The sequence below is a fragment of the Sorex araneus genome, chromosome 3 (assembly GCF_027595985.1).
Source record: "Sorex araneus isolate mSorAra2 chromosome 3, mSorAra2.pri, whole genome shotgun sequence".
Classification (NCBI taxonomy): domain Eukaryota; kingdom Metazoa; phylum Chordata; class Mammalia; order Eulipotyphla; family Soricidae; genus Sorex; species Sorex araneus.
Genome location: NC_073304.1, coordinates 77,596,188 through 77,668,276, shown reverse-complemented (window position 1 = coordinate 77,668,276; position 72,089 = coordinate 77,596,188). Strand labels below are relative to the sequence as shown.

Sequence of the window (72,089 nt, the reverse complement as noted above, 5' to 3'; positions counted from 1 at the left end):
AGCAGGCACCAGTAACATCTCTCAATGTGAGACTTATTGTTACTGTTTTTGGCATACCCAATTCACCACGGGTAGCTTGCCGGGATCTGCCATGTTTGCTCAATACTCTCGATAGCTTGCCAGGCTCTTGGAGAAGGGTGGGGAATCGAACACGGGTCGGCCGCGTGAAAGGCGAACGCACTACTGCTGTGCTATCGCTCCAACCCATACTTCAATATAATTTTTTTATTAGTTATTGTATTTGAAAAACTATTCTTTCTCTTCTAGAGCCCTAAAGAAATGAGAATTTTCTTTGCTTTATAGTTTAGCTCTAATACTATAGACAGGAAAAATTACTAAGTATAATCTATTGTAGCAATGATATGAGTAGGAAGCAGTAGAGGTATTAAATCCAAGGATTAGGAGATAATTACATTTGATAGTTGCTTTTACTCCACCAGAGTTAATTTTATCATCATATTTTGTTAGCTTGTTAATTAATATTAATATTTCTAAAATAAAATGGCAATGTATAATGAAGAAAAAATGGAGGAACAGGAAATTTAACTGAGGATAGTCCATATATATGTTTCCAAGAGAATAAATAACTGCTAATGACTCTGCTACTCTGCTAATAGCTATTCCTTTTACTGGTATTGGTCTAAATTACATTTAATTGCTTATTTGGCATTAAAATGTTAGATGACGCTTATTTTACTAAAGATATTTTATGTCATATTTTATTAGACATAATTTGCTTTGTTTTCCATTTACTTTTTAACTAAACATGGAAAAGTTTTCTTAATACCATGGGACTTAAAAGTAGAGCTCCCATGATGAATGACCCTGGGACTCAGGCCACTGAGTCATGAAATGGTCACCAAGAGCTGTTGAAAGAGCTGAAAAAGTTGTGGGAGAAACTGGCCACATAGATTTAAGAAGAAAACATTAAAAATTTTGGTAATAAAGAAAATATTTCTTTTTTGGTGCTGTATTTTAGGTCAGGTAAGTGGAGATAGTATGTCATTAGTCTACTAATATTAGTCATTAGTCTACTACTACATATTTTTTATATTGGTAGTGAATACTACCTGTAGTTAAACATTGCATTACAAAATCCCTTCTTTTCTCTTCCTCTATCTTCTTTATTGTCTACTCGTTTCAATCTCAACTTTAATGTTTCAATTTTATAAGCATTTATTAAATACCTATTGATGGCAAACTTTCCAAAGCCCTTAAATTAGACCTTTTCTTTCAGGTTGTATGCACTGTTTCATATGTCTTGATTGTGTCTTAGATCATAGAGAAAATTCTGGGTCCAGTTTATACACCACTAGGAACTTGAAGGATCTTGGAAATTGCTTTTAGTTTAAGAACAGTTAGAGCAGTTCTTAGAACTGTTTTTAGAACAGTTCTGAGTAACCATTTAAAAAAATTCTGTTGGCATCAACTTTTAATTGGAAATACAAAATGAAATTATTTATGAAGAACCATTATCAATTATTTATCAATTGATTATTATATGCATGCACACAACTTTCCAAATATGCTTGTGCTCCAAAACTTAAAGTTTCACGGGGAAGAATTTATGAATAAGACTCAAAACATGCTTTGGAGGATTTTACAGAAGGTGACACAGAAACATGAGTCCAATGTAACTGAAAAGTATTAGTAGAGGCTTTCAGGTAGAATAATGTGCTAGCATAGAGGAGAAATATCCAACACCTACTGGAAAAGAGAAGGAGTTGTTTGCATAGATGGAATTTTTGGAACAAAAATAATCACTAAATGAAAACAGCCAGGGATACCTTTAGTACAGATTAAAGATATGAGTGAACCTTAGTATCAATGAAAGAATGAGGATTATCTTTGTAGGACTTGACATTTGTAAAGTGAAGCAAGAGAATAGACTGGAGAGATGAGCTGCCAGCTTATAGCAAGTTCTTTCTGCGCCATGCTGAGGTGTTGGGGAGACAGAAGTTACTGAGAGATTTTCCTCAGTGGGTTGCATGGAAGACACAGGCTCTACTCTCTGGCTATGATATTGTAACTGCTTCCCTTTGAACTTTTACAGAATCCTTCCCTGCTTTTTTCTTTCTTTTTTCACGTTGTCCCCTCTGTCCCCTTTTTAACTATCATCTTCTTCGCTGGTAAATAACCTTCTATTCACTACTTTACCAGTAAATTCATTGTTTATAGAGTAAACGCCATATGTGTTTAAGAAACTAGCAAAAGATTGTTCAGAAATATGAGATTTTATTGTAGTGATAATTATTTGAGACTATTTTTTATATTGACAGTATTGTGATGCTTTACAGTTTAGTTGTATCACACTTGTAAAACCATTTTTAATTCAAACTTTTTAAAATTTTTTTTGCTTTTTGGGTCACACCTGGCGATGCACAGGGGTTAGTCCTGGCTCTGCACTCAGGAATTACTCCTGGCGTTGCTCAGCGGACCATATGGGATGCTGGGATTCGAACCCGGGTCGGCCGCGTGCAAGGCAAATGCCCTACCCACTGTGCTATCACTCCAGCCCCTAATTCAAACTTTTTGACTGCCCTATCTCCTTGAAATATGAGTGCTATAATTTACTATAGCACTTGAGTTTCTCACTTTCTATTTCGAGAAATTATACCTTTTAGTCAAAAGCAAGGTAAGGTAGTTTTACATTATTTAGATACTTAATTTTGTGAACACGGGTGGCTAGTTTTTGGCCCAGTCTTTGTAGGTCATTCCCTTTGTTGCTGGGGTATGATGCAGTGATGGGGATCAAATTCAGGCCTCCTGCTTGCAAACGTGAGCTCAGACCATTGACCCACTTTTTTCAACTCCTGTTTTGGACCATCTATCTAGTCAATAATTTAGTCAATGCAAAATCATAGGCATTAGTACAGAAAACACAAATATGCAATCATATCACACAATTACTTTTGTATAGCAGAAGTAAAAATCTCATGCAATCTTTCTTTAATGAACTCATCACTGGTGATACTTAATGTGCATTTCAGAGAATTTTTTAAGTATAAAGTTATTGTGAAGTTTATTGTCTTTCTGTTCAAAATCAGAATTTTAAAAATTTAAATAGTTCCAGAACTGTATGTGTATTGATATTTAGTTAATTTTTAAGATCTTTTAAATATTCCATTGTGTAAAGTATAATATAAATTCATATAGTTAATAAACCTAAATATGAATACTACATAATGTAACTTCTTATAACTATATGTTTATGATGAGATGTAATAAATTCATGTCATATAATATAAAACTATATTGTATAGTTGGTTTTTTTTTTTTTGCATCACACCCAGCAATGAACAGTGGTTACTCTTGGCTCATGCACTCAGGAATAAGTCTTGGCAATTCTCGGGGGACCATATGGGATCCTGGGAATCGAACTCTGGTCGGCTGCATACAAGGCAAACACCCTACCCACTGTGCTATGGGCTGGAGCGATAGCGCAGTGGGTAGGGAGTTCGCCTTGCATGCAACCAACCCGGGTTCGATTCCTCCACCTCTTGGAGAGCCCAGCAAGCTACTGAGAGTATCTCGCCCGCACAGCAGAGCCTGGCAAGCTACCCGTGGTGTATTCCATATGCCAAAAACAGTAACAACAAGTCTCACTATGGAGACGTTACTGGTCCCTGCTCGAGCAAATTAATGAGCAACGGATGACAGTGACAGTGATTGTATAGCATTTATATTTATATATCATATAAATATATATGAATATATATAATTTCATACTAACAGGTACTTAATTCTCTTACTCACATGTTACATATAAGTAAAATATAATAAAGTATGTTTATTATGGCTGTGGTGGCCCTGGTGGTCCTTGAAACCTCATACCAAAATAGCACCATAGAGTTCTACATAATATAATAGCATACTAGTCTCATCTACAGTAAATTACAATTTTATTACTATTTGCTTAGTACTTTTTCTGTTGATTGAAATGTATCAAAATTCTAGTTACAAGTGTTTGTGCATGAGTAAATATATATGTGAGGTAATTACGTGCTACACATACCTATTTGCTCTACTTAAGTATGTCTAGAAATATATTCATGCATTTGATTTGTTCATTTATTTATTATGAGGTAGGCCCCCCCCAGAATTACTTAGTACTTTGAGAGTTATATATACCTGGTTGTGTTTGGGATGCCATATGATTCTGAGAATTGAACATGGCCTAGTATATCCTCTATGACCTTTAAGCTATATCCCTTAACCCTAATTTAATATTTAAATTTTAGTAAATATTGTCAGCCTGTAATCTCTTAAAGAATGTAAGAATCCTTTTTGCAGTGAAACCTTGAAAATGCTTGGAGTACTTTTCTTCTAGTCTGTCTCTTTTTCTGCTGATCAATAAAATGAAAAAGTATCCTCATCCCTGCATATGATGACTAAGTATCAAGCATATCTTCAGTGGTCTTTTGTATATATTGCTAAAATTATTGCTGTTGCTACTCATGCATCCACCTCCACTTAAAAAAATCCCAGACCTTTTCCTTGTAAATTATTGTCTATCATTAACTTCCTATCAAATATGGTAGTTTGATGACAGGTCCTTCTTTTTATTGAATTCTCAAGTAGACTGCATTTATAGAGAAAAGAGGGGAAAAAAACAGATAATAAGCATCACATCTTCTTTAGATCTAAGATATAATCAGCAACCCAGAAAATAGAATGAGAAAAAAAAAAGATTTTCATCTTAATTTAAAATCTATCAGTATTTCAAGTGTTTTATTAAAAAAATGTTAGAATATCTACATTTAAATAGCCACATATTGTGTGATCAAAATCTTCTGATAGTGTTAATTATAGGTTTTTTGTAATGCCACTTCTGTTCATCTTGGGAGTTCATTCTTCTTTGGTTCATTCTTCTTTTGTCATTCCTGTTCTATTTCCCATGTTATTCCCTATAAAATTCATCATTCAGTGCTTTTATGAAGAATTTCTCAGCATCATTTCTGTAGTATTTCCTTCTGGCTGCACTAAGCCTGCTATTCTTCAGTTCACTGACTTTTATGCATTCCAAGTCTATTCTTGGCTACACATTGTCCATGGAACTCTCATTCACGTATGTTTTTATCCTTCTGAGCTGGTGCATGGTTGTTCCCATTTCACAACCTAGAAGTGTTTTGGAATGACGAAGGGAGAAGTGATCATATACATATAAAAAAGAAAGCTGAGAGGGATGCTTCTGATATCAGTGGAAATAGAAAACCTATGGTATTATTCACATGTGGAACAAGTATCCCAATTCAGCTTGTTTGTTTCAACATATATTAGAAAATTATGTATGAAACAAATTACCATTAGGTTAAATATATTATACTAAAACTCATCTTTGTATATATAGCACTGTAGGACTGTCCTCCCATTGTTCATCGATTTGTTTGAGCGGCACCAGTACCGTCTCTGTTGTGAGACTTGTTGTTGCTGTTTTTGGCATATGGAATACACTACGGGTAGCTTGCCAGGCTCTGCTGTGCAGGCGGGATACTCTCGGTAGCTTGCCGGGTTCTCTGAGAGGGATGGAGGAATCGAACCCAGTTTGGCTGCATGCAAAGCAAATGCCCTACCTGCTGTGCTATCGCTCTAGCCCATCTTTGTATATATAAAAATAATAATTTTATATTACTTTTACTAATAATATATACTGATACTGCATGTAGTATATAAATTTAATCATTTTCTTAAAATATGTTTAAAATAGGCATTCCATAAAACTTATTTCATAACCATGTCTTTTTATTCAAATGTAATTTATATATTTCCAGTCCAATTTTTCACTTTGATATATCAGTCAGTTCCTTCCTCAGTTTCAGTCTCATCATGAATATTTTAATTTTTACTGTGAATTTTTAATTGTGAATTAGGTTATTTTTCATGTCTAAGTAAAATATTGTATATAATAATAATAAAATATATTATAACTAAAATATAGCACTATGAATTTTTATTTGATTTACTGTCATTACAAGAAACAACTATTTTAAATTGAATTTCTTGGTTGTAATTTATGGAGAATTGTTTTTCTTTTGTTATGAAACAAGATAGTTTTTATTGGATAAAAATTCCTGAGAAAAATGAGTGTAGGAGGGAGAAGAAAAGGAATGTGTGCTTAACAGAGAACACAAACTTGGGAAGATCAAGCAAGTGAAGAGACATAGAGACAAGCCAGCGAGATATGTGTTCAAGGGAGAACATGGTCCTGAGAGAGGAAGCCAGGTAGGGTGAAATTGTTAACTTTGGTTTCTTATTTTGAATGTTACTTCTTTTTAAAATTTTCTAAATTAAATATAAATTTTTTAAATTAAATATAAATTTTTTAATTAAATATAAAATTTTAAAATTTATATAATCTTTATCAATGAATGAGATTGATTTCTCAGTCTCATCCATAGTGAATTATAACTTCTTTTAAATATAGAAAATTCATAAGAGAAGTAGCTCCCATGCCAATCTTTTATGTAATTAATAATAAATGATGAGTAGTTTTCTCTTCATATGACTACTTACTGTCAAGATTTCTCTTCTGTCAGTTTTTTCATTATTGCTGTTGCTGTAATTGTTGAACTCAAATTTGTCATTGATAGCATCAGGTGGTGAGCCAGGCGTTGGATCTAAGTCTTCACATGTGGAAGGCATATATGCTCTATACTGAGCTATATCTATGGCTCACCAATAGTCTCTTTGTTTTGCTTTAAAATTGGTATATCACATATGTCAATTTGCTTTACTTAGAACTAATTTTATGTATATATGTATGTATAGGGCTGGAGTGATAGCACAGTGGTTGGGCGTTCGCCTTTCACAAGGCCGACCCGTGTTCGATTCCTCTGCCCCTCTCAGAGAGCCCGACAAGCTACTCGTGCGTATTGGATATGCCAAAAACAGTAACAATAAGTCTCTCAATGAGAGACGTTACTGGTGCCAGCTTAAACAAATTGATGAGCATTTGGATGTATATATAAATATATATGTGTATGTATATAGGTATATAGGTATGTCACTGTATCACTGTCACCTTGTTGCTCATCGATTTGCTCGAGCGGGCACTAGTAACGTCTTCATTGTGAGACTTGTTACTGTTTTTGGCATATCGAATATGCCACGGGTAGCTTGCCAGGCTCTGCTATGTGGGCGGGATACTTTTAGTAGCTTGCTGGGCTCTCTGAGAGGGATGGAGGAATTGAACCTGGGTTGGCTGCATGCAAAGCAATCGCCCTACCCGCTCTGCTATTGCTCCAGCTCTATATATGTATGTATGAATATATATGTAAACATAATATATATATTTGTATTTGCTGAGTCAAAGAGCCTTTATTTACCTGCAGGAGGTGTGGAGCCTGAGGGTGAGGGTCTCAGCACAACAAACAGTCCTTACCCTGACTCTAAGACTTTATACATTCTTATCACACTCTTTTTGGCAATAGCAATTGGCTTTTTTCTAAGCAAGGAAGAATAATTTTAGTATAGACACCAAATGTTTGTATTTTGTCTTAGATGGCTAAAAACATTTTTAAATTTTATTTTAAAATTTTTAATTTTTATTGAGTTACTGTGAGATACAGAGTTACAAAGCTGATCATGGTCGGGTTTCAGTCAAACAATGTTCCAACACCTATTTCTCCAGCAGTGTACATGTCCCACTACCAATGGTCCTAGTTCCTAATTTCATATTAAAAACTGTTGGTCACCTATTTGAGCTTGTGTAGCTGTTTTCCAGAGTTCTGTGCATACAGTTATATTTATATTACTTATATATAAAAATAAAACTGTTCTATATATTTCTTTATATGATCTTTACATGTCTGAAGCTATCATGTGATCTGTATATATATAATAGGATTTTTAGTTTAATACTTAGTTTTTCTCTTACTTTTTAATAAAGGGTATGATCAGATTCATATTTTTCATTTAGTATTTAAAAAAATATTCCTGTACTTTTAGGTTTATTTTATATTGATTTGTAAGTATTCAGTTGATTCATTGAGTGTATGTTGAAAATTAAAGATCTTCATTGTGCCTAATTTTTCTGTTTTGCAGCACTGTTGGTTGAAAAATTCACGACCCCTGATATGACATGATCCTTCAGTATTCTTTTAGGTGATCACACTGTTTGTTCAACTGCTCTCATGCAGTTCGTTCCTTGGAAGATTATTTTTTTGCCTGAAGTAGAAGTATGTTCAAGTTCTGCTTAAATTGCTAGTATCTTTCCATCATTATTGTGTCTGCAACATTAGATCTGCTGTACTATACCTCACTATAGAATACTATACTATACCTGAATTATCATCTTCTTGCCCCAATGGCCTTCCTGTCAGAAGGTTTTTGTACGTGGCTTTTTAAAAAGTCTGGACCATTAAAATTACTTTTCTGTAGAAACAACATATTTGGCATAATCTGAATAATCACTGCTTTGCTAAGTCATATTTTCTTGTCATAATATTAAATTATGACTAATTAATATTTTAAGTCAAACTTACATCGCACCTGGCATATGGTAGATGCCAAAGAAGTATATTATTTATATCTAAATATGCACAACTCATTATACTCATTAGTGACTATTAGTTAAATGGGCAAATAACTGCATGTGTTTGAAATACCTTATGACTTTTAGTGATAACCTATCTGAATACCTACTTCAGTACGAATTTATATATTTTTAAAAATTAATTAAAAATCTTGACGAAGATTTCTTCATCAGACTTATTCGTCAAGACCCTGAGCAAATGGTTTGAGGCTCTTCGTGTTCCCGGAGTGAGCAGACACCATTGGGCTACACTAGCATGCAACAGGGACAAATGGAGACATTACTGGCGCCTGCTCAAGCAAATTAATGAGCAACAAAACGACAAGTGATGATACAAGTGATAAAATTAAAAAATATATTGCTTATTATATTGTTTTTGGTCTTTTAGGTATCATCAGTCAAAATCTAATGTATGAAACAAATTATTCTGAAGTGTCTGAATTTATATTCTTGGGACTTTCTAACTCTAGACCGATGCAGCATTTTCTTCTTGTCTTTGCTACGGTGTTTTATGGAATGATAGTTTTGGGAAATCTTCTTGTTATACTTACAGTGACTTGTGATCTTCATTTACATTCTCCAATGTACTTCCTTCTAGCCAATCTCTCTTTCATTGATATGTGTCTTTCTACCTTAACAGTTCCCAAGATGATTTTTAATTTGTCTTCTGGACATAAAGCCATATCCTTCCATGGGTGTGTTTTCCAAATATTTATCCTTCACATTCTGGGTGGATCTGAGATGGTATTGCTCATTGCCATGGCCTTAGATCGATACGTAGCCATTTGTAAGCCCCTTCATTACTTGACTCTTATGAGTCCACGGAACTGCGTCTTGCTTGTCTCTGGTTCCTGGACTGTAGGCCTCCTTCACTCAGTGATCCAGTTAGCTTTTGTTGTCCATTTGCCGTTTTGTGGTCCCAACAAGATAGATAGCTTTTACTGTGACCTTCCTTGGTTTATAAAACTTGCCTGCATTGACACCTATAATTTGGAATTCATGGTTACTGCCAACAGTGGGTTCATTTCTATGGGCACTTTCTTCTTATTGATTATCTCTTATATTTTCATCCTGCTCACAGTATGGAAACAATCTTCGGCTGGTTTGTCCAAGGCCTTCTCTACTCTCTCAGCTCACATTACCGTGGTGATTTTATTCTTTGGACCATGCATTTTTGTTTATGTGTGGCCGTTTCCCACAGTGCCAGTGGATAAGTTTCTTGCCATTCTGGACTTCCTGATAACACCCATTCTGAATCCTGCTATTTACACATTGAGGAACAAGGACATGATGAGTGCAATGAGGAGACTGAGTAGCCAACTGCTGAATTTGAGGAAAAGCCTCTAAATTCCTCTAAGTTACTAAACAAAGCAGAGATGATTGTATCTGTTGCACTACTGTATGAACAAGAGTATAAAAGATTATAACAATGCTTATAATTTTTCATTTTTAAGTCAGCAGCCTAAGACAACTTGCATAATTTATTTCACTTAATGAGCAACAGAAAAAATAAACAGTTAAAATGTTGTTTTATATGTGTAATTAAAAAATTTTAAAACTACAGAAAAATATGTCTTACTGGCTTACATTTTGACTATTACACAGAATATTGAGATTTATTGATTTCTAGTCAAGTTATGGATTGTCAGAGCAACTTATGCTTATAATTTTGGGGGTTACTCATTAAAGTGTTCCCTTGTGAAAGTCAATTAATGGTTGGCTTTTATAATGCATGTTTCAAGGAAGGAAAACAATCTTGTTTTGAAGGTTTTGTGTGTGTGTTCTTTTTCCCCCTTTTCTTGATTCACTCTTTTAATCTATGTAATTAATTAATTATAATATACAATGTTCAATGTATTTATGTATATTAACATTGAACATGGTTTTGTTCATAAAAGATTATATGTTAATATTTTTATATCAGAATCCTAATATGAACAAATAAATAAGCAATCGTAGCATTTTGAGTACCATTTTTGTATATAATAATCAAGAAATCAGAATTTTGTCTTTTTTCCTTCACTCTTTTCTTTACTTATTTCCTTTGCATGTGTAGTAACAAAAAAAAGAATTTATAGTCTTGTTCAGTCACAGAGTGAATAAGCTGGGTCAAATGTAAAAAAGTTAATAAAGATACTAATAGACATCATATGGAAAAAACCACTGTCAGTAAAATCTATGCAACCAACACATCTGTGCAACCAGCATTACTATATACTATAAACATGTAGTATTATTATTGTAGATCTGAAAGTAACACATGGTAATGCTAGGGATCTCATCACACCTCTTCCATCACTGGATAGATCTTTTTGACATAAAATTAACAAGCAAGTACTACCATTAAATGAAAAATATTGATCAATGCGGCTAGACAGATGAGACCCTGACCAGGTTTTGATCACTGGCACAGCATATGGTGTTCACAATTGTCCACCAGAAGTTAACCCTGAACTTAGGTTTAAGAGTAAGTTCTGAGCACAATCAGATCAGATGTGGCTCTTCAACAAATAGGAAAAAATTTGGAGACTGATGGACATGCTTCTGAAAAATTCTCAGGTTCATAAATATATCAAAGAACACAAAACTTTTGTAGATAAAATCAAATTAAGAGATAACTGTCACATATAATAGGATATAACAAAAACAATATTGACATGGGAGTTTATATCAATGTAGTTTCACATCAACAAAAAGTCTCAAATTACAAGTCTACATTAAAATTTACATTTCAAGAAACAAAAACCCCCTCAATAAAACAAAAAATCCAGAATAAGGAGGGTAAAATTAAAAGAACATATAATAATTGAAGTGTAAACCAAAATTATGACACAAAATTCAACAAAACCATAAGGTAATTTATTGTAAAAATAAAAAAATTGATAAGCCTGTAACATGTGCTCACTAAGAAAAAAGAGAGAAAGTCTTAATTATAATGACCATAAATCAAAGATTTTTTGAAGATACTGAAGAAAACAAAAGATTTCAAGTCTAATCTGAACAGGTAGTTTCAAAGAAACTGAAAAAATTAGAAGAGATGGATAACTGTATAGAATTATTCAGTTTTTCAGAACTGAATCCAAATGGCTTAAACAGGTGAATCATAAGTACATGAATCAAAACAGTAATAAAAATTCTCAAAAATAATAAAGAAATAGGCCAAATTTGATTTGCTCATGATTTCTGTTATATTTTCAAATAGGGTATTGTACATTATCTCCTCAAATGCTTCCAAAAAAATCAAAGAAGGTAGAATATGTGATGCTTTGTGATATGTAATCACAAGCATATGTAATGCCAACATTATCTAATCTGAAATACCAGATAAGGGCAGGACAAAAAATACATAATATAGAACATTAACTCTCATTAGCATAGACAAAAAAGTTCTCAACCAATTTTAGTTAATCTAATTCTCACACAGATTGTTATATTTTTATATATAAATAAATATATATAAAATATACATATATGTTTATATAATTAAGAAGCGAGGAGCATAAATTAGAGAAAGTCTGTTCAATAAATGGTAGTGTGAAAACTGGATGCATTCATGGAAAAGGATGAAATGAGATCAGCATTCACATGATGCAGAAAAAATTACTGATTATAGAATTGACTACTAGACATGAATATAGATGATATAGGGAAAACACTTCTACTATATCTTGGACTTTGGCTTTAATGATACAGAAATAGAAGTATAAACAAAAAGATGAATTACTTCAAATGAAAATGTTTCTGCACTGTAAAAGAAATAATCATTAAAACATAAAGACATTATACTGAATGGGAGAATATATTCTCACTTGTATCTGACAAAGTGCTAAATATTCAAGATATATATATATTAAGATATATATATATGAAAATTCGTGAGACTAAAGAAATAAGAAAACAATCCCAGCAAAGAATGAAGAGGAAGTGTTGTATAGGAACATGAAAAAAATTCTCATTATTACACTATCAAGGAAATTCAAGTCAAATGAACAATGAGATATTACTTCATACTAGTTAAAGCTCCCTATATAAAAATGTGAGGAGCAACAAACGCAGGTGATTAAAAAGTGTGGAGAAGAAGGAATCCTTTTACACTGTTAATAGGAATGCAAAATGGCTCAGCTTTAGTGGAAAAAAATATATCTATTTTTCAAAATATTAGTGTTGATCCAGTAATTCCACTTCAAGTTATCTATCAGAGAACAACAAAATCACTAATCTGAAAGCATATGTAGACAATTATGTTGGGTGCGATACTACCTAAAATAAGCATAATACATAACTAAGCCTGCCGCAAATATGTACATTATGAAATACTATTTAGCTTTAAGGAAGAAAATATTGCCTTGTATTATAATAGTGATGAATTGGAGGAGAGTAATGCTAATGAGATGTCAAAAGGAGAAATAAAATTATTAGATTGTTTTATTCATGTGTTTGATATAGAGAAGAAAAGAAAGGTATTAAAGTCAGATCAGAACAAACCTGGATTCTGATTACAGAACTGAGGTTTCAGAAGGAAATAGGCAGGGTGAGCAAAAAGGGGCAAAGATATCAAATGAATTTTAGTGGAAGAATATTAGTAATTTGGTAGTGGTTTTGATCTTAGCATATGTCTTTAGAAGAGGGTGAAATTACATCCCTACTATATAGTCTCTTAAACCAACATTACTTAAAATATATAATTTCATAAAAGAAAAATATGGACAATGCAAAATATGCAAAAACCAGCAATATTTTCAAACATCATGTTAAAGTTATAGAAATATAATAATCAATTAGGAGAAATATTTATTTACCTAGTTCCTCTTTTACTTAGTAATTATTTTGTAAAATTGTATACAGTTTCTACTTTATAAGGATTCTATATCTAAAAAATAACACCATGCTATGCACATGGTGTTCATAGCAGAGCTATCTTCAATAGGTAAATATAGTAAACAAGGCCAGCCAAGATGTGATCCCGGGGGCTGCACGTATGTGCGGCCTCTCCGCAGCTGCACGAGCGTGACTCCAGACGTCAACTAAAGTTTTAGGCATGGGCAGCCCCTCGCAGAATGTCTTCAAACTGAGAACTAAGCCGTGGCCCTATTCCTGCCCAGGAGGGGAAAGGTATTTCTCTCTCTCTCTCTCTTTCTCTCTCTCTCTCTCTCTCTCTCTCTCTCTCTCTCTCTCTCTCTCTCTCTCTCTCTCTCTCTCTCTCTCTCTCTCTCTCTCTCCTCTTCCTTGCCAGGGGTCAAGGGCGTAGTGACCGCCATATTATTACGACCACAGATGGGATTTACAAGCTTGCAATGATCCAATATTTGGAAGAAATCTCCCAGAACTTAATTGCTAAAGTACAGAAATCCAAAACCGTGTGGCTGCAGTAGCCTCATGCTACCTCATACCTTCTCACAACAGGTCTGACTAGTGGGGTACTCCTAACAATAATAGTGAGGTTTGTGTTGAAATATTGAATTTAAACAAGGTAAATAGAAAGTAAAGTGAAATTTATCCATTACATGTGGGGGGGTGCGGGGGGGGGCAGGATGGGAGGTGTACTTTTTTTGGTTGTTTGTTTGTTTGTTTGTTTGTTTTTGGTGGTGGGATATGGGCACTGGTGAAGGGATGTTTGTTTCAGCATTGTGTAACTGAGACTTAAGCCTGAAAGCATTGTAATTTTCCACATGGTGATTAGATAAAATTAAATTCTTAATAAATAAATAAATAAATAATAAATAAATAAAATATAGTAAACAAATGCCCAACAGAGTTGAGTGGGTAAAGAAAATGTGGTTCATTTATATTATAAAACTCGATTAAATGGAAGTATTGTGGCACTGTAGCACAGTCATCCCATTGTTCATTGATTTGCTCGAGCGGGCACCAGTACTATCTCCATTATGAGACTTGTTGTTACTGTTTTGGCATATTGAATACTACACTGGTAGCTTGCCAGGTTCTGTTACGTGGGCAGGATACTCTTGGTAGCTTGCCGGGCTCTCCGAGAGGGATGGAGGAATCGAACCCTAGTAGGCTGCATGCAAGGCAAAACGCCCTACCCGCTGTGCTATCACTCCAGTCCATGGAAGAATTAAACTGTTTTTTTTTTTTAATACCATGCATAGAACCAAAAGGGGTCATGCTACGTATGAAATTGACCAAAGTGAGAAAGGGACATACTGATTGCCCTCACTCATATGTAGATAGAAGTAAGTAAACAAAGTAAAAGAAAACCAAATTCTTAAACTCAGACTTCATACCTGAGGTTATTAGTTGGGGAGGAGTCAGGGGTGGGGAGATAGTGAAAATCCGAGGAGGCCAAATATCTGTCTGTTATGTAAGGATATTGTACTTTGGTGATACGGCATGGTAATATAGTTTTAGAAGGGGTCTATATTGTATTTCTTTCATATATATGGTCTTGTAAGCTAATATTAATTTGATATAGCAAAGTATCCTCTGTGATATGATGAGGTAAAATTAAGTGAGCTCTAAGCTTATTTAAAAGGGAGAGTAAACCTTGACATTCGTTGATTCCAAAGAAGGTGGTTTTCTATATGCACAATATTCTGCGTGGATATGCCCAGTATAATGCTCCCTATAAATTACTCGAGCTATTTTTTATTAAATTATTTTTTTCTTTATCTTAAAATTTTATTCAACAGAATTTGTAGAGTCCCAGAATGCTAGTAGGGTAGTGTGTTAGTTGTGTAAATCAGCATTTGTACCCTGTCTTCTGTTTCCTATTATCACCAATTTTATAATGTCCCAAAAATTATACTGCAGAGAACCAAGCTGCAAGCAGTTTTTGAACAGAATCTTTCTCTGGTGGAACACAATCTGAGTAATAGAACTCTTGATCTTACATATATTTGATGTGATGTTTCCTGATATTCACCAAAGCAAATATGTCTTTCATTTGAAATTTTATGTAGAGATATCTGCATTGTAAAAACTATTACAGTGTTATCATAAATATTATTTGGTAGTGATTGTCTTTACAAAAATAACCCTTGATGGTGGATATACATTTTCCCTAGAAGTAAATACAATGAGCTAGCTTTTTACAGAAGTAGAAAACTGCTCAGTGAGGTAGATATATACATGAATAGATCTGTTAAATATCAATTTTCAACAAGAAGATATCTTACATTTTGGTGGATGTTTTATTTTAGAAATCCAAAATAAGACTATGTCAGCAGAATGTGACATGTCCTTGCTTGCTCTGTCTTTTTATGGCTATACTTTTGTTTTTATTCCTGAAGATCTAGATAACAGGATTTAAGACAAGTGTAATGGCAAAATCAACAATGAATAGGTATTTATCAGTTGATGATGGAGGGAAAAGCCAGACATAGAGAAACATCATGGGGTGAAGAAAAAGGCCACTACACTAATGTGAGCTGATGAAGTGCCAAATGCCTTGGATAAAGCTGAACAACGTCTCTAAACTGTGAGCAGAATGAAAACATAGGAAAGGATCAGCAGGAAGGTGACCACAGTCATGATGCTACTGTTCTCAGCAATAATAAATTCAAAGTTGGCGTCCCTCTGTGCATGCAAGTTTTGTGATCCTGGAAAAGTCATGGTAATAGCTACTTACTTTATTAGGACCACAAAAGGGCAAATTTATTACAAACAACTAGAACAGCAAGGATTGCTCCAGTTACCAAGTCAGTGATGACAAATGAGATACATACTTTAGGACTCAGAATATTCAAATACTGAAGAAGCTTTCAGATTGCTATTCATCTGTCAAGTGCCATGGCTATAAGTAACTAAGCATCCTCCCACAATGTTCACAAACCTAATCTGTGTTATACAATTTAGGAATGAAATTACTCTGTGTTCATTTAAAAGGTTTACTATCATTTTAGGGAACTGTGGTGGAGGAAAGATCCACATCAATAAGGTGCAGGTTAGTAAGCAGGAAGTACAGAGCAGAATGTCACGTCCTAGTGTAGCCCAATGGCGTCTGCTTGCTCCAGGGACACGAAGAGCCTCAAACCATTTGTTCAGGGTCTTGATGAAGAAGGATAACCATCTTGTAGGTGGGTGGCCAGGTGTTCTTTTGACGTCCCGTGGAATCCAGTCAGTAATGGCTCTAGTCCAGTGGTCGTCTCCAAGTCGCATCAGTGTCTGGCTCATCTGATTTCCGACGCCTTGGCAGATGAGGAAGCATCCCTGTCCTCGATCATTAACGGAGGTCAGAACTCTGTATTCCTTTTCTCACTTGTGTGAGATGTGATACTCTAAGCATAGCTCTTTTGATTTCTCTTTGGGAGACCCAAATAGCATTCTCATACTATTTTTGTAGGGCCCATCTTAAACATATATTGTTATTAAGGTTGTATAAGACTAATACAACACTTAAAAAATTTATTTAAAAACCACGGTTTATAAAGTTGTTCATGTTGTTACAGTCTTTTTATGTTCCAACACCAGTCCCACCACCTGATCGACATTCTCTTTACCATTGTCCCTATTTTCCCAACCACCTGCCAAGCCTGCCCCCTTAGTAGGTATAGAATAATTTGTTTTATATTGCTTGTTACAACAAAATGGATAAAGAAATTATCAAAAATACTTCAATGAAAGAAAATTTGTAAAAATTGCTATCTCACCATGCGGTTATTAATCTTTGAGTATTTATTAAGCTGTTTGTCACTAGTTGAGCCTTCTATTTAATTGTTTGTTGAGTTTAGATGGCTTCTATGTTACTTTCTCACCTAATTTGGTGTGCTCGTAGTGGATTTCAGTACTGTGGAATTTGGAGATGTCAATGGTCACAGTCCAGAAACTTTCAGGATCTGTGTAACTGGGATGAATCTTCAGAGGTTCTTAGTGAAGCTGTAGAGTTAGACCATTGGCCATTGGCGTAGAGGCGGGCATACAGGTGAGGTTGTGGCTTTAGCTGGCCTGCCTCCTTCCGAGGATGCCCCAGAGTTTTCAGCCAGGGGGACCTGTGCATCCATGAGTTTCCACTACTTGGCTTCCATCTCCTCGGAGATTTAGTTCATGAGCAGGGCTGGTGGGTGGGTTGAGGTGGTGGCAGAGATGGGAGGTCACTAGTATAGCTTCAAATTACAAATTCTGCTAAGATCTATAGGCTTTATTTGTTTTTGAGTTAATCCATCTACATTTCCCCCTATATTTTTATAAGAATACTTATGGTTTTGGAGATGTGCTAACCAAGCACATGTGCTACCCATGCACATATGTTGCCCAGACTGCCCAAACAAACACCATCAGCATCTCTCCTTTTGTGATATATACTTTCATACTGTAAGATTCGGATGTGCCCTGGGGCTCTCTCTCCACTCAGGAGAGGCCTGTGTTTTCTCTTGAGCAGGTTACTCTCTATCTTAATCACTCTCTCCCTTTCTTCAGAACTTCCAAATAAAATCAGTTGTTATTTTGAAAAGTTTTAGTGTTTTAAAGCTTTAGGGATACAAAAAACCACACAGATCAATAAAGTTCCAATATCCTCCCAGGACATGAAGTATGCCTGTGCCATACAACTTTGGAGAGAAATTACTTTGTATTCATTTAAAAGGTCTATAATCCTTCTGGTCAGGGAGCAGAAGAAAGAAAGACCCACGTCAGTGAGAGACACGTTGGCCAGCAGGAAGTACGTAGGAGAATGTAAGAGAGAATCAAAAATGGCCAAAACTACAATGAAGAGATTTCCCCAGATGATCTCTATATAGAGCAAGGAGAATATCAGCATGACAAAAACTTTAGTTTCCCAAGAGCCAGAAAACCCTGTCAACACAAATTCAAATACCTCAGAGGTATTTAGTTCATCTACTGACTTAACAGAAGAGCTGATTTCAGATCACCTGAGGGTGGAAAATGTGAAAATTTTGAATAAATGTTTTGAAAATACATTTTTCATTTATAGTGAAGGTTTTGTTCTGAGCTAATATTTTGGATATATAAATTACTTAATTAGATGATAAAATTAAAATATATGTGGTCATGTGATAAAATTATAATAAAATTTCATATATTGGGAATTGGATTACTTTCCTTATTCTGTTTTTGGGCATTTATTTTTGTCAATTGTACATAGATGTGCTCTCTGAGCACTTATCTATATTTCTCCCAAGTAAATAACCTCAAATAATTTCTGTTCCTATTATATGGGCAAGATTATTCTGATTCTCTCATTTTCAAACTGAAACTAGTGTCTAGAAGTTTATTACTAGAGAGAGAATTTTAAATGCACTGCAGCACTGTCATCCCATTGTTCATAGCTTGCTCGAGTGGGCACCAGTAACGTTTCCATTGTGAGACTTGTTATTGTTTTTGTCATATCGAATATATACCACGGGTAGCTTGCCAGGCTCTGGCTTGCAGGTAGGATACTCTCAGTAGCTTGCTGGGTTCTTCGAGAGGGATGGAGGAATTGAACCCAGGTCAGCTGCGTGCAAGGCAAATGCCCTACCTGCTGTGATATCTCCCAGTCTGAATTTAAATAAGTCATGTAATAGTTACTCTTTAAAATCATCATTTAGACTGCACTAATTTATGGAATATAAAATAATAAAGTATGAGACTAACACCTAAGGACCATAGAGACTTGGGCCAGGAAAATTGGTACATGGTTGGAAGCTTGTCTCAAGTGATGACGAAGAAGGCAGCTGGGATAGAGAAGAGACCAATGAGACAATGATAGTTGGAGATGGTAGATACTTGGGATAGTAGATGCACGCTGAGAGCAGACAAAAGACCAAACGTGATGGCCACTCAGTATCTGCATCACAAACCACAGTGCCTAAAAGTAGAGAGAGGGTAAGAAGGAAAGTGACTGCCATAGTAGCATGGGGAGAGGTGGGGGTAACAGGAGGGGTACCGCGACATTGGTTGTGGGAAAGGTACACTGGTGGAGAGATAGGCATTGGAACACTGTATGACTAAAACTCAATCATGTAAGATTTATGAATGTATCTCATGGTAATTCAATAAAAAATTATATCAAAAATTAAAAAATAAAATAAAAATAATAAAATCATAATTTATCCCAGACAATTGTTTGTATTGAGTTTGTATTGAGTATCAAGAGCTTGAATTCTTAGTATTTTTGCTGTTGCATTTTTGGGTCACAGCTAGCTATTTTCAGGGCTTATTCCTGGTTCCTATGCTCATGTATTTTACTATCTATTGAGGATATTGGACTGGAGTGATAGCACAGTGGGCACGGTGTTGGCCTTGCACACAGCTGACCTGGGTTTGATTCCTCCGACCCTCTCAGGCAAGCTACCAAGAGTATTCTGCCTGCATGGCAGAGCCTGACAAGCTCCCCTTGGCGTATTCAATATGCCAGAAACTGTAACAAGTCTCACAATGGAGACATTACTGATGCCCGCTCAAACAAATCGATGAACAACGAGATGACAGTGCTACAGTGCTAAAGTGCTATTGAGGATATTAAATAAAACATGCAGTAGAGAGTATGACATGCTATTACAAATAGGTGAGCTGTTTTAGATTCAAGAATTGGAAAAACCATAACACTTTTCAACAGGATGTCTAGTGAAGAATAATCATTTATTTCTATAAAATTATACATTTTATTTAGTTTCTTTTCTTTAACTATAAGATCTTCCAGTAATGTCCATACCGAACATTAGAAGAGAAGGCATGTATTCATTTCCATTCTTTGTGAGCAAAGAGTGAAAATTTTTGTTAACTATAATTTCTATAGGTCTCTTTCATTCTACTGACTAATTTTCATTCTAAATCTATATTTCTAAGGATTTTTCACAACAGTATATTTAATATAGAACTTATCTGTTGACATGATTTTTCTCTTTAATGTGATTGAAGTCCAATTAAAACTGAGCACTTCAGATATAAAATTAATTTGTGTGTTATTATAAGTCTATTTTTATATTATTCTTTTTGAGCTATTCTCTATGCTAATGATAAAAATATTATTTTATTTTTATTGTGTCTTTATCTGATTATTATATGAATTTATGTTGGCCTCACTATTGAGTAGGGGAATCAAGAGCCTGTTTTATGTATTTCATGTATATTTTAAGAAAGCAAAAAGTATAAAACCAAAGATTGAAGTGGCTAGGTCATAAACAGGCAGGAATACTTATGGGACATTTTTATATACTATTTACTATTATAAAGATAATACTTGGCCTTCCTTTTTGGAATCTAGGATATGCATTTCATCTAATTAAGTTGTTAATAGTAAACCAGCAAGAAATTTTTAGATTCATTGTATAGAGTCAACTGAAAATGTAGTTAGCAGTGTAATTAAGTAGATGTTTGCCACAAGCAAATCAGATTGGCACCTTCAACTTCCTTCTAGAGATGGTCAGTCAAAGAGAATTAGATAAATGTATAATGAGACTAGGAAACACACAGGAACTGTCCAAGCTTTAAGGTCATTTTGATAGCCATTAGTAGTATCACAGCCCAGTCACCTATTCAATACTACATAGCTCCTCCATTTCCAACAGGTGTGAGCCATTGCTTTATGTTGACAGAGATATTAAGGACAGTTAGTAAACACATCAACATTCAATAAGTAGATGAAGAGCAGGAACTGGGGTACTTTACATAGCCTATCAGAAGATACCCTTACAAAACAGAGTAAGATCTTGACAGTATCCTATTTTATTTTTCTTTCCTTGGTACTCTTACATCTAAAAGATCGTAAATTCTTTTTCTATGCTTTCCTGGGCACACATTTGCAGCCTAGAGATATTTGTCATCTATTCTGTTCTTTCCTGCTATTCTCTTCTTGTTTGGGTGTGTATTTTGCAAACACTTTGCCTTTTAAGATCTAAGCTATTTTGCTAGAGAAATAGCCCAACCTTGGGATATTCCCACAAATGGTGATATTCCATAATTCTACAAACAATGCTATATGCATTATTGAGCCTTAATTTGTTATATATGGTTCAGAATATAGTCTAAAATAGAGTAAGAAAATGTGTGAATTCATATTGATGGTTCTAGAATTCTTCATGCTGGTCTTTTACTATGAATAAGCCTTTATGTATTGAATTAATAATATATCTGGATACTAAAAAGTCAATTGTTGGTTCAATCCTGTCATTTCAGTAAGAAACAACTGTTCCTTCTATTTCTGTTCTTAAGAGGATTTTATAAGAAAAGATTTTCTTTTTATCCATTAAATAATTTTCTGTACTCACTTGGGAAACCATTTGCTCAGTACTTTTCTTTTTTCAAGTGTTATTTAGGCACCATGAAGAATAGAGTTTCATGACCACAGGATTCCAACTCAACCACCACCACCAATGCCTATGTCTCTTCACCAGTGTCTCAAGTTCCCCTCCAACTACTCCATCCTATTCGCTTGGAATACTAATTTTTAATTTAATTATTATAGTTTGTATCATATACTTACAATAATGTTGACATGTATAGTTTTGATGTGTAGCCTAACCTCTCTACCACCAAAGGATCCAGGACCCACACCCCACCCAGTATCCATGTGTTATCTCTAGTCTTCCTCATTATTAGCCCATATCCATGTCTACATATAATTGAAATTCTCAGGTCTACATCCAGGCTAAGGGTTTGTCATCATTTGATACCTTTATTTCTCTGTCTTCGTTCTTTGTATACAACAGATGAGTTAAATCATCCAACATTTGATCTTTCCCATGACCTACTTAACATAATATCTTCCATATCCATCCACGTTGCATCAAATATATATATTTATATCATTTATACATTCATAATCCATTCATCTATCATTGGATATGTGTGTTTCCATACTGGCCATTGTTTTCAGTACTACAATGAACATAGGTATGCATGTGTATTTTAAAATTTGTTTTTGTGTTTTGAGAGTATGAGTAGATATCAAAGTGGGGGATCACTGGGTCACATGGGAGATGAAAGCTCTATTTTATACATATATCAATATTATATGGGATATTTTATTTAAAAAAAGAATATGATGCTTTCAAATCTGTTCTTGCCATTGAACCTCATTAATAAACCTCAAATGCATAAATTTTTCTTTATAATACTTTTACTATACATATTTTATGTGTCTTTATGTACAAAAAGATATTTAGAGTATCAAGTTATGACTAGTAAAGAATGCAGAATTATTTTTTATTTATTTATTCTCATCCTACGAAAACAGGATGAGAACACTATTGGGGTATCCGAAAGAGAAATTAAAAGAGCTATGCTAGGAGTATCACGTTTCACTCAAGTGAGAGTAGGAATCTGGAGTTCCGACCTCCATCGACAATCGAGAACCAGGGACGCTGTCTTGTTTGCCAAGGTGTCAAAAATCATATGGGCCGGACACGTAATTCGATTCAGGATGACCGCTGGACTAGAGCTGTTACTGACTGGATTCCACAGGACGTCCAAAGACCAAGTGGCCGCCCACGAACAAGATGGTCAGACTTCATCAAAAGCTTGAATGAATGGTTTGAGGCTCTTCCTGTTCCTGGAGCAAGCAGATATCATTGGGCTACACTAGCACATGACAGGGATGAATGGAGACATTACTGTGGTGCCTGCCTGAGCAAATCAAAGATCAATGGGATGACAAGTGATACAATCGATTTTATTTTATTTTATTTTTAAATATTTTGCCACATCCAGAAATGCTCAGAAATTACTCCTGGCTCTGTACTCAGAAACTATTCTTGGCAGTGCTCGGGGGACCATACAGGATGACAAGGTTTGAACTCAGGTTGACGGTGTGTACTACCCACTATACTATCTCTCCAACTTTTATTTAAATTTTTATGCCCAGATATACATCCTTAATTTTAGAGCCTATGTAAATTATTGGGAAATTATATTTCAATTGTATTGTGTTGAGATATTTTTTATTTGTAGGAGGCCAAATAATAAAGTCTTTACTTGTAAATTATTTTTATTATAATTAAAAATATTCAAATGAACCATTACATATTGTTAAGGTAATTTTACCTATGTATTTTAACTTGTCTGGGCTTTTTTTGAGTTCTTACATCTCATGAGTAAATAACTAGCTCTGCTTCTTTCAGTAATTGCTCTCTAGTATTAAATTTGAAGCATCTGACTCATTTTTTTTCTATTTGCTTAAAAAGAAGAAAGAATCTGGAGTTGAAAATTCTTTTGAAAAATATTTTAAGATATTGCATCTAAGTTGCTCAACTCATTTTTTCTCATATGCCTTTTTCAGAATTTTGTGATTTGGTCACAACTACAGAGACTCAGAAATCTATTTTGTAGCTGAATAGTCATATAATCAGATAAATTTTGGATATATATTCAGTTTAGGATTAGAGAGATAGCATATGAGATAAAATGCTTGTCTTATTTGTGTGTGTGTGTGTGTGTGTGAGAGAGAGAGAAAGAGAGAGAGAGAGAGAGAGAGAGAGAGAGAGAGAGAGAGAGAGAGAGATCTGGTTCTATTTATTCTGACACTGCATATGGTAATTTACCTCTAAGCACAGAGCCAGGAGTTACCTCAAAGCACAGCCAGGTACTGCTCACTCTTCTCCCCAAAGTAAAGAAAAGGAAAAACACTTAAATGGGCACAGGAGCTGTTAACAACCAGTTACTAACTTTTAATAATTTCAGATATTCAACTTTACCAGGAAATGCCAAATTGCTTGTCATATTGATATATAAATTTATAACTCCTGTCATGGCATAAAATCTCCATGGCAATACTTTTTTTTTTACACCAATTCTTTTTTGGTTCACTTTGGAGGTCCTCAGGGCTTAACTTCTGCCACTATACTCAGATTACTCATGGTGGTGCTAAGGGCACCAAATGGGGTGTCGGGGATTAAGCCTGGGCTGGTTGACTGTGTGTAGGGCAAGTTTCCTATCTGCTGTACACTTGCTCCTTCACTATCCCCTATTGTCAGAACAGGCACTGTAGCACTGTAGCACTGTCATCCCCTTGTTCATTGATTTGCTCGAGCAGGCACCAGGAACATCTCCATTGTGAGACTTGTTGTTACTGTTTTTGGCATATCCAATACGCCATGGGTAGCTTGCCAGGCTCTGCTGTGCAGGCAGGATACTTTCATTAGCTTGCCGGACTCGCTGAGAGGGGTGGAGGAGGAATCGAACCCAGGTCGGCCGCATGCAAAGCAAAGCCCTGCCCGCTGTGCTACTGAACAGGCATGAATGGTATTTTATTATGGTCTTAAATTTGCCTGATTAGTAATGAGTTGAGTATGCGTTTGTATATTTTTATCAGCAAATTAATACCGACTCAACTCTTTATTTCCACACTCTGTAGTGTTTATCTTTCATTTCCTGTGTAGAAATTTTTAAAATTGTTGAATAAAATTGTGCTATTTTTCTCTCCTGCATTTTTTTTTGTTTCACTATAAATTTCTCTAAAATTCATCCTTTCATCTCATCCTATTGACATGAGCCTTTTATTTCTTTAGTGCTGGGTAAACTATAATCATGAAAATAATTTGTTTATAGAAGAAAAATAATGCTTTAAGGAATTTCTAATATGTCTCTCTGTATTTAAAGATAAATTTCAGAAGAATATATATATTGCTTTTTGGGGTCACACCCGTCGATGCACAGGGGTTACTCCTGGCTCATGCACTCACAATTACCCCTAGCAGTGCTCGGGGGACCATATGGGATGCTGGGAATCGAACCCGGGTCGGCTGTGTGCAAGGCAAATGCCCTACCCGCTGTACTATCACTCCAGCCCCAATTTCAGAAGAATATTATGTCATTAAATTTTTCAGTTAAGACTCGAACCATATATGGGTTTTTTTCAGTGAGTATAAAGAGAATATACTACAGTTCATTTCAGTTACTTCATTGTTTTCAATGTTATACAGAGTATACAAGTATCTCTACTATCCAATCTAGCTAAGTGAGACTTTGGGTAGATATATGTTGTAGTTTTAGAAATTAAAATAATGGTAACTAATTCAGAGCTATTTTTCAGCAGTATCTAAACTAGGTAAACACTATTGGGAATATAGGCATGTTTAACAGATGGTAACTTATTTTAATATCATTATTGTTACCTGGCAATTCAAAAACAAAAATAAAATGAATATGCAATATTGTTTTCACTAATGTAGCTTTTGGACTTTTAACAGATTTTTATAATAGAGTGTATATAAACATTTATCTGGGTGAATGATAGTTTAAAGGTTGAGCTGGAAATATTTTTAATTAAGTTTGCAGGTCCAACTGTGGTCTGCACTTATTGAGATGCACAATGTGCATTTTCAGATGACATCTATGTCTAAAATTTATCCTTTAAATGCATATCCTGAGCCATCAGTCTCTTTATGGCATTCTTAATCTCTTTATTTCTCAATGTATAAATGGCTGGATTCAGGAGAGGTGTGACTACTGTGTAAAATACAGCCAGAAACTTGTCTACCCAGGTGATGTTAAGTGGCCACAGATAGATGAAGATGCAGGGTCCAAAGAACAGCACCACCACTGTGATGTGGGAAGTACAGGTGGAGAGTGCCTTAGAGGCCCCATCCTTGGAGCGAAGGCGGACGGTGACTAGGATGTAGGTGTAGGAGAGCATCAGGAGGATGAAACAGGTTGTTGCCAAGACTCCACTGTCAGCATTTATCAACATTCCTATGGTCTGAGTATTCATGCAGGCTAGTTTGATGATCAACGGGATATCACAGAAAAAACTGTCTACTATTCTGGGTCCACAGAAGGGCAGATCTAAAATCATGAGCAGTTGGCTCACGGCATGCACAAAGCCAATGATCCACGATATCAAAACTAGCCAGATACACTTTTGTCTGTCCATGATGCTGGAGTAATGGAGTGGCTTGCAGATGGCCACATACCTGTCATACGCCATTGTCACAAGCAGAACCATCTCACCCCCTGCAAAGAAATGCACACAGAGTATCTGGGTCATACATCCCCCAAAGGAGATGGTCTTGTTATCCTTTAAAAAGTCTGTGGTCAGTTTAGGGGTAGTCACTGAGGAAATGCAGCAGTCAACAAATGAGAGATTGGCCAATAGGAAGTACATTGGAGAATGGAGGTGTGGGTCAAGGACGATTAAGAGCACAACAAGGAAGTTGCCCATTACTGTCATCAGGTAAATTATAGAAAACGGCAGTAAGAGGAAGGCCTGAATTTCTTTTGAATTACAAAGTCCGCGAAAAATAAACTCAGACACCAGAGACTGGTTTGCTTCTTCCATTTGGTATAGTACGTTCCAGTGTGATCTACAGGAAGATGAACTAAGAACCTCTAAAATAGAAAAAATAATGTAGCATTCAGGTTGCAGAGAACATAGAATGGATAAATATATTCTATTTGCCAAACTGAAATGCCAGCACTGTACAAAGCTTAACTTGAAAATATTTTAAAAAACTAAAGTTGTCCACAGCCTTGATCATCTGACCTTCCTTCCTTCCTTCTTTCCTTCCCTTTACTTAAGTACCACTTTGTCTATTATCCTTTTATTATCCTATTACTTTTTTTAAATGCTGGAATCTGGAAACTTATAAAGTTCCCTAAGTCATATTTATCATGTATGAAATCAATTTCAGTCACTTCAAAACATTTTTAAGATCTGGGGTTCTTGAGGGTTTAAATTATTTTTGATTTCTAATAGCAGCATGTGAATTGCATGATTTTTCTCCAGTCTTGCCAACCAAATGTCAACATGTTAATAAGAAATCATGTCTGAATATATTTTTAAGCTCTCAGTATGTTCAGATACATATATATCTCTCTATATCTATCTATACATATATTTGGCTTTGAGACCACACCTGGCTGTGCTCAGGGCTTACGCTTGGCAGTGCTTAGAGAACCATGTGTGATGCTGGAAGTCAAACTCAGGTTAATGCATTAAATTAGCTGCTGTATTATTTCTCTGGCCCTACTCCATTTTTAGAGACTTGCCATTCTTTTCTGTGAGCTGGTTAGTTTCCCTCTTTTTGTATATATTTTGTATTGAGTTTTCCCATTTTTCTTTTTAGTTTCTCTTCATCAGAAAGCGTTTATCACAAGCAATGTTCAGGACCCAGGGTTCATTCCCGGATATTCTGCCAACCAGGAGAGACAGCATCACAGTGGTTCAATGGTATTTGGGAAAACAAATGCGAAACCACTGATATTCGAAGACTGTAATGCCAGTTAACAAACTTTTGTGGAACATGGCCCTTATCCCTTGATCTCTGCAGCTGAAGTGTGTGGTATATCCTGGTGACAATGATCTCACTATAATTCTACTTACTTTGTTCTATTTTCAAATAAACCTTAACATGAGACCTAATAAACTTCACGTTATTTATTTTAATATTTATGTCTCTCCATTATAGGATGATAAATATTTAATATTTCTTTTCCCTTTCATAAATTTAAAAGAAATACAACTGGTATGTAAACCAAGGTCACTTGGATCCAAAGCCCTCATTATAATTTACTTAGTGACATGGCTTCTTTTTAACAAGACTAAGAAAATAAATAAGATTATTGAAATGAGATATCTTGTTTTAAGATGAATAACTGTGAAAAAATAGATGCAAATGACCACTAACATTATGAAAAAATGTACAGATTTACATAAAATAGTTTAAGTTACATTACTAATTACCTTCAAAGTTATTAGTAGTTTGTCATATAATTTTTGACTGAGTCTTTTCTCAGTTAATTACTTTGACTAAGTGGTGGAAAAAGCATATCCAATAGGAATTAAGAATTACAGGACTAGTTGAAGAGACTGAAAGATTCTATTTTTCACATCCAGTGCATCTGTGACCTTCTGAAATTGTAAATTACAAGCAAGGGCTTGTATATTATGAGTATACTCATAAATATATATTTATGAGTATATTAAACAGCTATTTGGAAAGCAGAGGTTCCAGTGATTAGTTGGCAGAGAAAGCATAATATGTTATAAACACAAATATTTCTTACACACTTTCACACTTTCACACCAACCATCTAGGCATCATGAGTTGTTGTGAAAAAAAAGCTAGAGATTAGACAATGTCTGAAAATGTAAAGGAGAGTTATTGAAAGCAAAAGTCCTAAAATCATATAGTTTGAGATATACTTACCCTGAACCTTGCTTATTTCACTCAGGGAGTGAACATTGGATTCTACCTAAGGTCTGAAATGAAGTTCAGTTAGTTTTCTGCCATGACCAGTGTTGGTGGAAAAGGTACTTCTTTCTGTGGCATGTATAAACTGTAAAGAGTAACCCGTGAGTCTAGAAACTTTCCATCACTGTGTTTTAAATAGATCCAAGTATTTGGAAACATTTTCCCTGTCATAGTCCTCTGGGACTTTTGGTTTCTGAAGAGTTGTAAACAGAACTGTAGTGAACATAGATACACATGCATCTATTTGAATTAATATTTTTCTTGTTTTTGGAACAGATTCCAAGGATTTGTGAGTTTTATTTCTAAAATTTTGAGAATCCTCTATACAGTTTTCTAAAAAGTCTGCACCACACTGCATTTGCACCATACTTTTTTTTTGGGGGGGGGGGCGGAGTGCAAATATATTTTACTTTGCCTTCAAAAAATTCAAGAACTACATGAAAATTAACTCAAATAGATAAGTGTATTTTTTAATGATTCTAAGGAGCTAAAGAAACTTCACTTTTCAGTTTTATTCGATTTGTGATGAATAATCTTTGGAAATTCCAGTCATTTCCATTTTATTCTAGATTAGGTACTATTAGACATTTGATATAAATTATGTATTTGTTCTTTTTTTCCTTTTTTTTTTGCTTTTTGGGTCACACCCGGTGATGCACAGGGGTTACTCCTGGCTCTGCACTCAGGAATTGCTCCTGGTAGTGCTCGGGGGACCATATGGGATGCTGGAAATCAAACTCGGGTTGGCCACGTGCAAGGCAAATGCCCTACGCTTCCAGCCCCCTTATGTATCTTATTCTTTATTTTATTTATTTTTTGCTTTTTGAGGCACACCTGGTGATGTACAGCGGTTACTCCTGTCTCTGCACTCAGGAATTACTACTGGTGGTGCTCAGGGGACTATATGGGATGCTGGGAATCAAACCCAGGTCAGCAAGGCAAATGTCCTATGTGTTGTGCTATTGCTCCAGCCCCTTATTCTTAACATAACACTAGAACATGATAATATTTTATAGAAAAAAACTATATTTTATTCAAGAAGTTGTGTATATTGGGTAAGGCATTTGCTTTTCATGCCATTGACCTGAATTTGGCACCTTGCACCTCATATAGTCCCCGGAGCATCTCTAGGAGTGATTCCTGAGTGCAGCCAGGTGTGACTCTGAGCTTTGGAACTTTAATAAACTACATGGACTGAAGCAATAGCACATCGGGTAGGGCATTTGCCTTGCACGCGGCTGACCTGGGTTCGATTTGTCTGTTCCTCTCAGAGAGTCCGGCAAGCTACCAAAAGTATCCCGCCCACAAGGCAGAGCCTGGCAAGCTACCCGTGGCATATTTGATATGCCATAAACAGTAACAACAAGTCTCATGATGGAGACATTACTGGTGCCTGCTCGAGCAAATCCATGAACAATGAGAGACAGTGCTATAGTGCGATATCCATGTTTAGGGCTAAAGCAACAGTATAGGAATTTAGGTTGCCTGCCTTGTGTTCAGCTGATCTCAGCTTAATACCCAGCATCACTTATGGTCCTCTGAACACAGCTGGGGGTCACTTGTGAGCCAAAAATAGACATGGGGGTGGCTGAAACCACCTTACCTCCCCAGTGCAGAGCTGGGGCCAGAGAGATAGTATAGTAGGTAAGACACTTGCCTAGCACATGGCTGATTTGATTCCTGGCACCCCTTATGGTTCCCTAGCCTACCAGGAGTAATCCTTGAGCACATCTGAGGGTGGCCCCCCAAACAAAAAAATCAAAGATAAAAATAAATTCTAGAGCTTAGTGCAGTTTTCAAAAGTGCTGCCTTCCTTGGTCACTGTTCTATGTTTTGCAACTAGGAGCTCTAGTTTTTTTAAAAATTTATTTTAAAAATAATTTGATTTTAATTTGGAGGGAAGAAAAAATGAATTTATTTAAAGAATTTCACTGAAAGAAATGTTAGGGGAGAGAATGAGAATAGAGATATATGTTAAAGAAAAAACATGGACTTCTCCAGAGTGGAAAAAGCCTTTAAATTTTAATTAGTTTTGTGTTGAAGTATCATAGAAGCTCCAGTTTTGAACATAGGCATTATATGGTCCCCAAGCACCACCAAAAGTGTCCCCTAAGCACTGTACCAAGAGTGGCCCAGAGTATTCCTCAGTGTTCCCTCCATTACTCCCTTCCTCCTACCCAAACAGATGACTTAACAGGTCCAGAAGTGAAATGAATCAACTCTTCAGTAACAGCTCCTGTTTGACGCTTTCTCTCCCTCAGTATAGAGGATAATTAGCTTTAAGGAAATATAACTACATACAACTACATAGGATTTCATATAAACAGTAGACTGAAAATTAAAAATTTGGACTCAAATATGCAGTCAGTTTTACTTATGTTAACTATAAATTTACTTCTAGAAGTAAAATTTTTCAGCTTTGTGGATCCAATTTATTCAATATTATGGTTACATATTGCTGTTATGGTTATTCCTGTGATTATTGTCCTGAAGGACTGTAGTGGGGATTATATTCCCATTGGGACGAAATGTAAGTATGCATATGGTTGGTTGAAAGCACAGATCCACATTTACTCATGAACAGTGACTAAATTTTTGGTTTGAAGGATATAAACTAGGATTAATAGAATTAAAAGCCTAGGGGCAAAATAATTCTTGGGGAAGAATTTTGTTGATAGATCTCTCTGAATGGAGACAGTTTATGAAAATATAAGTATTCCATGTGAATGCTTACCTAGGCAACCCCTGTTGAGGAAGCTTTGATATTCAGGTAAATAAATGATATGTTTTCTGCATATTAACCCCCTTTTCTAGCCACCTTACTGCTTGCTGAATTGGATCCTAAAGAAGAATTATGAGGATTGATGATCTTGTATTGGTGTGTTGTAGAATAACATTGAGCATAGAGTAGGTGAATTTGCAGGGATTTTCAAGCCAGCCATGGAAAAGTCAAGAACAGCCACTCTTCCCTATTTGGTTCTGAAAACCCTGTGTCCTGAATCTAGCCAATCTGCTGCAAACATACGAAAAGACCAGGTCATCCGTGGCCACTGTGAAAACTACAGTCAAATGTCTCTCTAATTCCTCAACTAAAAAAATGAGTATAAAAATGTTCATATAACCCAAATTCTTAATTTGCATTTGTTCAAACCTAGAATGGTTCCTGCTGCATTTAAAAAAAATGCATTTGGTTGTTCAGCCAGGATGTTAGGAACTTTTATATATGCCTGACAAACACTATTTTTACCTCCACTTTTGGAGCCATAATTTGTAATGCTCAGGGTTTAGTTCTGGCTCAGCACCTAGGGATCATGTTTGGCATGTTAAGGGGACCATATGTGGTATTGGGACTGAGCCCAGCTAATAATACATGCAAAGCAAATGATCTACCTCTGTACTATAGCTCCCTGGCTCTCTCTCTCTTTTTGTTTTTTCCTCCCTCCCTCCCTCCTTCCCTCCCTCCCTCCCTCCCTCCATCCCTCCCTCCCTCCCTCCCTCCCTCCCTCCCTTCCTTCCTTCCTTCCTTCCTTCCTTCCTTCCTTCCTTCCTTCCTTCCTTCCTTCCTTCCTTCCTTCCTTCCTTCCTTCCTTCCTTCCTTCCTTCCTTCCTTCCTTCCTTCCTTCCTTCCTTCTTCCCTCCCTCCCTCCCTTTCTTTCTCTTTTTGCCACTTTACAAATTACTCATATATGTTTTGCTTTATCGGCAGTAACTTGGCTGTTCCAACTGCATATAAATTGAAAAACAACCTTTAGGGGTGGAGGAATAGTAAGAAGACTAAGGAAGCAGTTAACAGAACTTTGTACTGGCTTCCTTTTTGGATAGACCTCAATTTTCACCCTGATAATTAGGGCAGGAGGCATAGTACAAGAGGTCATGTACTACCTTTGTATGTGCCCAACCTCTAGAGGGACTCCTGAGCACAGGGCTAGAAATGAACTGCTGAATGTTTCCATATCCCCTCCCACGACACAAAGATCTCTGAAAAAGTTTCCTTTTTCTTCCTCCGTGTAGCCGTAGTATTTTATTTTAGTTAACAACATCATGGAATTCCTCACAAAACTTGGTCTACCTATGATAAACATATTTAAGGTCAAGACCCCAACATGGCCAATTTTACTATGGGAATTTGCCCTTTTCATCATGTAGGAAGTAGAATTTTACCTCTTTGAATGCCACTTTGTTATTTTTAATTGGAAAAAATATGAATAGTATTTAAAGTAATACACAGAATTAATGGCATGAAGTTAGGTACTAAAGGATAAGTGTACTATTTTCAGTCTCTCATTTTTGCTATCCTATTCCCGTATTAAGAAAAATAACTGCATATATGCAAAATTTTTATTTTGAAGATTTTAACATTGATTTTTGGCCACTGAGTTTTAATCCAAACATAATTAGGAAGAAAGAAGTTAAATGTTATAATTTAAAGCATTCAGAAACTTCCTAATTATTAAAATTATAAAATACACTGTAATAAACACACTTAATGAGTAAAAATGTCCTTTTTATATTTATTAAAATAAACTTGTTAGCTATTTATTATCAATTTATCACTAACATAAGTACTGAAGAAGTAGAAATTGTTCAGGTAAGGAATAGGCCTTGCTTTTAAGGAACTTACATTTCAAGACTTTTGCACTAATGGCTAATAATTATTCAAGCACAAATGCTAGTTCTTGAGATTAAAATGACCAAAGGAAAGATGATACTTAATTTTTTATTTTTTACTTTTATTTAATTAACAAAAATCAGACATTGAGTGACATCTGCTGTTATTTCATATATACTTTACTACTGTTATTTTATTTTCTCTACAACTGCCTCCTATTTATATTAGGGTAGAAAGTTAAGTGAAAGAAGAATGAATAATTTATTTTTTTCTTGACAAAAGGTTAGCAGAGAAAGGTTTGATATTATAGGAATAGTTTATAAATGGAGTTAAGATGAAATGCAAGAGATATTATTGAGATACAACACATTAGGATGAGGGAATGGCTTCACAGAATAAATTTTAGGGTCTTATTTAACATTGTTAAAGTTATAAGATGACCACTAGATAATTGCCTCCAATATGGATCATTAGTGTTTGGATTTTAGAGAAAATTTTCATTATTTCAATAATTAACTGTACCTTATGGTGATTCATTTAAAAAAATTAATTAAAGAAAAAGAAAAGAAATATTGGGGTTGGAGTGATAGCACAGTGGGTAGGGCATTTAAATGCCTTGCACACGGCCAATCTGGGTTCAATTCCCAGCATCCCACATGGTCCCCTAGCACCGCCAGGAGTAATTCCTGAGTGCAGAGCCAGGATTAATCCCTGAGCATCGCTGGGTGTGACCCAAAAAGCAAAAAAAAAAAAAAAAAAAGTTGAAATCCCTTAAATATATCAGCCTGTTTCCTGTACTTGAAGGCAGGCATAATGTGTGTCTATAATCTGAGTGCATAGACTTTTCAACCTATTTTCATAAAAGAAGTGTAATGTAAATTTAAAAAGCTTAAAATGAGGCTTTTCTACATTAAATATTTCTCTTGGAATGCATATAGTTGCCCTTGAATCTCTTCATAGCATTTTTAATCTCCTTATTCCTCAGGGTATAAATGGCTGGATTTAGTAGAGGTGTGATAACAGAATAAAAGACAGCAAGAAATTTGTCCACCCAAGTAATGCTCAGTGGCCACACATAGATAAAGATACAGGGTCCAAAGAAAAGCATCACCACTGTGATGTGGGCAGTACAAGTGGAGAGTGCCTTAGATGCACCGGTTTTAGAGTTTTGGTGTACAGTGAGAAGAATATATGTGTACGATATCAGCAACAGTATAAAGCAGGTCATAGCCAGTATTCCGCTGTCAGCATTCATTAATATTCCTAAGTTATATGAATCTATGCAAGCAAGTTTGATTACTAGTGGTATATCACAGAAGAAGCTGTCTATTTCCTTGGGGCCACAAAAGGGCAGCTGCACAATCACAACCATTTGGCTCATGGCATGCACAAAGCCAATGGTCCAGGAAATCATCACCAACCCAATGCACTTTTGAAGGCTCATAATAGTAGAATAGTGGAGTGGTTTACAGATTGCTACATACCGGTCATAGGCCATTACTACCAGCAGCACCATTTCACCCCCTCCAACAAAATGCACAAAGAGGATCTGGCACATGCAGCCTCCAAAAGAAATAGTCTTGTTCTCTCTGAGAAAATCTGTGATCATTTTAGGAGTTGTGACTGATGAAAGCAACATATCGACAAAGGACAGGTTGGCCAATAAGAAGTACATGGGGGAGTGAAGATGAAGGTCAGTGATGATTAAGATCACGATGACAATATTTCCAGAAACAATGATCAAGTAAAGGGTAAAAAATATCATTAAGAACAACATCTGCACGTTCCACGAATGGCAAAGTCCCAGAAGTACAAATTCTGACACTATAGAGAGATTTCCTGTTTTCATTTTATTCAGTGTGTCCTCTAAAATAACCTAGAGAGAAGGAAAGATAGGAGATTGGAAAAAGACAAAGTTTTAGAAATTTTATGAGCCTCTATATCTAAAAGTCAAAGTATAACAGAAAAGACAAATATTGGTAAAATACAGATACTCCAAGAAAAGCTAAGTTCCTTTATTGACTTCCTAAGAAAATCCTGAGCTGGATTCTTACAGACTTAGCTTTCCTAAGCAGGAGACCTAAACTTAAAATTAAATATAAAATGGTTATTGTGTCACTGGAAACTAGCTTCCATCCACTGCTCCTATAAAAAGAATCTGGATGGTGTATAAACAATAGTATCAGATCAAATAATTAAAACACAAGCCATCTACTCAGGAAGATGGTGGTGAACTGATTTTGTAATCTGTAACATGTAATATAAGATTATAGCACAGCGGTTGGGCTTTCACCTTTCACTCTGCCAACCCGTGTTTGATTCCTCCGCCCCTCTCGGAGAGCCCAGCAAGCTATCGAGAGTATTGAGCCTGCACGGCAGAGCCTGGCAAGCTACCCGTGTGTATTGGATATGCCAAAAACAGTAACAATAAGTCTCTCAAGGAGAGATGTTACTGGTGCCCGCTCAAACAAATCGATGAGCAACGGGATGACAGTGATACAGTGACAGTGATTATTTATGTATTATACACAATATTCATTGTGTATTTAAGCCTCAGCTGAACCTCTTCTGTCAGGCATGTAAAATAAACATTTAGTTTATCATCCTGAAATGCACCTTGAAATTTGTAGAACTTAAATAGAAGGCTAATAATGATTTGAATGCAAAATCAGGTGCATAATTTATCGGCATGTAATATCTACAATAAATAGAATTTATTTTGTAAGAAACCATATAAGAAAAATATTATTAGAGAGTTGTGTAAGGGATTAACCAATGTGAAAAATGAGAATCAGAATCCGATTTTGTAAATTCTGAATATAAGAATTTAAAAGTCAAGCTTATCAGTAAGAAATATTTACCTTCACTTATATCAATGGAGCCTGGCAAACTACCGAGAGTACCTCACCCAAACGGCAGAGCCTGGCAGGCTACCCATGGCACATTCGATATGCCAAAAATAGTAACAACAAATCTCACAATGGAGACATTACTGGTGCCTGTTTGAGCAAATTGATGAGCAATGGGATGACAGTGATACAGTGATACAGTGATATATCAATAGATGCTAATAAGTCCTTATGTTTAAAAATACTGGCACAGGGGCTGGAACAATACTACAGCAGATGGAGTGCTTGCCTTATACGAAGCTCACCTGGATTTGATCAGTGGTCTCCTGAGCCCACCAGAAGGGATACCTCTGCAGAGTTAGCAGTGAGCTCTGAGATCCACCAGATGTGATCCCCAAACCAAAACTAAAATAACATATTGACATGTATATGTATGTGTAAATTTTTCTATGATGAGGAAAATATAGATGTAAACAAGTACATTTTCCTAGTACTTGCTGAGTGAACATGAGGTTAAAACTTTAGAGTATCAATTATCCTCCCCTAAATATACTGAAGGTTTTTGTTTATTTTTTCAAAAGTAAATTGATAATTATTTTTAAGCTGGAAGGAGGGAAGATAATTACATATTTCTTTATTTTTTCTCCAGGCTTTGATTTTTTTTCTGTATCTCATCTTTTATTCTTTAAAATCTCAAGGGTCATATCAAGGAGGGCAGGAGAACAATGAAAACCATTGGCTCATATTAAGCATAAATTTCACTTTTTTATACTGAGAGCATAGATGTGCATATTAAGAGTGGAAGAAAGGTTTTAAAAAGAATTAGGTAAACTGTGCTTTTGCTATGAAAAGGGAGCATAGAATGATAGTTTCACAAATTATGAATGAACTTGCTAAAAGTTTAAGAAAAATATCCTGATATTACACCAAATAAAGATATGTCCCTTGAGAAACGATAATAATTTGATCTTTTCTTTGATATTAGTTTTTGTTAAGATAAATCTTTTCCAGATGAGTTTCCAATAACTAGTTTATATCTGTTGGAATAAGTTATAGCTAATATTATGCACTGTTGCACGCCCATTGTTCATCGATTTGCTCGAGCCGGCACCAGTAGCGTCTCCATTGTGAGACTTGTTGTTACTGTTTTTGGCATATCGAATACACCACAAGTAGCTTGCCAGGCTCTGCTGTGCGGGCAGAATATTCTCTGTAGCTTGCCAGGCTCTCTGAGAAGGATAGAGGAATCAAACCCTGGTCATCCGATTGCAAGACAAACACCCTACCCGCTGTGCTATCCCTCCAGTCCCACTGAATACTTACAGAAATATTTTATTCAGTTTTTCTATCAGGTTATTCTTGGGAAAGTTAGTAACTTTTTTAGTGGTATAAATTATTATAACTAAGAGAAAAGCAGGTTTGACTGTCTTTATGGAGAGGAAGATGAAAGATGAAAATATACATTCTTGGGAAATGACTTACCAGTAAGAAATCACATTTCAAAATCAGTTTTAAAATTGTTCTTATATTTCATAATATAGAATTAGCTACATTAATTCCCAGTACTGATCTAATATTCAGAAGATTTTTATAAATAACCATGAACTTTTATAATTAATCAAATTTTGAAAGAAATCCAACTGGTTACTTCTTGATTTTTTTTTTTTTACCTTGAAGTAAGCCTGTTTCTGTTCCTGCTTCTTTGTCTGTGAGGAGAGAGCACTCAGCATGTCTTGTGGAGATTAGTCAGGAAATAGACAAAAAATATGCAGACTTTTTTGGGTACTGGATGCACATGTAGTCAATATTAGTTGTTCCCTTCTTTATGCATTAAAATGCAGTATAAGGGGGTAAGGGTTTTAGAACTGACTTCAACAATCTTTAGTGGGAATGGATTACTTGTGGAATTAAAATATATGAAATAGCCTTTCTACTACTAATACCTACTATTTAGACTTTAAAAAAAATTGCAAAGCACATACTTAACCACCCTAAGGGCTATGCATTTGCAAATGAAGTATCAGTTGTGCCGCTTGACTTCTAGAAGCAGAACTCCTTTTCACCTTTACAGTTTTCTGTTAAAGTATTCTTGGATTTCTTACCTGTAACTTGGAGAATTTTCTTAATTGAAGATGCTGAGAATTTGGGGGTTAGTGAAGTTGTGAAATGAAATGAAAGAAGACATATTACACATGTCTTTTGGAAATAACAAAATACAGTGACACACTTTTAAACCTCTATCTGTGATGTATTTACTTTGTCATTAAAAACTTCTAAAACCTTAAGATTCCTAACATTTTAAATATTTAAGGAGAAATATGCATGGGTATAATTTTTCCAGTTGTCTGAAATATACCTTGTGATTACACAGAGACATAGTTCAATCTAATTTATGAAGCTATCTTTTCCTCACTTTTATTTAATTAGTTTTAATTAAATACAGCTCTTTCCATAGCAATCAAACTTGATAGCTTCTATCTCTGTGCTTACAGTTTTCTTAGAATACATTAATCTTTCTGATATGAAACTTTACCTTTGTAAAATGCAGGGACAAGTTGAGCCAGAATGGCTGGAGATGGCTAATATCTTGTAGTTGTCAAAAGCATGGGATCTCCCAAAGCGGAAGCAGGACCATGACAGACACATACCATTAAGAAGGTAGGTACACTGTGGTTAAAGAGACAGCAGAAATTCCAACAGAATGAAGGAGAAAATGGTGACTCTCCTCTTTGAAGTTCAGAAACTAAAGAGGCCATACACCCGTTGCAAGCATGTAGACATGCATGAAACAACCACATAAAAACAGTTACTAATTTTATGTGACAGTGACAAGGAACATTCCTGGTTACATAAATAACTTACTAAGTACAAGTTTTCTCTAAGACCAGACTATATTTCATTCTTCTAAGGTGTGTTTAGAAGGATTTCTGTTGTTGAGTGCAGATGTTATCTATGGTAGTGCTCTTCTCAGTCTGACATATATTCAACAATGAAAGAAATCTCTTGGGTGAGATTTTCCTATTCTATGTTTTGGACTGAATAAAAATCAGAAAAAGAATCTACAATCGACATCTCTTGGGAACTTATTTCTCGAGAGTGATGGATTTTCATATTCTGGAAATAATAACATAAGAAAAGTCAGAGTTGCTAAGAATTAAACATTTAATAAGATTTAAAATTCTTTTTCACTTACCCCCTAAGGATGGAGGAGCTGATTTTTGAAGATGTCTTTAACTAAATATACTTGGTCAAATTTTAGTAAATTAATTGTAGTGTAAGAGAAGCTATATTATGGTCATTGTGATATATGACTGACAAAAATTTCTGTTAATATTGGGGGTTCCCTAATGCTTTTCTGCATTTTCTAAGTGGGCAGGTAATCATAATAGTCAACTTAATATTCTCTGTGATTACCTGGAGTTTTGACATCTGTCCCACTGAGTGTTAGATTATAAGATACCTAATATGTTTAGAAAAAGGCACTGGTATTAATTCTAAATACATAAATTTAGAGATTTTATGTTTTAAATACCTATTAAGTTATAGAAAATATATAACAAACTGCACATATTTAAAAAATAGCATTTCATCAGTTTTAGCTTACACTGTTGACTAGGAATCATGATCACAGTAGAGTAAACCTAGAGAGCATGCCCACAGTAAGTGTAGAGAGCATGCCCAACAGCCCCCAGATAGTCATGAGTTCCTTCCTAATTCCTCTTTCCCAAGACTCAGTAATCCTCCTTCCTCAAATTCTATATTCTATTCCCGTGCATTAGTTCAAATTTTCTAGTTTCATACAACTTACTTAAATAACATATACTTCTATTTTGTTGTTTGTCTTTTGTTAGCTTTTATTTGGGGCCATACTGGGCAGTGCTCAGGGCTCATTCTTGGCTCTGCACTCAGGGATCACTCACTCCTACTTGGCTCAGAAGACTGTATTGGGTACCAGGGATCCGACTGAATTTGATGCCTGCAAGGCAAGCATTCTACCTGCTGTACTATCACTCTGGCCCTGCATATACTCCTTTAAAAAAATCCGATTCTTTCATTCTGCTTATTTTGGTCATTGTTATGATTATAACAGTAACTTGTTCCTTTTTATTATTGAGTAGTTTTCCATAGCATATGTTGCTTGAAGGAACAAGCATTATCTGACTTCCTTCATCCTCATGCATGAAGGAACCGACAGAGGAACCCAGGTGTGCAGGACCAGGGGCCGAGATCTCCAAGGCTGCTTGGATCAGAATTGGGCCTCTTCACCCACCCAGATCCCCCATTTTCCAGTAGCCAGGAAGTCACACCTAAAGCCCCCGCCCCCCTGCCATGTAATCCCATAAATGGCCAACATCCAGAGACTATAAAACCAAGCTCCCAGAAGAGAGTGATGCAGAGTCTCTGGCTCCCCGTAACTGGTTGTTTTCACTGGGGTCCCTCGGAGGGAGGTGGGTTGAGTTTTCCTCCTCACTCTGAGCAGAGTCCTGGCAGTTGAAAACCTCCGGAACCCAGCTGCAACCATGCTCAAGGCCACTCTCCACACGTTTGGATGAGCTTCATGCATAAAGGAACCAGAAGATGAATCCAGGTGTGCGGGACCTGGGCCGAGATATCTGAGGCTGCATAGATTGAGACTGGGCATCTTCCACTCAGATTCCCCATTTTCCAGTAGCTAGGCAGTCACACCCAGAAACTGCCCCCAGCATCGTGTAGCTTTATAGCTATACACCTAATTCTGTGTGTACTCCCTGTGTACTCCCATCAACGACCAACATCCAGAGACTATAAAACCAAGCTCCCAGAAGCATGAACATGACATCTGATAGCCTAGTTCTCCCTCTTGGAGAACCTGGCAAGCTACTGAGAGTTTACTGCCCGCACAGGGGAGAGCCTGGCAAGCTCCTTGTGGCGTATTAATATGCCAAATACAGTAACAATGATGGGTCTCATTCCCCTGACCCTGAAGAGCTTCTAATGCGGCACTATTGGGAAGGATGAGTAAAGAGAGGCTGCTAAAATCTCAGGGCTAGTATGAATGGAGACATTACTGGGCCTGCTCAAGCAAATCGATGATCAACGGGATGACAGTGATACAGTGATGTTGCTTAGGTTAAAAAAATAGATTTATGTACTAAAAAAATTTCAGCTTATTTACAGTTTGAGTTATTATGAAAAAACTATTCTGAGCACTGTCATCCCATTGTTCATTAATTTGTTTGAGTGGACACCAGTAACATTTCTCGATTGTGAGACTTATTTGTTACTGTTTTTGGCACATCCAATATGCTACGGATAGCTTGCCAGGCTGTGCCGTGTGGGCAGGATGCTCTTGGTAGCTTGCCGCGCTCTCTGAGAGAGATGCAGGAATCGAACCCAGGTCGACCACATGCAAGGCAAATGTCCTACCCACTCTGCTATTGCTTCAGCCCTAGCTTTTACAGTAATTCTTAGCATTAGTGTAAAAGTTTCTGTTCTTGGTACCTAAGAATAGCTGGAGGATACTGAAAAGGGATGAACATGCTGTACTTGGGACTGAACTGTTTGTATCTCAATGCAAGTTATACGCTCTACTATTTGAGATACATAACAGCCCAAATTATTTTAAATATTTTGGGAATTTTATTATGGACCAGAATATACTTTTGCTCGGTAAATGTTAGGTGTACACTTCAAAGGAATGAGTATTCGGATATATTTGGTAAAATGTCCTTGAAATGACAGTTATGGCAAAATGATTCATAGTGTTGGTAAGGTCTGCTGCATTTCTGATTTTTTAATAAACTTGTTCAATAAATTATTGAAAGAAGGATATTTAACTCTAGAAACACAGTTTTATTATTTCACCTTAATCTCAATAGTTTTTGCTATTTTTTTCTGCTTTAAGTTGGTTTTATGTTTTTTCCAAATTATTTACTTATTTAAATGGGTAACTGAGAGATACGCAATTAAAAAGTTCTTCATGATAGGGTTTCAAAGGTGTTCATGACTGGGTTTTAATCATATAATATTTCAACGTCCTTCCCTTCTCCAGTGTACATTTCCCACCACTAATGTCCCCCAGTTTCTTTCCCACTGCCCCCTCCCCCGACTAGCCTACCTCTATTCAAGCTCTTTTCTCCTCTCTCTCTCTCTCTCTCTCTCTCTCTCTCTTTCTCTCTCTCACTCACATGCTCTCTCCCTCGCTTGCTCTTACTCTCACACTGAGTCTCAGTCATTTTTCCTTTTGGGCATTATAATTATAACTATAGCTTGCAATACAAGTACTAAAAATTTATCATGTTTATTTCTTTGCCTATTTCCAGCATTCAGTTCTTGTCCAGAGTGATCATTTCCAGCTATCACTGTCATAGAAAACTTCTCTATCCTAATTTCCTTTCCCCTTCCATCACTTGTAGCAAGCTTCTAATCATGGGCCAGTATTCCTGGTCCTTGTTTCTACTCTCCTTGGGTATTAGTCTACTATGGTTTTTAATATCCCACAGCTGAATACAATCTTCTATGTCTGTCCCTCTCCTGACTCATTTTACTCAGGTTGATCCTCTCCATGTCCATCTAATTATAAGCAAATTTCGTGACTTCAATTTTTTTTCTAGTAGATGCATAGTATTCCACTGTGTAGATTTACTATAGTTTTTATAGCAGTCATCTTCTCAGGCACTCCTGTTGTTTCTCGAATTTGACTATTATAACAAGTTCTGTAATGGACATAGTAGTGAAGATGGCATTTTTGAAATATGTTTTTGGTCCCCTGCATTATATTCCGAGAAGGGGTACTGCTAGATTGATAAGTTCAATTTCTAGTTTTATGAGGAATGCCCATGTTGTTTTCCTATAGGGCTGGACCAGGTGGCATTCTAACCAGCAATGAAAGAGTCCCATTCTCCCCACGTTCTTGCCAGTATTGGTTGTTCTTGTTCTTTTTGATGTGAAGGTGTCTGTAACATGAGATGATATATCATTTTCCTTTTGATTTTCATCTCCCTGATGATTAGTGATATAGAACATTCTGTTTGTGTGTTTTTGGTTATTAGTATTTCTTCTTTGAGCATGTTTCTGTTCATTTCTTACCTCCATTTTTGATGGGGTTGGATTGTTACAAGAAAATTTTTTTGTTAAGTTTACCAGTGCCTTATATATTTTTGATATTAGCTCCTTATCAGATGAGTACTGGGTAAATAATTTTTCCCATTTCATGGGCTGTCTCTGTATCTTGGTCACCATTTTTTTCTAGGTACAGAGGCTTCTTATTTGAATGTAGTCCCTTTCTTTATCTTTGCTTCTACTTGCTTGGTGAGTGGTGTTTCATCTTTGAAGATGCCTTCAGCTTTAATTTCATGTAGATTACTGCTTATATTTTCCTCTATATACTTTATGGATTCAGATATGATTGAGGTATTTAATCTATTTTGATCTGACTTTTGTGCCTGGCATGAGAAAAAAGTCTTGATTTTTTTATTTTTAAAAAATTTTCTTAAATAAAAATAATTTAATAAAACATCATGAGACAGAATTAGACTTCCACACTTTTATGATTATGTTTCAATCACATATACAATGATTGAGGACCCATCAGTACACCAGTGCCCATTCTCCACCACTGATGTTCCCAGTATCCCTGCTGCCACCCCCACCCCATCTGTCCCTGCCTCTGTGGCAGGCTCAGTCCCTTGTACTCTCTCTCTCCTTCTAGATGTTATGGTTTGCAGTACAGGCAGTAAATGGCCATGTTTGGCCTATAGTCTACTTTCAGCACACATCTCCCATCCCAAGCGAGGCCTCCAAGTATCTTTTGCTTTGTGATCCCTACTCTGTATCAGCTGACTTTTCCCACAGCATGTGAGGTCGGCTTCCAAGCCATGAAGCAATCCTCCTGGCCCCTATTCCTAGTATCCTTGGGTGTTAGTCTCCCATTATGTTACTTTATATCCCACAAATGAGTGCAGTCCATCTATGTCTGTCCCTCTTTTTCTGACTCATTTCACTTAACATAATACTCTCCATGTCAATCCACTTATATGCAAATTTCATGACTTTATCTTTTCTACAACTGCATAGTATTTCACTGTGTAGATATACCAGTTTCTTTAACCAGTCAGCTGTTCTTAGGTATTCGGGGTTTTTCCATATTCTGGCTATTGTAAGTAATACTTCAATAAACACACAAATGCAGATTTAATTTCTGCTGTACTTTTTTGCATCTCCGGGATATATTTCTAGAAGTGGTATTATCCTCAATGGCCAGAAACCAAGAGCCTTCCCTCTGAGATCAGGGACAAGACAAGGATGCCCACTCTCACCACTTCTATTCAATACAGTACTGGACATACTTGCAATAGCAGTTAGGCAAGAAAAAGATATTAAGGGCACCCAGATAGGAAAGGAAGAAATCAAGCACTCACTACTTGCAGATGATATGATTCTATATTTAGAGAACCCTAAAGACTCTACCAAAAAGCTTCTAGAAACAATAGACTTGTATAGTAAAGTTGCAGGCTATAAAATCAATGCCCAAAAGCCTATAGCTTTTCTATATGCAAATAATGATAGAGAAGAAAGCGATATGAATAAAGGAATCCCTTTCACAATCATGCCTCAGAAAATCAAATACCTCGAAATCAACTTAACTAAGGAGGTAAAGAACCTGTAGAAAGGAAACTACAAAACACTACTTCATGAAATAAAAGAGGACACGAGGAAATGGAAAAACATCCTCTGATCATCGATTGGGAGAAATAATATTGTTAAAATGGCAATACTCCCCTGAGTTTATTTTTTTATTTTTTTAAATATTTTTCCCCTGAGTTTATTTTAACACATATAGCTGTCAAGTTTTCCCAGCACTACTTGTTTAAGAGGCTTTCCTTGCTCCACTTCATATTTCTTGCTCCTTTGTCAAAGATTAAGTGATCATATGTTTGAGAGTCAGTGTCAGGATACTCAACTCTATTCCATTGATCTGTGGGTCTGTTTTTGTTCCAATACCATGATGTTTTAATTGCTACCACTTTGTAGGACAGTTTGCAGTTGGGGAAGGTGATGCTTCACATCTTATTTTTCCCAAGTATTGCTTTAGCTTTAGTGGGGGCTTATTGTTCCATATGAATTTCAGGAATGCTTGATATGGTGTATGATATTGATTGACTTGAGAATGTAAAATCATCCTTGTATCCCTAGGATATATACTACTTGATTATGGTGTATGATCTTTTTGAAGAGTCATTGGATTCTGTTTGCTAGTATTTTGAGGATATTTGCACCTGTGTTTATCAGGGATATCTGTCTATAACTCTTTTTTTATGTGTCTCGGTCTGCTTTTGGTATCAGGGTGATACTTGCCTATTGAAACTATTTGGGAGTGTTTATTCACTGTTTTGGGAAAGCTTGAAAAGTAGTTCTTCTTTAAAGGTTTGAAAAAGTTCACTAGTGAATCCATCTTGGCCTGGGCATTTGTTTTGAGGAGACTTTTGATTACCATATTAATTTCCTTAATGGTGATTGGTCTGTTCAGATATTCCAAATCTTCCTGGTTCAGTCTGGGGTGTTTACATGAATTCAGGCATTTATCCATTTCTTCTAGGTTCACCTGTTTTATGGCATAAAGATTCTCAAAGTAATCTTTGATGTTCCTTGGAATTCCTGTGATTTCTGTTGTTATGTCCCATCTCTCATTTCAAATTCAGTTTATTAGAGTTCTCTTTCTCTCTCTCTCTCTCTATCTATCTATCTATCTATCTATCTATCTATCTATCTATCTATCTATCTATCTATCTGTGAGTCTTGCTAGTGGTTTATTGATCTTGTTTATTTTTTCCAAAGATCAGCTCTGGGTTTCATTGATCATTTGATTGTTTTTTTTTGGGATTTCAACTCATTAATTTTTGCTCGAAGTTTTATTATTTCCTTTATTTTGCCTGATTTGAGTACCTTTTATTGGTCATTTTCCAAGATCTTAAGCTGCGATGTTGTTATTTATGTGAACCATTCATTCCTTCTGAATGCTTATAGAACTTTAAACTTTCCTCTTAGTACTGCTTTTGCTGTATCCCACAAGTTCTAGTAGCTTGTATCCTCATTCTTATTTGTTTCCAAGAATCTTTTGATTTCTTCTCTAACCCCATGGTTGTTCGGAAGCAAGCTGTTCATTTCCTAGGTCCTTGATTTTCTATTTTCTATTTCTTTGTGTCATTAACGTCTATTTTAGTGCCTCAGGGTCTAATTTCTATGCTCCTAATATTATGGAGGTATGTTTTGTAGCCCAGCATGTGTTCTATCTTGGAGACTGTCCCAGGTACATTGGAGAAGAATACATATTAAGATTTTGGGGAATAAAAAGCTCTGTGTACATCTGTTAGCTTCCTCTCTTCCATCTCATCCTTCAAAGCTAGACTCAAACACATTGAGTCAGTGTTTGCTCTGACTATTCAAATGTATTTATTGTAGACAGCAGAGTTTTGGATTTAATTTTTTAATCCATTTTGTATCCTGTGTCTTTTTTTTTTCTTTTTGGGTCACACCCAGCGATTCTCAGGATTTACTTCTGGCTCTGCACTCAGGAATTACTCCTGGCAATGCGTGGGGGACCATATGGGATTCTGGGTATTGAACCTGGGCCGTCCACATGCGCTACCCACTCCAACCCCCATCCTGTGTCTTTTAATTGGTGTCTTTAGACTATTGACATTGAGATTATTGTCATTGGGTTTTATGAAACCTTTCTTTAAAGGACTATTGTGTTTGTGGGGTTTGTCTTGCCTTACAGGAGTCCCTTGCGTTTTTCTTTCAGGATTGGTTTTGAGACTATGAAGTCCAAAGCTTTTGTTTATCCATGAATTTGTGTATCATTCCTTCAAATCTGAAGAAGAGTCTAGGTAAAGTATTCTCTGTGAAACCTCCATTTTGTTAAATTTTGTAATTATATCCTACCAATGTCTTTGAGCCCAGAGGGTTTCATTTGGTAAGTCTGCTATAAATCTAAGGAATCCTTCTTTGTATTTAACTTCCTTCTTTGATCTTGCTGCTTTCAGTATTTATTTCCATGTATGGTGTTCAACTTTCTGATTAAGATATATCTTGGAATCTTTTTATTGGGGTCTCTTTTAACTGACACCCTGAACTTCTTGAATCAGGATACCTGAGTTATCCAACTTAGGGAAGTTTTTAGCAACAATGTTTTTAACTGTTACTATCTCATTGGGGTTGCCTCTCTGTTCTTCTGAGGTTTTGATGATTCTTATATTGTTGCTCTTCAATTTATCTCATAGATCTCCATTCTGCCCTGGAGTTATTTTTGAGGACTATTCCCCCCATCCTTTGCTGTCCCTAGAGGTTTTCTGCATTTCATCCGCAATCACACTGATTCTGTCTTCTGTTGCTGTTACTATATTGTTAAGGGCACCCATTGATTTTTTCATTTCACATATCAAAGTTTTAATTAATACCATTTCTGTTTGTAGATTTTTTATTTCTGCTCTCATTTCCTCCTATATTTTATTGGCTGTCCATTCCACAGTTTTTTTCATATCCTTCTATATTTTGGGAGATGTCTGTTTCACTGTTTCTTTGAGCTCATTAAACATCCTCACAATTTTGACACTGAATTTTTTTTATCAGAGAGATTATGCATATGGGTATTCTTTGATGAGGCTTCAGAGCTTCTTTCTTCATCCAGTCCTTGTGGTGGGGTTTTGTGTTGTTTCCCCAGGTGCTTCTGGTACTCTGGAGGTGGTTTTTCTAATTCACTGTCAGCATTCCCCCCTCACTGCCTGGGAAGGATTTAGGGGAGCTTGGTGGTGGTGGTATCCTTTCTTCTTGAAATAATGGTGGTGAGAAGGTGTAATAGTGAGGTATGTACAGTAATAGTATCTGTTTGTCTGTTATGTTGCTTCTGTTTCAGTTGTCATTCCTATTCACAAACATTTAGTGGAATGGGAATATTTTATTTATACTGTACATAAGAAAATCCATTATGGATTTGGAACTTACCAAAATTGTCTTCTGAGAGTATAATCATAGTGCAAAAATTTAAACTTTAAGAAAGTTATATTTGGCTTACAACTTTTTTTCATTCATTATGCAAAATTTGCTTATAAATACTCAGAGCGCAAGTATTTGTTTTTATTGAGTGACTAGAAAACACACAGGCTTGTTTTCTACTTCTTTTTGTTCCTATGTCTACAGCTGGTGCTTCTTGTCTTCCCTAAGATTTCAAGTTTTTCTGAAATCACTAGACACTAAATCTGTGATTATAGTCAGTAATATGTTAAAGTAGAGGAAAAAAACCTATCAAAATATGTCTATTTTTTATGTTAGGATATCACTTTGCCTACAACTGAACTTATTAAAATTAAACTATATCTTTCTATAGAGGTTGCTTTTTCATATTTAAATTTTATTTTCATAAGGTTGCTCACATTGATTACATTCAATATTTCAACACAAATCTCACCACCATTATGCCTTTCCATCACCATTACACCTTCCCACCACCATTTCAACTCTACAAAAAAATGTTATGGACATTCTGAAGATTTTTCTTTTCAAAAACTGCTACCTAAATATTTTGAAAATCATGTACTTACTAACTCTTTTTAAATACCAGTTTTTATTGACAACATAGTTTTAAAAATCTAACATGGTTTATTTTTTTCTTGGAACCACATTGAAAATATCACTGTCACTGTCATCCTGTTGCTCATCGATTTGCTGGAGCAGGCACCAGTAACGTCTCCAAGTGAGACTTGTTACTGTTTTTGGCATATCAAATATGCCACGGGTTGCTTGCCAGACTCTGTCGTGCGGAAGAGATACTCTCGGTAGCTTGCCAGGTTCTCTGAGAAGGGCGGAGGAATCGAACTCGGGTCGGCTGCGTGCAAGTCAAAAGCCCTACTCGCTGTGCTATCACTCCAGCCCGAAAATATCAGCAAATGTCTAATTTTTAAAATGACATTACTTTTTTGTTGTTGTTTACTCTATGTGGATACAATCGCATTTTTTAAGGAAAAGGTTTTGGGAAGTTAGAGAGAAACAAAAATTCCTGGGAGGAAGTTTGTATAGTACTAAGCACTCAACAGCATTTTCAAACAATTGTAGCACTGTAGCACCTTCATCCTGTTGTTCATCAATTTGCTCGAGTGGGCACCAATAATGTCTCACAATGGAGACTTGTTGTTACTGTATTTGGCATATTGAATATGCCACAGGTAGTTTGCCAGGCTCTGCCATGCTGGTGGGATACTCTCGGTAGCTTGCTGGGCTCTTCGAGAGGGACGGAAGAATTGAACCCAGGTCTGCCGCTGCATGCAAGACAAATGCCCTACCCATTGTGCTATCACTCAATATAAGTTTTAAAAACTTTTAAAACTTACTGCCATATAAATTGTTTCTTTAACCTAAATATTCTCCTTAAAACTAAGAAACCACTCCATAGTTTGTTCATTGCTGTTTTCAACTCTTTGTTTTGTAGAGTATAGATAATGGGGTTCAAAATATGCTGACAATGATGTAAAATACAGCAAGGAACTCATCTACAGACTGGTTGCTGAAGGGACAGACATAGATGTATATGCATGGACCAAAGAAGAGGAACAACTGTGATATAAGCAAAGTGGAACAGGGTTTGGATTGCCCCATAGGAGATTTGTTCCTAATGATTATGAGGATCAGAATGTAGGAGACAGGCAAAGTAATGAAACAGTCCCACTGTTGGCTACAACTACGATCTGTATAACATAACTATCCATGCAGGCAAGCTTAGTTACCAGAGGAAGATCACAGAAAATTCTGTTCACTACGTTAGGGCCATAGAAAGGCAAGTTTACAACAAAGGGTATCTAGAGATATGAATGAAGTAGAAGACTTAAGAGCCAGGATATCACAACCAACCAACAATCTTCTTGTTCATTATGGTCATGTAAGATAGTCACATATCTATCATATGCCATGGTAATCAAAAGTATTGCTTCAGTTCCACCCAGTAAATGAAGGAGAAAGATCTGTGTGATGCATCCAGCAGAGGAAATGGTCTTGTGCTTTTTGAACAAGTTCACAATCATCTTAGGGTTAGCGAAGGAAGCAAGAGTCATATCCACAAAGGACAGATTCCCAAGGAGAATATATATATAGTTCTGGTTGGATATACAAAACACTGTGATCACAATGGGAAGGTTATCTAGATCTGTGGCCCCTTAGACAACTGAGAAAACTGCAAAGATAAGATGCTGAATATTCTGGGTTCTGTTCAGTCCCAGCGTAATGGATTCTGATACTTGTGATTTAACTGCTCCATGGACTTCATGAAGGTCTTGTTGTGGACTGACCTGTAGAGCAAAAAGAAACAAGCAAAAAGTAAAGACAAAACCCCACATTCTTCTGCCCGTCTCACACCGAAAATGATAGTACACTGGAGGTTGATAAGATGTTTCAATGTTTTGGGCTCTATAAAAATATCATTTGACTTTGATATTCAAATTACATTCATCTGTTTTCTGTGAGAAGGAGGAAGTGTAGTTTTCAAACTTTTTTTGTACCTGGATATCTGTGAAGACAGAAAAAGTATTTCACAGACCACTAAGGCAGACATAAAAAACATTATAGTAATAATATTTATATATCAATATTTATAATAGAACTACATAATCCAAGCATACTCTATGTTAACATGGTAGTGCTTGGGGGTCCGTATGGGATGCTGGAGATCTATCGTGGGTCGGCCACAAGCAAGGCAAATGCACTCTTGCTGGACTATGGCTCTGACCCTGATGTTAATCATTGTGCTAGTCAATCGAGAAATAAAAATCTCATGTTCACCTGATTTGTCTTTATTAAATTGAGGAAAATTGGTTTTCAACATGGTGAGGGTTTAAACATTTTAGGGCTGCAAAGTTAATATTTCATGCTTCAAAACACATTGCCAATCTACTTCACCACTGTCCACATGATGCTTCTTGTCCACTTACCCCTTCCTTGGTAACCTTTAATCATCAGCGTCTAAAGGTTTCTTTTCATTGAACATTGTATTCTTTTGCTTTTTTTCTTGATAAATGATGTATGAGTTAGATCCTGTGATCTTTGTCTTTCTCCCTCTGACTTATTTCACTTATAGTGGCATCCTCTAGTTCTACCCATGCATGCAAAAAGCAGTATCTCATCCTTTGTGTATATTTGCTACATCACTTATTTGGGAGAGGAGGGAGATCCTCCTCGATCATGAATTGGAACCAGTAACTACTCTTGTGGTACACAGCTGCCACCAGTGCTGCAACTAGTGATATTTGGGGGACCAGAAGATGATAGAGGTTAAATTCAGAAACTTGCTCAGGCATGCACAGAATAATTTCTACCACTTGACTTATTTCTCTAGCCCAGTATGCCACATATTTCTCTACTCACCTGTATAGGACACTTGTGTTCTCCTAGAACTTGGCCTTGTAAATGGAACAAAAATGAACATAGGTCTGAACATATATTTTCAAATTTTTGGTTTTGTATTGCTGGAATAGATTTCAAAGAATAAAGTTTATAGATCATTAGGTAGGTCAATTTTTCATTTTAAGTTTCTATACCATTTTCTTTTTCCTTTCTTTCTTTCTTTCTTTCTTTCTTTCTTTCTTTCTTTCTTTCTTTCTTTCTTTCTTTCTTTCTTTCTTCCTTCCTTCCTTCCTTCCTTCCTTCCTTCCTTCCTTCCTTCCTTCCTTCCTTCCTTCCTTCCTTCCTTCCTTCCTTCCTTCCTTCCTTCCTTTCTTTCTTTCTTTCTTTCTTTCTTTCTTTCTTTCTTTCTTTCTTTCTTTCTTTCTTTCTTTCTTTCTTTCTTTCTTTCCTTTTTTGGGTCACACTCAGCGATGCTCAGGGTTGACTCCCGGCTCTGCACTCAGGAATCACTCCTGGCGGTGCGTGGGGGACCATATGGGATGCTGGGGCTCAAACCCGGGTTGGCCACATGCATGGCAAATGCCCTACCCACTGTGCTATTGCTCCAGCCCCTCTATACCGTTTTCTGTAGAAACTGAACCAGTGTAAGTTCCCCACCTACAGAAATTGAATATTTCCTTTTCTCTACATTACTGTGAGAATATGTTGTTTCTAGCCTTCTTGACAGTGGTCAGTCACACTGATATGAGCTGATATCTTATGAATGGATTAATTTGCATTTCATTTAATCAATGATGATGAACATGTTTCCATTTGCCTACTATCTAATGCTTTCTCTGAGGAAGTGTTTGTCCAGCCATTCTTTCTTTGCTCTGAGGGGATACATTTGTTGTTAAGTTTTCTGAATGATTTATATATATATTTATTGATATATTTATGTTTATATTTATAGTTAACTATATCTTGATATTATTCCTTTATCTTAAGTCTGATATGAAAATATTTTCTCCTCTTCAGTTGGATGTGTTTCATCTTAGCCACTGTTTTACAGTACAGAAACTTTAGTTTGGTGTAATCACACTCATTTATTTTTGCTTTCATTTTCCTTGCCAATGAAACACCACTGAGGTAGCATGATGAAGTGTTTTAGTTATGTTTTCTATATATTTCATGGATTCAGGTCTTATATCTAACTATTTTATTTGTCTTCAGTTACTTTACATGATAGTGTTCCAATTTTAGTCTTTTGTAATATCTGTCTTATTTTTTTTTTCACCATTTGTTGAGGAGCCTATTCTCCCTCCAACTTATGCTCTTGGTTTCATTGTCATAAATGGACTTCATATATACTAAGGGTATATTTCTGAGATGTCAACTCTATCTTATTGGTGCAAGTATTAAATTTTATTCCAGTATGATACATGTTTAGATTATTATAACTGTATAGTGTGGTTTAAATTCAGGAATGCAATGTCTTCCAATTCTCTCTCCCTGACACCTCCCACCAGCACCTACCCAAGTATTGTTTGTCTGTTTATGGAATTTTGTGATTTAATATAATTTTGAGGCCTGTCCAAACGTGTGGAGAGGCCTCGAGCATGGCTGTAGCTAGGTTCCGGTGGTCTTCGGCTGCCTGGAGCTCTGTTCGGAGTGGGGAGGGAAGCTGGATCCCATGCCCTCCGAGGGGCCCCGGGGAAGACAGCCAGGCATGCGGGCAAGAGACTCTCTGCATCTCTCTCTTCTGAGAGCTTGCTTTTAAGTCTCTTTCTGGATGTTCTCCGTTGATGGGATTACACACACCTGGGTTCCTCTGCCCGTACCTTCATGCATGAGGCCTGTCTGAACGTGTGGAGAAGGCCTCAAGCATGGCTGTATCTAGGTTCCAGTGGTCTTCGGCTGCCGGGAGCTCTGCTATATCTTGTAGCCTACTTCTCCCTCTGAGAGAAACTGGCAATCTTCTGAGAGTATCCTGCCCACATGGGACAGCCTTGCAAGCTTCCCATGGTGTATTCATATGCTAAATCCAGTAACAAGCTGGATCTCATTCCCTTGACCCTGAAAGAGCCCCCAGTGCCACATCATTGGGAGGGCCAAGTTGAGATAGACTTGAGATCTCAGGGAAAGGAAGAAATGAGAGGTTACTGAGCCCGCCTGAAATATCGGTGATTAATGGGATTTCGTGATCGTGAATATAATTTTAGTATAATTTTTCTATGTCCTTGAATAATACCATTGGGTTTTTAGAGGGATTGCATTGAATTAAGTTACTACTTTGGTAAGATGATATTTTTTGTTTTTTCTGAATTTTTCGGCCATGACTGGCAGTGCTCAGGGGCTACAAATATATCAGTATTGCTCATTGACTATTCTCAGAGGTGCTTGGAGGACTATGTGTTGCTAGGAATCATTACTATTTATTCTAGGCCTGGAATCTTTGAAAAGTCTCTTTGGAGCTAATGTGTTGGTTTTCAGTCTATATACATTCTGTGCTTATATTCTGCAATAAATTATTTGCATTCACTTGTACAAAAGTGCCTAACATATGTAGAAATATGTAATTGACAATTCTTTTTTATTTTAATTTATTTTGGGCAAAATCATTGATGCTCTGGGCTTCCTCCTGGCTCTGCACTCAGAATCCCACATGGTGGGCTTGTGGGACCATACGGTGTGCCAGCAATTGAACCTAGTTGGCTGCATGCAAGGCAAGTTCCTTACCCACAGCACTATCTCTCCGGTCCCAAGATGACAATTATTAAGAATAACCTCTGAACAGTTTCTATTGATTTTGTGGCTTATTGAATTATTTTTTAATAAACCATGTATAGATAGTTCACTTTATTGCTTATTTATGTTAAGTAGGTAGCTCAATATATTGTTCACTTACTACACACGAAAATAATATTTTGAATACGGAAATGCAGGCTTTCTGCTGAAATTGGTATTTTAAGCAATTATATCATAAGCAATTTCCTAATAAAAACAACTTGGTTTATAGAAATGACTCAAGACTTTATGAGAATAAAGGGCTTTGCTCTTATATATTATCTTAAAATGTTAAAATAATTCTTTAAATTTAATTATAAATATAGGTATAAGAAGTCCAAAAATATTTGCCTTATTATGTAAAGTGATTAAAATATTACTAGTAAAATTAGATAATTTTATTGAAAAAAAATTTACATGATTTCAATTTGGAAATTAAGTGTATTCAGGCCAGAGAGATAGTACACTGGGTAAGGCAATTGCTTTGCATGTCCCCAATTCAGTTTGATCCTCAGCATCAAATACGGTTCCCCAAGCACTGCGAGGAGTGGTCCCTTTGTGTGTGTGTGTATATATATATATATGTATATATATAATTGTATGCTCTTATATATCTATATATATGTTCTTATATCTATACATATATTGAGAGATAGCTGGTAAACTTTGAAAAATATTTAAATTGATCAATATTTTATAAGTGTTTTATTGTTGAAATATTCTCTGTAGAAAAATAAAAACTTGAGAGCATTTTATATATTTTTTTCTACTTAGTAGTCACTATTTGACATGCAACTATTGAATACTTGACATGAGATTGAGTGAGGAATTTAAATTTCTAATGGACTTATATAAATCATTAAAGTAATGTGGAATAGCCATATATTTTAATGGCTGTTCTCTTGTGTTGTGCTGATTACCATGAAAATTATGACCCAATTTTAATTTTAGGGTTCATAGACTCAATTTTAAGTGGTGAAAATCCTAAAAGAGCAAATCACAGAACTTAAAGCATGGCTAGCTATTTAGCAGTAGAGGGATTCTAATGGGATTAAAAAGAAATCATAACAAAAAGATATTAATTTACATAGAAACAAAGTATTATAAAGTTGAATAATGATGATAAATTTTATACTACAGACATGAGTGATGGGAACAATTGCTGAGGAGTTGAAAATAGATAGAAAGAGTCATTTTTTAGGTTGACCTTGCGACCACTCACTACTTTCAAACTAGCCAGGAAGAGTCATTTTTTTTTCTTTTTGGGTCACATCTGGCAATGCACGGGGGTTACTCCTGGCTCTGCACTCAGGAATCATCCCTGGTGGTGCTCAGAGGACCATATGGGATGCTGGGAATCGAACCCAAGTTGTCCGCATGCAAGGCAAATGCCCTACCTGCAGTACTATTGCTCCAGGCCCAGGAAGAGTCATTTTTTTTTAATCTGGAAAGCAATCTATAATATTTAGCTAGGTGAAAAATACCTTGCAATTCTGATTTTTTCTCATCTGCTTGTTTATCTTAGATAATTTCTGTAACAAATTTATAATGTATTTATCTAAAAGACAAATAGAAAAAGAAAATATTTTTGTTTACCATTGTACCTGTGTTTCTTTAAAATGCATGGCCTCAAAGCACAAATTTTAAATGCTTGATTTGGAAATGATGTGAATAAAAATGTAATTCATCCAACTCAGAGGAATCTATAGACAAACTAGAATAGTATAACATTTTAACAAATTTGCTTTGTTTATAATCAACATTCTATTTAATTAGCCCTCACCTTTCCCTCTTTCAGGGCCCTTCAAAAACCTTCATAAGTCATGTCCATTATAATATTCATTCATTTGACACTCTTTGAGGAACCTCCCTGCTATTCTCTGGAGAAAACATATCTTTTCCACAGAGTACACAGTATTTCAAACTTTCACATTTACACATCCTTGGCAGAACTTGTCACATTGTCCCATTTCTTATAGGGTTAAATACTTCCGTGTGTGTGTGTGTGTGTGTGATTATTATTGCTAAATAACAGATAGCAGTTTTATTAAACATCTGTTTATAAGTTCCTTATGAGGATATTATTTGCAGTTGTTTGCTTTTATTTCACTGGTTGCAATCTTTTGTTTTCTGCCATACACAGATTATTTTGTGTCTATTGTTGCTTGTGCTGACTGTGATTTTGGTGTAATATCTAATCACAACTGTCACCTACTATTATCTTTTCTTCTCCATTGACCACAATATCAATTTTTCAGATGTGTGAGTAAACATGGATAAAAACATAAAAGAATAAAAATATGAATGAACCAATCATAAAATGCCCCTTATGGGGCAATTTCTTTTATATTAAAATAGAAATAACTAGATGATTATTATCAGTGGACAAAAGTTGCTATTTGGATCATTCTATTGATTAAAAACTAGCCTGTGTTCATTGCTAAACATATGCTTCATACGCAGGATCCTGTAGCACTGTAGCACAGTTCATCAATTTGCTCGAGGGGGCACTAGTAAGTCTCCATTGTGAGACTTGTTGTTACTGTTTTCAGCATATCAAATATGCCATGGGTAGCTTGCCAGGTTCTCCAAGTGGGACAAAGGAATCGAACCTGGGACAGCTGTGTGCAAGGCAAATGCCCTACCTGCTGTGCTATCACTCCAGTCCAAGCAGGATCCTAAACAACTGTAAATTTATGGGTGCATATTATTGTGACTTTCACTTATTTATTTTGCTTTATGAACTATACCCAAATATGCTCTAGGATTACTCCTGACTTCATGTTCAGGATTATTTCCTGTAGTACTTAGGGAACTATACATGGAGCTGAAGATACAATCCATGTCAGGCTTATTTAAGGCAAATGCCTTACCAGCTGTACTATTCTTCTGATCCCTGATTGTGACTTTTAAAATGTTTACACAATTTGTTCACATTTAGTGCTAGAGAACTTAGCTGAGATATACAAAATTTTGTATTACAAATACACAAAATTTTATATTTTTTATTTACTTAATAAAATTTAATATTGGACATGTCTGGTTTCCAACTGTAATAGAAAACATGTTTTATCTATATATGACCTTTGTTGCACTTAAAAATTACTTTTTGTTTTTAATCCCAAACAATAGAATTTAAATTAAAATAACTTTTCTTTCAGTATATCAAATATTACAGAAAAACGAGAATATAACAATATCTTTATATTGAATTTATTTTTTGCTTTTTGGGTCACACTTGGTGATGCACTGGGGTTACTCCTGGCTGTGTACTCAGGAATTACTCCTGGTGGTGCTCCAGGGGCCATATGGGATGATGGGAATCGAACTCAGTCGGCCGTGTGCAAGGCAAAAGCCCTACCTGCTGTGCTACCACTCCAGCCCCTACATTGAACATATTTTAAAATATCAGCAAAGAAAATAAATATCAACTTATTCTGAGATATAGTGTATTTAGATTTTGTGCAAGAATTTTTCATTTTCCCATAATATATGCAGACTTTGTGGGAGGATTTTTCAAATGCCCAATTGTTGCCTAAAGTATATGTCTGGAGCTGACATGTTGGGTTCTCAATCTGCTCATTGCTGCTTTCATTTCTTGATTCCTAAGAGTATAAATAATGGGATTCAGTAGGGGGGTAATAACTGAATAAAAAACAGAAAGAAATTTGTCCACTGAAAAACCACTGAATGGCCAAGCATAAATGAAGATGCATGGCCCAAAGAACAGAGTCACCACAGTAATATGAGCAGACAATGTGGACAGAGCTTTGGAGAGGCCTCCAGAAGATCGATTTCGGACAGTTATTAGGATGACAGTGTAGGAAATGAGCAGGAGTACAAAGCAGATAAAAGACAACAGTCCACTGTCAGCAATTACCAGCAATTCCAGAACATAGGTTTCAGTGCAGGCAAGCTTTAAAACCAGAGGAAGGTCACAGAAAATGTTGTCCACTACATTGGGACCACAGAAGGGCAAAGTGATGGTAAAAACCATCTGACTCATGGTGTGCACAAAACCAACAGCCCATGAGAGTAGAACACAACCCACTAGTACCCGCTGGTTCATGATGGTTGTGTAGTGAAGAGGTTTACATATTGCAACATACCGATCAACAGCCATAATTATGAGAAGAGTCATTTCAGTACCTCCCAGGAAGTGAAGGAAGAACATTTGAGCCATACAACCCCACAAAGAGATAGTTTTCTTCTTCCTGAGAAAATCTGCGATCATGTTTGGGGTTGTGATTGTTGAAATAGACATGTCTAGAAAGGAGAGATTTCCCAGGAGGAAGTACATTGGTGTGGAGTGCAGGTGAGAATCAAAGGTCACGGTGACCACAATGAGAAGGTTTCCTGCCATAATTGCTGAGTAGGCCAACAGAAATATGAAAAAAAAGAGAAGTTCAAGTTTCTCATTACTGCTGAGACCCAGTAACACAAACTCAGTTATCACTGAGCTATTCATCATATTCATTTAGTCTATGTAGACGTTCTCAGTCTTCAAAATAAAACATAAAGAGATAATTTAACCTGTGGTAGTTTTGAATGTGTGGGCATATATAAAGTAGTATTTGACTCTTACAGAAGAGAGAAGAAGAACACCTGGAAAAAAATTTAACTTTTTAATACAAGCAACATTCAAGTAACTGTTCTTCAAGCTAAAATTGCATAGTTGATGAGAAATTTATTATGCAGCCTCGTTTGCTGTAATACGTAGTATCACCACATTAGTATTTGACCTAAAATTAATTACTTTTCATTTTGATTTAGAGATCATTCAGCTTTCTTACTATTCTCCTTTATAAACATTATTATGTTTATTATTATTTTCTGGGATGGACCCCTGGGCATGACACATGTGAGTTATGTGAGTATGTATACGTCCACTGAGTCACATCCCATCTTTAGCTATTCTTTCAGAATGTCTTTGGGAATATTTTTAGACTTAGTTTAGAAAAGAATTAAACCAAATGTCAAGAGTTAAGTTCTAGTTATGTCTTATTATTTGCTGGGAACTTTTTCTCTAACCTCTTTAGAACTTAAATTTATTTCTTACATAAAATAATGCAATATCTAATGTTCAACCTGTGGTCACAGACTAGTAAATTAGACTAAGTAAGACTCCTTTTAAAGGTATGGCTCTTAATAGAAAATTTGAAAAATAAATTTGTCTATTGTACAAATAGTGTAGGACTAAAATGGCACTAGGAAATAAAATTGCGATAGGCAGTGTTTGATTTTCCTCCAGCAGAACCTTCAGTTCAGATTGGATGCATGGTCTGTGATTGGAAAGAGCCAACTTTTCCTCTGCCATTTACTTGACTAAATGAAAAAATAGTCTCTACTCTTTTAAACTACAGTTGTAGATTCCCATTACTATTCATCTGTGCTCAGAAAAAAAGTCATTTCCATCTTTTTTTCCATAAATGCACTTACATAGCAGATCCAGAAAAGTGTAATGGTTTCTATTGAGCTTGAATTTTTTGGTGCGTGTGTTTGAGGCTCCATATCATGTAAGTATTAAGTTGCATATGAGTGCCATAATGCAGAGGTGCTTTTACTTATAGCAGTCTGGGTGGATAGTATGGGGTATAAGAACATGCATACAACTGACCCTGGACCACTCAATAGCACTGCATTGTCGCTGTGCACAAGGAAAAACCCCTGAGTGCAGAGCCAGGATTAACTTCTGAGCATTGCTAGCGATGGTCTAAAAACAAAAGGTCCAATGTGAAAAATCAGATTTGCTTCTAAAATAGTATAAATATAAACACACATACACTTATTAACCAATTAAAAATGTGAAAATGCTGGTTTTAGCTAAAGATGAAACAAGGTCAGTAGCTTTAGAAAAAACAGGTACCGTTTTTCCTTGAGTTACAAAATTACTGAAATCAGAAATACTCGCGGTATAAAAAGTTGACTATATTGAAGAAAATATTAATTGTATTAATAAAAGGTATATACAGTCAAATACAATGGATATGTAGATAGTTTGTAATATGCAAATATTAAGTGATTCCACTCATTTGCAGTATATAGAGAAACAAAACATGGGAATAGACAATATTAAATGATGTCAAAACCTTGGCCTTGGTTACAAAAATTACCAAGCACTGAGGTGAAGGTGGACTGGAAATAACGGAAGGACAGTGGTTGAATGTCTGGGGCAATTTTGGGAGTGGTGAAATAAACAATTTACATCGAAACCTTAAATGACAACACTATTGTAACAAAGTTATGTTTAAACTATTATAATAAAAAATGTGTATAGACTTGAGTTATATTTTTGAAAATATTTAAGTTATTAATGTTCCATAAATATTTCTTTTGTTTTGAAATACTCAGAGTATCAAAGTTAAAGCATAGGAACATCACTACATAAAATAAAAGAAGTCAACCTTTTCTATTTTACATATCTGAGATATCACTAGATTATATTTGACTTTGTAAATGCTAGACTTAGCTCAGATAAAACCTAACTTTACTATAATTTTTTCATACTCTTCATTGTTTTGCCACTTTTAATTTTATTTTGGACATTTTATGGTAAGTACCATGATTTGCAATACTGTTGATGGTAGGATTTCTGGCACAAATCATCCAGCACCACACCCTCCACCAGAATGACTGCCTCCCTTCCCTGTTGTGCCATTGTCCTATTTTATCCTATTCCTTCTACCTCTTCTCCTCCAGCTTCCTAGAGAAGACTGGTCCTCAATCCTCAATTTCTCTTGCCTTTGGGATTTGTTCTTCCCCCACTGTGTTTAGTTATATTCCACATAGGAGAGAGATCATTCTGTGTCTGTCGCTCTCTTGTCCTTTAAAAAATCCCATTGTGATTTTCCTGACCCATGTGTTTGTCTTGTAAAAAATTTATGCTCAAACTATAAAACTAACTTCTTAGATCAGATATGCCAGTAAGATTTTTTTCCTTACTTGCCGGAGAGTTTTTTACCAAGACTACATACACTTGTTCATAGTAATTCACCTAAAATAATCTTTCATTGTTCCCTTAAGATCAAAATGATATATTTTCATGAGCTATAAATATTTAGCAAAAATTACTTACCTTTTATTGACATATATAATTGCAGTACTTTGTTAGTACTGTAATTTCAACACGGCAGTTCCAGTTGGGAAGTGGCCTCTTCAAATATTTGCAAATATAGTCTCCATGTGAATAAATTCATTAATGGAAATGACACTCATTTGCAACTCAAAAGTAACATAGGTTATAAAACATATACATTAAGCATGCATCTCTACATATATATAATACATACTGTGATCAACCCCCAATGGAATTATTAAAATAAACATGCTAGAGTTCCCTAGAGCTTATAGCAAATACTTATGCTTTCATTATTTAAAGAAATTGTGAATTCACCAAGTATATCAGCCATGTCAAATTTCTCCAGTATCTTTCTGAAAAGAATTAACTTGTGTTTTGATTAGTAGAGTGGATATTTGCTTAAAAAATAAATCACTCATAAATGATCGATGAAGAAATTCTATTCATTTTTCAATATGAATATATTTACTTTGATAATTGAATGCATTTATTCAAGTTTAGTGACATTAACTACTGTCCTCACTGACCAAGTCTTAGAAGAAAATTTATAAAGTAAAAACCAATTGTTACTGTAGAGTCAAATTGTCTTTTACTATATAAGTGACTAGAAAGGAAGAAATTATGAAGAAGTATGTGCTGTTTTTGATGCATTTTATTTATTAATCACTAAATGATCAGCAATAAACACTTCTTAATATTTATCAATTTTCTATGCCCTTTGAGATCATGTAGAATTTCATGGTAACCCAACAGCATTAAGGAAAGATCAAAGAGGTGACTAGAAAATTTTTCATGTTAAAACAATATTAGTAAGCAAGTAAATTCTGAAGGTTGAATAATAAAAGGTGAATACAGATACTTTTCCAGAGGAATTTCCTTTGCAATTCATGTATGAAACTCTTCATGAATTATAATAGTCTTTAACATTTGATAAGAAAATGAGTATTGTAAATATATAACAAATATGGTGCCACATTTTATTTCCAAAGTCCAAACTGGGCATTTTTACCAGATTTCTTATTCTGACTGAGTCTCAAATTTTAATTTTACTATTTTAAAATTTATCTCCCCACACCATCAAAAAAATATATCCAGGCATATATTAGATGACAGGAATACTTTGTCCAAAGCAGTTAGATAGGATGGCAACCATTAAAGTTTTCAGAATAACTAGAATATTATGAACGCATAGTCTAGAGTAAAATTTAAGTAGGATAATATACTTAAAAAAAGCACAAGAACTGTTCAAGATAAAGTGTGTACGTGTTACACTATAATAGTTACTCCAGTGGTGAAGGAGATCACTAAGCATACTATTTGACCATTAAACAAACAAACACAAGCTATTTTTATATGAAGATTATTTGGACACAAATGTCACCAAGAATTGAGAGATTCAGAAAAGAGCATTCTTAGAGATTCTCTTATCTATGAATGGAAATTTCTTAGAACTAAAATCTCAGATAAATATTTTCTCCAGTGTTTATTGTCATTAAAAATCAATGGAAAATTTTTGTGAAAATAAACCTTCATGAGAGACACAGCAGTGAATCCTGGAAGATGGCGGCTCACAGGAGATCTCTCTGAACCCCTGTACTGAGCCCTTCCACGGGGGCACCTCAGATGGAGAGGTGTGCCCTCTTTTCCCATTGCAGATGAAGCCCCAGCAGCCAAGAGCTTCCAGAGGCAAAACCCAAGTATTCGAGTTCCAGGACTAAGACTCCAAGGCTTTATGGATGCAGGGGAGATGAGCTGCCTCCCCATCTCCCCGCCCACTTGGGGTCTTGGCTATCAAGCCCACCATCTGCCTCTGGTCGCTATCTCAGAGCATCAACGTCCTTGATCCAGAGACTCCCAAATGAATCTCAAAATGAATTAGCTCCCTGCAGAGATGTCCCTAGACCCCAGCCCTTTACAATGTTAGAATTCCAAATGCATGTGCCCACTTTTGCGACTGCGCAACCTCTCATGATATCCATAATGAGCAATAGAAAATAAATTATCTACCATCTGCCCCTGGCCAGCAGGCTTAAGCGGTGGTGGGAAAATTAGAGCAAACCATAATGCCTCAAAGTAGAGAGTATGTGGAAAATTGTGTGCCATAGAGGTGGGGCGGGGTGTGTGGGGGATACTGGGAACATTAGTGGTGAAAAATGTGCACTGGTGGAGGGATGGGTGTTTGATCATTGTATGACTTAAACTCAAACATGAAAGCTTTGTAACTGTATCTCATGGTGATTCAATTAAAAAGAAAGAAAGAAAAACGAAAAAAAATTAAAAAAGCACAAGAAAAGCCAGAGATAACAGCGGTACAATGGTATATAGCTAAATGTTCAAACCAAAGAGCCAACAACACTGAAAGCTACAGGTCCAAACTTCAACAACCAAAATAAAAAGTGTGCCTGTGAAAGTAGAAGATTGGGGGTTAGGGTGGGTTGGCGTGGAATCAAACTTGGAAAGCCTGGTGGGAGGGAAGAAGACACTGGTGGTGGCGCATAGTATGTATAAAGCTTAAATGTCAATCACTTTTTAAATAATGGTGCTTTAATGAATTCAAAATAATAGAATGAAGGAAAAAAATAGAAAGGCTAGAAGGCCAGAATGATAGTACTGTTAGTAAGAAACTTGCCTTGCGTGGCTTACCATAATTTGAATCCCAGTACCACATATGGTCCCCTGAGCACTGCTAGGGGTGACTCCTGAGCTTAGAGTAAGCTTTAAGAACTGCCAGTGTGGCTCCAAAACAAAGGCAGAAAAAGTAAAGAGGAAAAATATGTAAATTTGATTTGGGAGAAAAGAACCAGGAATTAAAGCCAGTGCCTCATACATGAAAAGCAGAATTTGTCACTGAGCCACATTCCAGCCTTTGTGAATTTGATATTTAAATTAAATTTTTATGTAAAGTATAATATATTAAATAGATTATTTCAAGGTTTTGCATAATTTTTATATTAGCTTTAAGAAGTTATCTTTATAATATTTCTATAAATTTACTGCATTATTTAATAAATACTTATCTTCTGAATCAGTCCATTACTATTCTCTATGCTTTCACTTTTGTTGCAATCTGTTCCTATCATTCTCAAAATCCTTTGGTGGATTTACTTTGGCAATATTAAAAGGATAAGGATCTAGTAGGCGTGAATTCTCTTTCTTTACTCTCCTTCCTATAAAATCTCAGAATAATCTTCCTTCCTTATGTACAATCCCTCCCTCCCTTCTTTCTTCTTTCTCCCTCTTTACCTCTCTCTTTCTCCCCCCACACTCCTCAGTCTGCTTTTTGAGCCACACCCACTAGTCCTCAGGGCTTCCTTCTGGCTCTGGGCTCCGGATCCCTCCTGGCAGAGCTCAGGAGACCATAGATAGAACTCAGGGCTTCTGTGTGCAAGGCAAGCGCCTAACCATCTGTTGTAACTTTTAACCTCGTTAAAGATTTATCTCCAGTGCCTAGGCGTCTCACTTCACAGTATCCATACTTGCTTTTCTGCTTGGAGATCTTTCCCTTTTGAAAGTTGAACTCTTTATCTTTATTGCATGCTTCTAGTGGTTCTCTACCTCTTCTAAATAGTTATTTCTTTCAGAGCAGGGAATCTGAACATATTGGTCCCCGTATCATTAACAATATAAGCACTATATCATTAACAATATTCTTTGTGTTTTTGGCAGTGGACCATAGTAGACTGTAGCACTGTACTCCTGTTTGTTAATTGGTTTGCGTGAGCGGGCACCAGTAATTAACGTCTCCATTGTGAGACTTGTTACTGTTTTTGGCATATCGAATACGCCATGCGTAGCTTGCCAGGCTCTAGTGACTAGTAAAGGTAATGCTTTTAAATGACTGAATTCAGTTTAAAGTATATTGGGGATTTATATTGTTTGGTATGAGAAGAACAATATGTATTTCCTGGTTTTAATTGGTAATATTTAATCAAATATTGGTTTTTAAAAAACTAGTCATTAAAGTTTGTTTGAAAGAGATGTGGCCAGGTATTTTAGTATACTAACAAGGATGATGAGCCTGTTGAGGCATCATGCAGTGGAAAAACAGTTTTCATATTGTCATTCAGATCATAATGTCTCTGCAAAGCTTCTATATCTTCTTAAAACCCAATTTTAAATTAGATTTATTTAAACATTGACTTCATAAAACAAAGACATTGCATGTGTATTTTATTATGGACTAATGTAGATTCAGTTAAAAATAAATTAAATGAAAAAATAAGCACTCACACTTAAAAGGAAGGCCCATGCATATTCAACACAAATCCATCTATTCTGCTCCTCTCCGTTGGCTGATTTTATCTCTGTACTTCAATGGTTTTTCCAGGTTTTTAAATTTTTCTGTCTTTTTTTATTTTTATTTTTTCAGTTAATGCAAGCTATCAGAGAAGAAAATTGTATATAAATCTGTCAACCTTTTACTTGGATATTACATTTTAACCTTTTAAGCACACTTTACATTATCAAAGCACAATACACTTAGCTACCAAAATGAACATTTAATTATATATTTTTATCCCCCATGTATAGTTACTATCATTATTGACAAATTTTATCATATATGGCCCATAATCTAACCATTATGTTTAATTGTATCATTCATAGTAGCAAAATAGGAAATAAAAATCTTTGCTAGTTTGCATTCTTTTATATGAATCCTTATTTCTCCTAATGCTCCATTATCTCACCATAGCATGATAATTTTATATTAGCAATAATATCCCCTGAACTTTTTATCTTTCTATAATGTATATGAAAAAATTTTCAACTGGAGATGGTTTTAGCAAAATTGGACTCCCAATACAGTAATATCTCTCAATATTGTTACAGCTGAGTGAATCTTTTAAATACTTGACTGCTTTCAGACTTTGCTCTTGTAAAAACTAAAGATCCTCATATTTCCTCTTTGTCATTTCTAATAAATTTAATAAGCATTTACATATTTTAATTGATAATGACATTATTATTTTCCAAGCTATGGTTTGCAGTGTTAATAATAATCTATCTTCAAAATACAAGTTTGTAGGATAACATTGGGATGTATTCACAAGTGAATTTCTAAATATGATTAAGCAAACTTATTTGTATAATGCAGTAATTCCATAAAAATAATTCAATCTGATGATTATAGCCTCACAATTTAGACATACTTAGATCTGTTTTTCACTGAGAATATCCTGGCTGACTTATATTCATTGAAATGAATATACAATTACATACTCACTGAATATGTAATAAAGGTAAAATCTAGTCTGATCGTTATTTGATTCTTCAGAGATTGGAAGTGAAAATGTAATTTCAGTGAATATACATATTCAATCAAAATACATTGAATATGTAACATTTCTGTGTTACATATTTTTTGTTTTTCTAACTATGGTAATATCAAATTTGTTCCAGTTTAATTTACCCATTCAGATATCCCTTAACCATTATTTTTTGTTTGAATTTTATTGTGCTGTACACATTTATTATTGCAAAAGAAAATGCTGTCATAGATATATATTTTTAACTATAGTATCATCATAATTATGTAACCTACCAGCCTATACAAGGGCTTCAAGAGTGACATCAATATGAAATCCTGGACATCTAATCTTCATCATCCAGTGATTTTGTTGTCTTCTCTGAACTTCAAAAGACAACAGTATATAAATATATCCCTTGGTAGGCATAAAGGTAAAAACTCATTTGATCGTTATTAGATTCCTCAGAGATTGGTAGTGAAAATGTAATTGGGTTTATTAAAATAGACTTTTGAAATTACAGAAAGCAGGTTACCATTCTCACCCATGAAACTTACAAAAATTTAATGACAATGATCAATACTCAGGAGGGTATGGAATGATGTTGCTAAGGGTAAAATATATAATTATTTCATAATATTTTTTCTTTTTTAGCTTATTTCTTATAGCAAACATTCATAATTGTTATATCCAAAAATGATAAATATTCATCTTATATTATTCTGATGACAGATTTTACCAAATAAACTTTTTTACTTTTTAAAATATAAATAAGTTGTAATTTTTTCATTAATGATCTGAGAAAATATTTTAAATCAACATCATTAAATAGTAATTTTATTAAAACTTTAATATTTCCTCTGTCATTTAAATGTATAGCAAGACAAGTTTTGGTTTTAGGCTTCTGTTTTATTTTGGTGCCACATCTGGCAGTGCTCAGGGCTGACTGGCTGTATTCAGGGATCACTCATGGTGGTCCTTTGGAGACAGCATGTGGTTCCAGGGATTTAACTAGTTATGACTGCATGCCAGGCAAACATCTTAACACTTGTAGTTAAGATGTTTATATCATAGTTATATTTTTAACAACAATAGCATCATAATTACATAACTTACCAGACTATACTTGGGCTTCAAAAGTGACATTAATATGAAATCCTGGACATCTAGTTGTACTATAGATACTAACTTGTAGTATCTCCTCTTTTTTAGTTTTACTTATTTTTCCTTTTCTTCTATTAGAGCAATTTTTTTAGCAACTTTAGGTATATATTAAGGTAATATTAGGCAGATGGTAGTCTTCTGTAGGTTTTGACCACATATGAATAGCCTCTCCGTTGTCAACATCTCACACTGGAGTCATAAACTTGTTATGATTGATGGACACACACTACACAGACTTGTCACCAAAGCCCATTGTTTGTATTTAAGTTCATTCTTGGTATTATACATACTATGGTTTTGGATTACTATATCATCACACCTATTCATCACAATAGTGTCACATAGAGTAGTTTCACAGCCCTAGATATTTTGACTTCTTTCTTTAACCTCTGGTACCTGCTGTATGCTTTCCATCTTCATATTTTTCTTTTTCAAAGAATTTCATACTGTTATGTACCTACTGTAGCTTTTTAAAAATACTTCATTTCATTTAGGAATGTGTATTTGTATTTTCCTCAGATCTTTATGACTTGATAATACTTTTTCAGAACTGTATAGCATTCTATTGCCTGGATGTACCAGAGGTACATATCCATAAGCTTACTGAATGGCATCTTTGTTGTTTCCAAGTTTGAACCATTTTTAATAAGAATGCTGTAAAATTCTGTGAGTAATTGGTTGTCGGCAGTGGTTTTTAGTGTGTTTAAATATAGCCAGCATGATTTATCATATAGTAAGATTATAGCATAGTAATTGTACATGTCAATAAAAGGTAAGTAATTTTACTAAAAAATTATAACCCAATGAAAAATGTAATTTTGATGTTAAGGCAACAATGAAAGATTATTTTGATGAATTAATATGAACAAGTGTATCTATCTATTCTTGGTAAAAGACTCTTTTGTGACGAGTGAAAAAAAAATCCTTCTCACATACCTGATCTGAGAAGTGAGTTTTACAGTTTGAGCATATATTTTTGCAAGACAAATATGGGCCAGGGGAAACACAATAGGATTTTTTTAAAGGACAGAAAGACAGAGACATACACAGGAGGATTTCTCTCATATGTGGAATATCAATAAACTTAGTAGGAGAATAACAAATGCCCAAAAGCAAAAGAAATTGAGAACTGGTCTTACTATATAATCAATATATACTTTAATTTAAAAAAAATGCCAAATTGTCACCTAAAATGTCCGTAATGAGTTTCATTACCACTAAAATGAGATTTCTATATATCTTGAGGGTGAAGAAAAGCACAGTAGAAATGACATCTACACCTGTATGTTCATTGCAGCACTGTTCACAATAGTCAGATTCTGGAAACAACACAAGTGCCTGAGAATAGACAACTGGTTAAAGAAACTTTGGTATGGCTACACATGGGATACCATGCAGCTGTTAGGAAAGATGAAATCATGAAATTTGCCTGTCAGATATTATTTTGCTCAAGCACTTTCCAGAGTGATAGCACAGTGAGTTTGATTTCCCTGTCCCTCTTGGAGAGTCCAGCATGCTACCGAGAGTATCCTGCCCGCACGGCAGTGCCTGGCAAGCTACTCATGGCATATTCAAGATGCCAAAAACAGTAACAACAAGTCACACTTTGTTGGAGACATTACTGGTGGCCACTCAAGCATATCAATGAACAATGGGATGACAACAGTGTTACAATGCTACATGTTTAAAATCATAACTTTACTTGTAGAGTTCAACCAGTGCCTGGTATATGCTTGATATCAACCCCTTATCAGATGGGTATTGGGTGAGTAGCCTTTCCCATTCTGTAGACTATCTTTGTATTTTGGTCATTGTTTCATTTGAGGAACAGAAGCTTCTTAGTTTGGAATAGTCCCATTTGTTTATCTCTGTTTTCACTTACTTGGCCAGTGGCATATCATCTTTGAAAATACCTTTAGCATCAATGTCGTAGAGGGTTTTGCCAAATTTGTCTTCTATGTACCTTATGGATTCTGGTCTGATATTGAGATCTTGAATCCACTTTGACCTGACTTTTGTACATGCTGTTAAGTAGAGATCAAAGCCCATTTTTTTTGCATGTAGCTGTCCAGTTTTGCCAGCACCATTTGTTGAAAAGGCTTTCCTTGCTTCACTACACATTTCTTGCTCCTTTATCAAAGATTAGATGATCATATATTTGAGGGTGTGTGACAGAATATTCAACCCTGTTCCATTGGTCTGCGGCTCTGACTTTGTTCCAGTACCATGTAGGGAGATGCAGAATAAAACAACAATGAGATGTCATTTAACACCACAGAGACTGGCCCACATCCAAAAGAACAAAAGCAATCAGTGTTGGCTCGGAAATGGAGAGAAAGGGACTCTACTTCACTGCTGGTGGGAATGCCGACTGGTTCAGCCCTTTTGGAAAACAATATAGATGATTCTCAAAAAATTAGAAATTGAGTTCCCATTTGACCCAGCAATACCACTCCTGGGAATATACCCTGGATAGGCAAAAAGGTATAGTAGAAATGACATCTGCATTTGTATGTTCATTGCATCACTGTTTATAATAGCCTAATCTGGAAAAAAAAAACCAGAGTTCCCAAAAACAGATGACTGGTTAAAGAAACTTTGGTACATCTACACAATGGAATACTATGCAGCTGTTAGAAAAGATGAAGTCATGAAATTTGCATATAAGTGGATCAACATGGAAAGTATCATGTTAAGTGAAATGAGTCAGAAAGAGAGAGGCATAGGAAGGTTGCACTTATCTGTGGAATATAAAGTAACAGAGTGGGAGACTAACATCCAAGAGTAGTAGAGATAAGGACCAGGAGGTATGCCCCACAGCTTGGAAACTGGCCTCACATGCTGGGGGAAAAGGCAGCTGAGATAGAGAAGGGAACACCAAGTAGAGGATCTTGGGAGGACCCACTCAGGTTGAAAGATGCGTGCTGAAAGTAGGCCATAGTCCAAACATAAAGGCCACTCAACACCTCTATTGCAAACTACAACACCCAAAAGGAGAGAGAACAAAAGGGAATACCCTGCCACAGAGACAGGATGGGGTCATGGGGGCTGGAGTACGGGTTGTGGGAGGGATACTGGGAACATTGGTGGAGGAGAATGGGCACTGGTGGAGGGATGGGTAAACGATCACTGTATGATTGAAATGCAAATACGAAAGTTCATAAGTTTGTAACTGTACCTCACGGTGATTCACTAATAATTTTTTTAATCATAATTTTATTAAAATTTAAAATAATATTTTTCAAAATAAGCAATCCTATTTACTTTTAAAATATAATCTAATGTATTATTGATTTATGGTACTGTTTTTGGAATATTAATGTTTTAAATACAAAAATCAGTTTGGTAATTGCATTCTGTGAATATATATTTGCATGTATACACAAGTTGCTGTGATAATATTGGTTTACAATACTATATGTGTTTTAAGATTACATTTTCACATTTCTTAAAATATATATTACCATACCACCCCTTTTGTCAAAAGCCAGTATGCCACCACCAAAATATATTGTGCCTTTTCACTCTGTTCTCCTCTGCTTGCACTGTAACCTCAATTATGTAGTGAGAATCCAAGTGTTTATTTTGGTTTGTATTTGTCTGTTCCCTTGCTTATTTTCTTTTCATCACGCATATGAGTGAGATCTTATGATATTTGTGTCTCTACTTATGACTTATTTGGATTTTAGCACAACACTCACCAATTCCAACTGTAGTGTTACACAAGAAAATATTTAATAATTTTCCATAAAGGAGTGGTATTCTATTGTATATTGATAATATATATTTTGGTGTAATAATCCATTATTGGACAATTAGTTTATTTCAATATTTCAACTATTTTAAATAACCTGTAAATAAGACATCTTGAATGCCTTCAAGGAGCATCGAAGAAGTTGTTAAGAGGACGAAAAACCTTTGGTTTGGGGCACTTCTTTTTGACTCCACCATTCTTCCTGCACTAACAGGAAGACTCAGAGACCTGGGCCCTACAAAAACAGGATAAGAACGCTATTCGGGTATCCCAAAGAGGAATCTAAAGAGCTATGGTTGGAGTATCACGTTTCACTCAAGTGAGAGAAGGAATCCGGGGTTCTGATCTCATTCACGATTGAGAATCAGGAACACTGTCTCGTTTGCCAAGACGTCGAAAATCAGATGGGCCAGACACGTAATGCAATTTAGAGATGATCGCTGGACTCGAGCTGTTACTGACTGGATTCCACGGGACGTCAAAAGAATGTGTGGCTGCCCACCTATGAGACGGTCAGACTTCTTCATCAAAACCCTGAATGAACGGTTTGAGGTTCTTTCATGCTCCTGGAGCGAGCAGACACCATTGGGCTGTACTAGCACTCCACAGGGATGAATGGAGACCTTACAGACGCCTG

The 72,089-nt window shown here is 35.7% G+C and overlaps 4 protein-coding genes across 4 annotated transcripts; 1 reads left to right on the top strand and 3 right to left on the bottom strand.

The window, feature by feature from the left end:
• Window positions 1–8,941: 8,941 nt before the first annotated feature.
• Window positions 8,942–9,880, top strand: LOC101540821 (olfactory receptor 4F6-like). The gene has a single exon (XM_012932997.2). It carries the CDS (start codon window positions 8,942–8,944, stop codon window positions 9,878–9,880), a length of 939 nt encoding a protein of 312 aa, XP_012788451.2.
• A 15,886-nt stretch (window positions 9,881–25,766) lies between these two features.
• On the bottom strand, window positions 25,767–26,708 carry LOC101542235 (olfactory receptor 4K3-like). The gene has a single exon (XM_004609743.2). It carries the CDS (start codon window positions 26,703–26,705, stop codon window positions 25,767–25,769), a length of 939 nt encoding a protein of 312 aa, XP_004609800.2. The 5' UTR covers window positions 26,706–26,708.
• Window positions 26,709–34,139: 7,431 nt separating this feature from the next.
• Window positions 34,140–35,081, bottom strand: LOC101541965 (olfactory receptor 4K14-like). Its single transcript, XM_004609742.3, has one exon. It carries the CDS (start codon window positions 35,076–35,078, stop codon window positions 34,140–34,142), a length of 939 nt encoding a protein of 312 aa, XP_004609799.1. The 5' UTR covers window positions 35,079–35,081.
• A 22,664-nt stretch (window positions 35,082–57,745) lies between these two features.
• LOC101541705 (olfactory receptor 4K13-like) lies at window positions 57,746–58,687 on the bottom strand. The gene has a single exon (XM_004609741.1). The coding sequence runs from the start codon at window positions 58,685–58,687 to the stop codon at window positions 57,746–57,748; it is 942 nt and encodes a 313-aa protein (XP_004609798.1).
• Window positions 58,688–72,089: the final 13,402 nt, after the last annotated feature.

Coding starts and splice junctions, on each gene's coding strand:
- LOC101541705 (XM_004609741.1), bottom strand. CDS start 58,687: ATGAATATGATGAATAGCTCAGTGATAACTGAGTTTGTGTTACTGGGT.
- LOC101542235 (XM_004609743.2), bottom strand. CDS start 26,705: ATGGAAGAAGCAAACCAGTCTCTGGTGTCTGAGTTTATTTTTCGCGGA.
- LOC101541965 (XM_004609742.3), bottom strand. CDS start 35,078: ATGAAAACAGGAAATCTCTCTATAGTGTCAGAATTTGTACTTCTGGGA.
- LOC101540821 (XM_012932997.2), top strand. CDS start 8,942: ATGTATGAAACAAATTATTCTGAAGTGTCTGAATTTATATTCTTGGGA.